The 72,089-nt window shown below is 39.6% G+C and overlaps 1 pseudogene; it reads left to right on the top strand.

The window, feature by feature from the left end:
• The first annotated feature begins 24,607 nt into the window (after positions 1-24,607).
• Positions 24,608-68,143, top strand: LOC119524034 (annotated as a pseudogene).
• Positions 68,144-72,089: the final 3,946 nt, after the last annotated feature.

Genomic DNA, 72,089 nt, shown 5'->3' with positions numbered 1-72,089 from the left:
AAGGGATCAGCATCTCAGAGTTTGGAGACAGCCATTACAATTCAAGAATAGATTTGACTGCTGTAAGAGCTCACAATTTAGGGACCATTACAATAATCATTTCCTCTGTTAGGCTGTGCTCTAAGATTCAAGTCTGAGTGTACTTCACTCAAAATGCTGTCTACAGGATCCATTCACCTCATTGCGTGTCTCACAGCTTCACTCCTTCTCATAGTTGCTCAGTATTCCTTTGCATGTATACACCACAGTTCACCATTCTGTTCCTCATTCAATGCACTTTTAGGCCACCTCCACCCACTGCAAATCATGCATACTGCCTCCATAAACACCAGTGTGCAGATGTCCATTCATGTCTCTACTCTCAGATCTTCCAAGTACATACCCCATAATGAGGTTGCAGGACCTTATGGCCCCCACATACTTAGCTTCTTGTGGAACTGCCACACTGACCTCCAGAACCATTCTGCCTCCTCAACAGTAGATAGGTACATCCCTCTCTCCATGTTTTCTCTAGCACTTTTACCCCATTTATATTTTTCCTACAATTTTATAGAGTATATTCACATACCGTACATTTATCCACAGTGTACAGTCAGTTGTTCATGGTATCATCATAAAGTTGTACATTTATTGCCACAATCATCACTTGAACATACTGATTACTACAAAAAAGCTTTTTTAGCAGATGTCTCATAAATTTTGATATGTTTTATTTTCATTTTCATTCACTTTAATGTATTTTTAGTCTCCCTTGAAACTACCTTGTTGGAACATCGATTATTAAAAAATGTGTCATTAGTTTCCAAGGGTTTGCAGGTTTTTCTGTTACCTTTCTGTTAATGATTTCTAGTTTGATTTCATTGTGGTTGGAGAACACCCTCTCCATGATTTCAATTTCTTTTTAATTTCTTGAAGTTTGTTTTATGGCTAGGATAAGGACTTGTCATGTGTTTCCTGGTAAATAGAAAAGCATGTGTATTCTGCTGTTTTGGGGTGAGATGTTCTATAAATGTCAAGTAGATCCTGTTGGTTGATGGTATTGGTGAGTTATTCTATATCCTTGCTGATTTTCTGTTTGCTTTTATTTATTGATGAAAGAAGAATATTTAAGTCTCCAAATGGAATTCTGGATTTGTCTATTACTCCTTTCAGTTCTATCAGTTTTTGCTTCACATATTTTGCAGTTTTGCTGCTTGGTGCATACACATTTTGGATTTTCGTGTTCTTGGTATTTTGATCTGTTTATCATTATGTAATGTCCCTCTATCCCTGGTAATTGTCTTTGCTCTGAAGTCTACTTTATGTGATAGTAATATAACCACTGTTGCTTTCTTTTGAATAATATTTGCATGATATAACTTCTTCCATCCCTCTACTTTCAACCCCCTTACATCATCATATTTGAAGTGACTTTCTTGTAGACAAAATTATGACATGGTTTTTAATTCACTTTGCCAATCTCTGTCTTTTAATTGATGTGGTTACATCATTTACATTTAAGGTAATTATTGCTGTATTGGGGCTTAAGTCTGCCATTTTATTTTTGTTTTCTTTTTATTCTTGCTTTTTTTTTCATTTCTCTTTTTTTTCTTTTTCTGCCTTCCTGTGAGTTATTTGAACACATTTCAGAATTCCATTTTGATTTATAAATAGTTCTTTTGAGTGTATTTCTTTGTGTAGATTGTTCAGTGGTTGATCATATTACAGTCATAACTTAGTATAGCCTACTTATGTTGACATTTTACCAGTTCACATAAACTGTAGAAATCTTACCTCTCCTTAAGTCCCTTTACTACCACTGCCACCATCCCCATTTATAATACAAATCTCTTAAATAATTCCTCTACAAACAGTGTGAACTACATGACAGTGTTACAATTTTTGCTCCAGTTGTCAGTCATAATTTAGAAAACTCAAGAGGAGAAGGAAAGTCTATTTTATTTACCCATAATTTTATAATTTTTTTTGTTCTTCCTTCCTTCCTGGTATTCTAAAATTTCTTATTTTATCATTTACTTTCTCTTTCAAGAACTTCCTTTAGCCAATATTTTAGATTAGGTCTGATGGTGAAAAATTATCTTAGTTTTCCTTCATCTGAGACTGTGTTGATTACCCTTCAGTTCCTGAAGAATATTTTCATTGGGTATACAATTCAGAACTGATATTCTTTTCTTTCAGTACTTGAAAAATGTGCCATTTTCTTCTAGCCTTCTTGGTTTCTTATGAGAAATCCACTGTAATTCAAATTATTTTTTCCCCATTAGTAAGATGCCATTTTTCTCTGGCTGATTTCAAGATTTTTTTCTTTAATTTTAGTTTTCAGAAGCTTATTATGTAACTTGGTGTGGATTTCTTTGGGTTTATCCTGTGTGGGGTTCCCTAAGTTTATTGGATTTGTAAATTGTCTCTTGCCGAATTTTAAAAGTTGCACATAAAGTGGACATACAAACCAAGAGAACAGACTTGAGACCAGAAATAAACCCATACATCTAGAGCCAACTGATTTTCAACAAGGGTGCCAAGTTCATTCAATGGGGAAAGAACAAATTGTCTCATCAAAAAATGGTGCTTGGAAAACTGAATTTCGACATGTGAAAGAATGAAGTTGGACCCCTACCTCACACCATGTACAAAAATTAACTGAAAATAGATGAACCACCTAAATATAAGAGTTGAAACCATGAACCTCTTAGAAGAAAACATAGGGGTAAATTTTCATGATCCTGAATTTGGCAGTTGATTCTTAGATTATGACACCACAAGCATGAGCAACAAAAGAAAAAATAGATAAATTGGGCTTCATCAAAATTAAAAGCCTTTGTGCATCAGTGGACATTAACAAGAAAGTGAAAAGACAACCTACAGAATGGGAGAAAATATTTGCAAACCATATATATGATAAGGGAATAGTACCCAGAATATATAAAGAACTCTTATAGCTCAACAACACAAACAATCCAATTTTTAAAAAATAGGCAAAGGACTTGAAAAGACATTTTTCCAAAGAAGATATACAAATGGACAATAAGCACATAAAAAGATACCCAACATCATTAGTAAGTAGGGAAATACAAATCAAACCACAATGAGATACCACTTCATACCCACTAGGATGGATATTATTTAAAAAAAAAACAAGAAATAACAACTGTTTACAAGGATGTGGAAAAATTGAAACCCTCATACATTGTTGGTGGGAATTTAAAACGGTGCAGTCTCTGTGGAAAATAGTATGGCAATTTCTTAAAAAGTTAAGCATTGGGGTGACATCATCCAAATGGCCACAAAAACAGCTACTGAAAACCTCTCCCCAGAGATTCAGCAAAGAAAAAAAAAATGGAAATTCTCACATTCATCCCAAAATGACTGGTCCTCTCCCCTCCCACTCAGTCCTACCCAGCTCGAGAAGGTCCCAGAGGGAGCAGCCAGGATCCATCCCACCTCCCACTGGGGTCACAGACTATATAAAGTCTCTCACAGCAGTGAGACAGATCCTCACCTATATCCAGACACAGAGACCCAAGCCCACAGGGACCAAGGCAGGACTTAATTTGCAGGGGAGGGCAAAATACAAAAGGGCAGCAAGGAAGAGCTTCCAAAATGGAGGATCAGGGAAGGAACTGCAAAATCTTCCCTAAAAGCAGCAAGTAGCTGGACAGAAACTACCCAAATCAACTGCTTGGGGACCTGGGGGGCAGGGGAGGACAGTTCAAGGCCCAGGTCAGTGAGGGATGAAGAGTCTGAGAAAACATGATGAGAGACTGTGTTTCCAGCCCTGGGTTTTGGTGCCCATCCCCCATCCTTGAGGTAAACAGCAGCTGGAGGCCACATCCTTGCCTGAGGGATGGCTGCAGACTGGAGAACTGGGAGAATCCTCCACCACAAGTAAAGAGGGGGACATATCCCCAAACTGAGCCAGATTTCGGCCAGTGAAGTGAGGGCACAGGAACCCCACAGTTTCAGGCCCACCCAGTCAGATGCTGCCAGGGCTCCAGGAGGTAAATACCAGTGACACAAATGTCAAAGCAGTGCCCTAATACAAACCCAGGCAAACACTAAACCTTAGAAAAGATAGAGAAATTCACCTTCAGAATAGACCTATCAAGATAATCAGATGACCATATACCAGCAAAAAATCACAAGGCATACTAAAAACTCAAGAAGAAATGGGCCAGTTGAACAAATAGATCCACAAGTCAGAGGAGATACAGAATCTGGAACAACTAATCAAAGATGTGCAAACAAATCTGAATAAACTCAAAGAAATGAAGGAAAATGTATAAATAAAGGATATCAAGAAGACACTAGAAGAGCATAAAGAAGAATTTGAAAGAATACTTAGAAAAATAATAGATATTATGGAAATAAAAGACAATGTAGGTGAAATTAAAAATACACTGGAGACACACAACAGCAGATTTGAAGAGGCACGAAAAAGAATCAGTGAGCTAAAAGACAAATCAACCGAATTTGAACAGACAAAAGAACAAATAAATAAAATGGAAGAATTTGAGCAGGGTTTCAGGGAAATGATTGACAACACAAAATGCACAAATATATACATCATAGGTATCCCAGAAGGCGAAGAGAAGGGAAAAGGGCCAGGAAGAATATCCAAAGAAATAATGGCTGAAAATTTCCCAACCCTTATTAAAGACATAAATATGCAAATCCAAGAAGCCCACCTACTCCAAACAGAATAAATCTGAATAGACCCACTCCAAGACACATAGTAATCAGACTGTCAAGTGCAAAAGGAGAAAATTCTGTAACCAGCAAAGAAAAGCGATTCACCACATACAAGGGAAGCCAAAAAAGATTAAGTGCTAATTTATCATCAGATACCAGGAAGGTGAGAAGGCAGTTGTATGATATATTTAAGATACTGAAAGAGAAAAATTGCCACCTAAGAATTCTCTATCCAGCAACGCTGTGCTTCAAAAATGAGGGAGAGTTTAAAATATTCAGATAAACAGAAGCTGAGAGAGTTCATTTATAAGAGATTGGCCCTATGAGAACTACTAAAGGGAATCCTACTGGATGAAAGAAAACACAGGAGACAGAGGTCTGGAAGAGAGAACAGAATTGAAGAATATTAGTAAGCATAACTTAAAGTATATAAAAGAGAGAGAAATATATCTGAAAAGTAAAAACCAAAGAATATCATTTAATCAAGAACTGTATTTACAGTCATAACTTTAAATGTTAATGGTTTAAACACCCCAATCAAAGACTCAGATTTGCGGAATGGATTAAAAAATATGATCTTTCTATATACTGTTTACAAGAGACTCATCCTAGACCCAAAGATGAAAATAAGTTGAAAGTGAAAAGATGGTAAAAGATACTCCACACAAGTAATAACCAAAAGAAAGCTGGGGTAGCTGTACTAATATCAGACAAAATAGACTTTAAATGCAAAATGTTGTAAGAGATAAAGAAGGATACTATATAGAATAAATGGGGTGGTTCAACAAGAGGAAATATCATATATATCTACGCTTCTAATCAAGGTGCCCTAAAGTACACGAGGCAAACAGTAGAAAAACTAAAGGGAGTAATAGATGACTCTACCATAATAGTGGGAGACTTCAACACACCACTCTCTGCAATAGACAGAACATCTAAACAGAGGATCAATAAAGAAACAGAGAACCTAAATAATATGATAAATGAACTAAACCTAACAGACATATGTAGAACACTGCACCCCAAAACAGCAGGATACACATTCTTCTCAAGTGCTCATGGAACATTCTCAGGGACAGACCATATGGTGGGGCACAAAGCAGGTCCTAACAAATTTAAAAAGATTGAAATTTTGCAAATTACCTTCTCTGACCATAAAGGAATGAAGCTGGAAATCAATAACAAGCACAGAACCAGAAAATATACAAATATGTGGAAGTAAAACAACACACTCTTAAACAATCAGTGGTCAAAGAAGAAATTGCAAGAGAAATCAGTAAATATCTTGAGATGAATGAAAACAAGAACACAACATATCAAAACTTATGGGATGCAACAAAGGCAGTGCTGAGAGGGAAATTTATAACCTTAAATACCTATATTAAAAAGGAGGACTGCATCAATGGGTACTTGATTAATTATTTCATTTGGGTAAAGAATGATGCTAATGAACCAGGATCACAGTTTCAAAACATGAACAAGCCAGTTAGCACCACAGAGAGAGAACTTCCACACTAGCACACTGCACCAGTAATTCCAGCTAGTGGGTTTGCCAGATGCTTGTTGTAGGCCCTGCAGAGAAAGAGGTCAATTAGCACAAATCCTTCACCATGACTTGGTATACTAAGGAAGGTCAGTTTAGAATTCCTTGTAAATAAAGTATTTAGACCTTTTTTTAAGCCATGTAGAAATTCTAAATTAAGGCAATAGTTTTTCATGTTAAATATTTTTTGAGAATGAAAATGCCTCAAATCAAAACTAAAGTTTTTCTTTATATATAATGTTCTCTGAAGGATTTTAAACAGAATTTTGATTAGTCTGTGCATACCAGATAACCAAAGCTGATGAGTTTGTTCAAAATAAGTAGTCTTTGAATTGTAATTGATTTTTGAGAAAGGAATAAAAAATATAAAATAGACTTGGATAACTTTGATAAAAGAATAATTCCAAATGGCCATTTTCTGTTCTGATCTTCTAATTCTAAATACTTAGTGAGGTCCTCTGTCTTCTAGTATGAATCTTCATCTGTTAAGCAAACTCCATATTACCGTTAAAGGAATTCAGAAAAGAGGAAGAAACGTACTGTCCAAGAGTATAATAAAGTCCGAGAGTTGTGTTCCTTAGTGCTGATTCTGGGACCTTCCACAGCACTGTCACCGCCTGTAAACAGAAGCTCTCTCCTTTATTTCTGCTCCTTTTGGAGCACTGCTCTGATGTTTTCTTGAGGCTTGATTGAGGCTTATCACCTCAACCAATCTTCTTCTTTTAAGTGTCTATTTGACTAGCAGCTTGACTCTTTTCCTAAAAAGTCTATTAAATTTAATGACAAATTAAAGAGAAAGAAATAGTTACTCATTTCAGGCTCTTACATCCATGTCTCCTTATAGTCTTCTCAAGCATGTTCTAAGCTCAGTAGTATCTAAATAGGGCCAAAATTCAGACTTGAAAATGTTCTTTTATCATCTTAAGAAGTTGAACTTAGGTGTGACTTTTAGCACAATAGTGTGACAAAACTATAGTTTAAAAAAAGAGTCAAATAACTTCAGTTAGGGTGGTATAAAATGTGGTGTTTTGAATATGTTTATGATTGCTGAAAACAATGTTATGTTACCTCAAAATTTGAAAATCTCTTTCCCCAAGTTAAGTGCCTGGCCAGCTGTCATAAATTACATATTCCTTTATGTATGTTTTTTTTTTAAGGTTGCAAGTTAAAGTGTAAAAATAAGATGTTCTATCTATCTAAAGGCTACCATGACTAATCTGTAAATGAATCTGTTAAGTGCTGTTTTACTCAAAGCTTAGTATAGAATGTTACTTGGTAATAAAATATCATAGTTATTACAGTTAGCACTTGAGGAGTGTAATAGGTAAAGTTAATCACAATTTTATTTTTGTGGGCCCCATGGTCTTACCATCCTTTCAACTGCTGTGAATTTTTTGTCTTGACTTGAAAGCAAGGACAGAGAAAACCTTTAAAGAGATATTTTGGGATTTTCCCATTCCAGAATTTGTGTGCATAATCATATTTTGCTTCACATTTACAGTCATGAATACATATGCTGCCAGCCACAACCAAAAACAAACAAAAAAAAATGGTGCATTCTACTTCTTGTAATTCATCTTTGCTAATAAATTATAGGAAGCAAGGATAATTGATTAGGGAAAATATTTTATTTGGGTGGTTGCTATAAACAAGGGACTACAATTCTTGGACATTACTTTTCATCTTTGCTAAGTTTCTTTAAGCAGCCTAACATACCACAAAATTATTTTGAGATATTTTGTTTTCTATAAGAATGTTTTAAAAGGTGTTCTTGTTATCAGAGTAGTTGTGGATATATTTCAAAATATAACATGATTTTTAAGAGTCTAAGAAGCAATTATATGAACTCTATTCTGTAGGGGGAGGAGACTCTCAATGAAAGTTTTATGACTTTTATATTTCTGGGCCATCAAATATAGGTAAAAATATCAATTGTACAATTCTGCCATTTAAATTGGAACTACTTGCCTGCTTGGCCCTAAATAAAAGGGCTGATATTTTAAGTTGACTATTTTATTGTAAATTAATCTGTTCTGATTTTTTATTTGATTTAATATTTTTCTTGTTAAATGATTTTTTAAAAATAAAATCTGGAAGTTCTTTGCTTACTCACAAAAAAGGAGGAAAGAGCTAAAATCAACAACCAAACTGAACAACTGCAGAAACTGGAGAAAGAACAGCAAACTAATCCCAAAGCAAGCAGAAGGAAAGAAATAACAAAGATTATAGCAGAAATTAATGAAATGGAAAACAAAAGAATAATAGAATCAATAAAACCAAAAGTTCATTCTTTGAGAAGATCAATAAAATCGACAAACCCTTAGCTAGACTGACAAAGAAAAAAGAGAGAAGCTGCAAATAAATAAAATCAGAAATGAGAGGGGGGCTTTACTACAGACCCCAAAGAAATAAAAATGATCATAAGTGGGTATTATGAACAACTGTATGCCTACAAGCTAGACAATTTATATGAAATGGACAACTTCATACAAACACACAAACAACCTACACTGACTCGAGAAGGAATAGAAGACATCAACAAACTAATCACAAGTAAAGAGATGAAATCAGTCATCAAAAACCTACCAACAGAGAAAAGCCCAGGATGAGCCTGCTTCACAGGTGAGTTTTACCAAGCTGTCCAAGAATAATTAATGTCATTCCTGCTAAAACTCTTCCAAAAATTGAAGAAGAGGGAACACTACCTAACTCATTCTATGACATCAACATTACCCTAATAACAAAGCTAGATGCAGATACTACAAGAAAAGAAAACTTCAGATCAACCTCTCCAATAAATATAGATGCAAAAATCCTCAACAAAATACTTGCAAATAGAATCCAATAGCATATTTAAAAGAATTGTACACCATGAGCAAGCAGGTTTTATTCCAGGTATGCAAGGGTGGTTCGACACAAGAAAATCAACTAATGTAATACACCACATTAATAAAGTAAGAGGGAAAAACCACATGATTATCTTGATTGATACAGAAAAGACATTAGACAAAATTCACCATCCTTTCATGATAAAAAACACTTCAAAAGGTTGGGATCAAAGGAAAATTCCTTAACATGATAAAGGGCATATATGAAAAACCCATACCTAACATCATACTCAATGGTGAGAGATTGAAAGCCTTCCCTCTAACTTCAGGAACAAGACAAGGATGCCCACTGTCACCACTGCTATTCAACATTGTGCTAGAAGTTCTAGCTAGAGCAATTAGGCAAGAAAAAAAATTAAAGGCATCCAAATTGGAGAGGAAGAAGTAAAACTTTCATTGTTTGCAGATGACATGATTCCATAAGTAGAAAATCCAGAAAAATGACAGCAAAGCTACTTGAGCTAATAAGCAAGTTCAGCAAAGTGATGGGATACAAAATCAACAGGCAAAAATCAATAGTATTTCTGTATACTAGTGAAGAGCTATCAGAAAGCTTATCAAAAAAAATTCCATTTACAATAGCACATAAAAGAATCAATATCAAATTTCTAGGAATAAATTTAACCAAGAATGTAAAGGACTTGTACCAAAAAACTACAAAACATTGGTAAAATAAATCAAAGAAGACCTGAGTAAATAGAAAGACATTCACGTTCATGGATTACAAGGCTAAATGTCGTTAAGATGTCAGTTCTACCCAAGTTGATCTACAGATTCAATGCAATACCAATCCAAATTCCTACAGACCACTTTGCAGAAATGGAGAAGCTAAGGTAAGGGGCCTTGAATAGGCAAAAACATCTTGAAAAAGAAGAATGAAGTGGGAGGTATCATGCTTCCTGACTTTAAAGCATAATATAAAGCCACATTGGTTAAAACAGCATGGTACTGGCATAAAGATAGACATATTGATCAAAGAGTTGAATTGAGGGTTCAGATATAGACTCTCAGGTCTATGACCAATTGATTTTTGATAAGGCTCTTGTGCCAGTTTGAATGTATTATGTCCCCCAAAACACCATTATCTTTGATGCAACCTTGTATGGGCAGACATATTAGTGTTGATTAGATTGTAATTCAACTGGGCATTTCCATGGAGATGCAGCCCACCCAACTGTAGGTGATAACTCTGGATGATTTCCATGGAGGTGTGGCCCCGCCCATTCAGCATGGGCCTTGATTAGTTTACTGGAGCACTATATAAGCTCAGACAGAAGGAGCGAGCTTGCTACAGCCAGGAGGGACACTGAAGAATGCACAGAAGCTGAGAAAGTAGCAGCAGATGAGAGACAGTGTAAAGATGGCCGTTGAAAGCAGACTCTTGCTCTGGAGAAGCTAAGAGAGGACAAACACCCCAAGAGCTACTGAGAGTGACATTTTGAAGAGGAGCTGTGGCTTGGAGAGGAACGTCTGGGGAGAAAGCCATTTTGAAACCAGAACTTTGGAACAGATGCCAGCCACATGCCTTCCCAGCTAACAGAGGTTTTCCAGACACCATTGGCCATCCTCCAGTGAAGGTACCTGATTGTTGATGCATTACCTTGGACACTTTATGGCCTTAAGACTGTAACTGTGTAACCAAGTAAACCCCCCTTTATAAAAGCCAGTCCATGTCTGGTGTTTTGCATTCCGGCAGCATTACCAAACTAGAACAGCTCCCAAGTGTCCACTCAACTGGGATAGAACAGTCTCTTCAATAAATGGGGCTGGGAGAGTTGGATATCCATAACCAAAAGAATGAAAGAGGACCTTTGTCTCACACCCTATACAAAAATCAACTCAAAATGGATAAAAGACCTAAATATAAAAACTATTACCATAAAACTCCTAGGAGTAAAGGAGCTTCGAAAGTCAAGGGTAGAGATTAACATTTTTTAAGAACTTATGTGTCAGATAGTGCTAGGCAATTTACTGCTAGGGTCATTTTATTTATTCCTTACAACAACCAGGAGAAAGAGGGTGTTATTCACATTTTGCAGACAAGAAAACTAGAACTTTGAAAGGTTAAATTGCCTAGGGTCACAAAGTAGGATGGACACAGCTCAAACCCGGTCTGTCTGATTCTAAAGAACTTATTTTTGTCACTATACTACAGTGCCTTCCAGAAAATGCTGAGAGTCCTGAACTGAGGAAGATGTGACAATTGTCTGTTACAAATAGAGTATATGTGGCTGGTAGTAGAGTGTCTTTAGGAACAACGGTTCTCAGAATGAGTGCTTTGCATATTTGCACCCCCAACTGATGCAAAACATCTGGCTAAGATGAGCTCCTGCTTCTTCTTTCTTCCAGCTTATATCCCTGTTCCATACTCGGGGAGTATTATTTATTTGCCAAAGAGCCTCCTACTATGCTGTAGGTAGCATGGGTATAAAAGATGGATGTAAGAGATGGTAAAGAGGGCTTATTCTTGTTAGCATTTTGTATAGGAATGGATTTAGTATATTAAAGGCACCACATGTAATGCTGATATGAAATCAGCCCTTGCATGATTTTATCACATTGCCACTACTGGATGTTGATTTCCTATTTAACTCTTGCTGTCTTATCATTTCCCCTTCCTTTGAACACAATGCCCATTGTTCTTCAAGACACCTATGAAGGAATTTGTGACATTGTGACAAGTGGCAAAAATGAGAGATTTGACATCAAATAACTGGAGTTTGAGTCCTAACACCACCTTTGGCTGAGTGAGCCTAGAAAAGAGATCCTTTCTTCCTTGAGCTTCCATTTTCTTTTCTGTACAATGGACATACTGCCATTCACAGGGTTGATATGATGACTAAATAAAATAGCAATTGTAAATACACTTTCTAAAATTCTACTGCAAAGGGAGGTGGCACTATTCTTACTCACTGCTGTTCTCTATAATCATTTTGTTCTTGTCACATCTGTACTACGAGCAACCCGTTATATGACCTTAATGCAGCAACCTTAATGCAGTTGTTCTCAAATTCTAATCCTTGGACTGGTACCAGGCTGACCATATTAGCATAACCTAGGGCTTGCTTTGTAAATACAGATTTCCTGTCCCTAACCTCAGATTTTATTTAGTAAATCTGAGATGAAGCCCAGAAATCTGTATTTTTCAAATTCTCTCCAAGCAATTCTTTAAACAGAGCCAGATATGGGACCTACTTTACCTGAAACACTTAGCACTGTGCCTCACATATGGTAGACAATCAGTAAATGGTTGTTAAATTAGACAGCGCCTAGGAAAGAGCAATCCATATGACTAAAAGGATAGAAAGTCAAATGTTGGGGAGAGAGGAGAAGGAAGCTAGAGTATTTGAGACCAGAGAAGAGGAGACATATCATGACTTCTCTATTCCATCATGGGTTATTTTGAAAGTCCAGACAAATTGTTCTCTGTTTCTGCAACTAAGTGGACTTAAATTATAGCAATAATAAATTATCACAATTTCCGTTACATAGAAGGACGAACTTCTTGACCCTGAATAGGATTGGGAATTAGAACAAGTTACAGCAGGAGGTTGTGATCTAGCTTTCCCTGATGTTCAAAACTCCTACCCCTCCTAGGCCAGAGGGGACTTAGCCACCTGATCTACTAACATTCCCTTCCACTTCTGTGATTCCAGATGTATCATGAGTCTTAGAGGCAAAGCCTGGAAAATTAAACCACCAATTATTGCCTTTTAAACTGCTAGTGATTTTAAGGGCTTTCTTTAAGAGTCACAGTCAATAGGAGCATGAGATTATGAATAACACCAAAATATTTCACTTTCCATTGAAACTTCTTTACAGTATTAAATAAAATGGGAACAGATGCAACCAGACCAGAGCTGGGTTAGTAGGTAACAGATTTATTGGACTTGCTCATTTTTAAAATTAAGGTTATAAACAACATATGTCAAAAATCCTATAAAACTGCTCTGGAAATCATCTTCCTGGAAAGCCAAAATCCCTGCTAATGTTCTGAATTTGCTTTTCAAAACTGAAAAAATGACATCTTATACATCTGCAACACTGTTTGAAACAATGTTTCTCTGAAACAGAGCTTGCTCTGTGTGGGTGTGCATTCAGTAGCTACCCCAAAGTTTCAAACACCTGATGTCTTCTCAGAATGTGATCCATCCAATCCTTGGAGAGAAGACAGCTCCTCTATTTACAAATACAGGTGGTGTTGCTATGAGATACACTTTTCTGGAGGTTTTCATATATAGTTCACAAGTTTAAAGCAAAAAGCAGTCATATGAGAATGAAATCAACAGATTTTAGTTCTATCCTGAAGGCTAGAGACTTGAGAAGAACCCCAATTGACTCTTTCTCTTTTCTTTTTTACTGTCAAATGTGCAAGTCTCCTTTTGGATCTCTCTGGTCCACTGTTCCCTCTAATGAAGTCATGTTCTGTGCTCAGGGCAGTAATATCCTCAGAAGCAGATGTCTCCCATAAAGCATGACCTCATTCCTTGGAATAGGAAGAGGCAACAGTAGACTGTTGGGGTAATATGGGGGAAAGGGGGCTTTGTTTAAAAATAGCTTTCTTAAATAATGTGTTCAACTGTTTAATAAATTTCTATAAAATAGGCAAATGTAGTTTATTGCTGTTTTATGTTAACCTCACTCCTCATTTCCAGGATGAGCAATCACGAGGTCAGTAGGAACAGAGCCTTCACAGCATGGTGTCCTGAGAAAGACACTCTGTCTGGTTGTTTGTTAAAGACAGTGTGACATACTTGGGTATAGAAGGATAAAATTTGGGGTTTTCCACATGCTAAATCTAGGCTCTATATCAGACCCCACTGAATCACAGCCTAGATTTTAACAAGCATTTTATAACAGCCCTGGAGTTTAGAGGAAATGAACTAAAGTGCCCAAGGAAAGCTATTGACCCAGATGCTCCCTGCAAATTAAGCAAGTGGGAACACTGATAGAGAAGGAAAGGGTAGAGGATAAGAGTGGACCAATTAGAAAGATGTAGTTTGAAGACAATTCAAACTTGCTCAAGAGGACGCACTTTCCAGGCTATTCCTGTTCCTTTAGAAAAGCAGATGTAAGACATTTCCTGAACACAGACTTCTCAAATTATTAGAAATAACCAACATTCATGACATTCTGCACTCTCTGACACCCTAGAATCAGGTCTTTAGGTCATAGCCCATGTGTTCTAGTGTGCTCCTCTAATGTTTGTGTCTATGCAGAAAGTGAGCACCTTAGGAAAAAAGTTCTAAAGAGCTCATTTCCTAAAGACACAAAGCCAAGGCCTTCCCACAAACAGCATCACAAGGAAATATAATACGGAACTTACTATCTGAGCTCAGTACCTGCAATTTGTATTTAATCACTATTTTCCAATAAGAAGTCTATTTCAGTTACAGCTGTGCATTAAAGCATGAAGTCATACTAGTAATTCTGTAAGTATTAATTGATGGTGATAAATAGTAAAATTATACTTCCTTCCCCAAATCCCACATTAGTCACCTTGGCCAGCAATCAGCCCTCCTCCAAAGAGCTGTTTAAGCTTCATGACTACTATAAAGCCTTTCCAGAGCAAACCTCCTAGACTTTTATATTCGTGCTCCTTGAATCCATCCATCTTATCCCCTCCTTTCACCCCCTCATCTTGCATCTTCATACCTCTGATAACTCGAGGTGACAACATTGGGGCCTAAAATGAAAGTACACAGAAGACAGATGAGATTATGGCTTTTTAAAGTTGGTGTGACTGGGTGAACTGTTAAAAAATAATAATAAGTTGGCCCTCAGGGAAGTGCTACAAACTAAGAATAGAAGTAATTTTTGTCTTAACAAAGGCTACTGTATATTTTTTTCTACTAGGGTGAAAAACTACCCTATGACATCCTGATAGAAGAAAGAAAGAGTTAGGCACAAATTAAGATATTATGGAACAAACAGTTCCCAAGTTCTATAAACTGTTCAAAAGCATAGAAAGTGATTCAAAAGATAGAAAAAGAGGAAATGCTTCCCAGTTCATTTCATGAAATTGGTATAACCTTGTTAACAAACCCCTCCAAAAACAGGATCAAAAAGGAACTAAAGATGTGTCTCACATAAAAATCCTAAATCAACCATTCCCAAGTCAAACTCTGCTATATATTTAAGGAATGCAAAGATGGTTCAGTAATACGAAATCTCTTAATATCATAATACACCATCAGCTCAAAGGATATAAATCGTGTGATCAGCTCAGATGCAACAAAGACATTTGATTAAAATTTAACATTTTTCTGATGACTCTTAGTAAACTAGGAATAAATGGATGCTCTTTCATATGGTAAAAAATATCTTGACCTAATAAACATCATAGTATGTAATGGTAAATATATTAGAGGCAATCCTCCAAAAATCAGGAATAAGACAAAGATGCTCATTTTAACTGCTGATATTTAATGTTCTTAAAGTTCTAGCCAATGCAATGAGGCAAGAAACAGAAATACGATATGTAACTTTGGGGGAATGAATGATATAAACTATCATCATTTACAGATGATATGATTTGATAGCTAGGAAATCCAAGAGAATTGATTGAAAAACTTTATAAATAAGAGAGATCATCAAGGGGGCCAGGTCTTATATGTTTTTGTTCCCTATGCTACAAACACAGTACTAGCACATCTTGTGTTCAAACATTTCTGAGTTGAGTATAATTGAAAAAATAATTGGAAAAATAACTTTCTGTAGAAAGTTAAATCCTTCAAGGCCATGTCAGAATCTTGCTGTGCCTTAGGATCATCATTCTGGACACCAGTTCAACATGTTAGATAAAAAGGCTTGGTTATTTGGACTTCTTGTTTGCTTGAGTTTTGGATGAATGAAATTTATATGGTCATGAGATTTTACAAAGAAACGTGTATTTATTGGGTGCCTAGAGAATATCTTATACATGTTTCTTCTGTTAATCTTGTATAATCCTTATAACAGCTCTATAAGGTAGGTGATGGTATCCTTGTTTTACAAATGCAGATGCACAAACCCAAATGAAACAATTTGCTCAATATTATTTAATACTTAGTAAGTGGTGGGGCTGGGACTTGAACACAATTCTGTGACTTTAAAGACCATGCCTTTTCCATGATTGGCTTCTACTATGTGTCAAATCTCTCTGAAAGGAAAAAGGTATTTTCTGGAACAACCTTCTGTTTAGTATAATGGGTAGAGGATGGCCAACACAGCCACCAAAACAGATGCTGCATGGAAAATGGGGGTGACTGTACTGAAAATAGAAAAGGCAAGATAAATGCTTAACATGTTGAAGGATAACCTCAGATGAAGCCAGGTAGGTATATCCTTCTTCTAAAGGAACAAAATTGAATGGGCTCTTTCCAACCCAAAGTATTAATATTAGTATTTTATGTTACATTAGTCTATCCTAGAGCAGGCACAAATGAAAATGACCAAGAGTACACAAAAACTGAGCATCAGAAATCCCCAGTTTATCCCATCATAAGAAAAACCCAGTGTGACTTGGGATGAGCCCCTTCTCTGATTCAAGGGATAGCACATGCAGAGCAGCATAACCAGCTAGCCATCTTGCACTATTCTGAGACCCAGTCTAGAGTCATGTTGCATATGTGTGGTTCTCAGTGTAACTGCTATTTGTGGTTTGGCTGGTCAGCTGCTTTGGGACTCCTCCCCAGAGATCATACACCCACCTTTAGCAAGGCTGGCAGAATTACTTCTGGGAACAGCACAGGATGCTGGCCATCTTGGTTCCTTCGGCCCATTGATGATTTTGACCTGCCCACAAGAAGATGGAGTAGCTCAGATGATTTATGTCATGCCTCCAAAAGTAGATTCTCTCCAGTTCCTCTGCTCTGCCAGACAAGAAGGTTAGGATGATAAATTGCCACTGTAACCTTTAACATGTTTAATGAGTAAACACATCTCAACTACTAGAGTAATACACTTGATTCACATACATACTGCATAAAATAATTCCTTGCACTTGCTTAGCACTTCACATTTTCCATAATTGTTTTTGTTTCTATTATCTCATTGATCCCTAGAGCTGAAGGTTGAATAGCCCCAGGTTTTGAGCCCAAGCAAGGAATGGAATTTGTGACCATTAACAGAAATGAAGGAATTGGCACTCGGGGCTTGACCTTGAGCAGTGGTTCTCAACCTTGGCCACGTATTAGAATCATCTGGATATTCTCATGCCCAAGCCTGACCCCAGACTGATTACAATAGAATCTCTAAGGGTGGAGTCCAGCCACTGAGACTGTTAAAAGCTCCCCCAAATGACCCACTGTATAGTCAGATTTGAGAGTCACTAGCTTAGAAGAGAGTTCAGTTGGAAGCATGTTAGTTGCAAGTAACAGGAATACATTGAACTGGCAATGTCATAGTAGTAGTTGAAGACATTCGCTGAGATTTATGGAGTATCATTCTCCATAAGGGTTGAAGAACTGGAAAGAAATGGATTCATGAGAGTGTGTACATGGAGAAAAGCAGGGGCCTGAAGACTGACCTTTGATATTAACAGTGTTAAGATTTTCATCTCTGTTAACCTATTTTTTGAAAAGGCCATATGGTTTCTATAATGAAAAACAATACATGACTAATCAGAGGCCTTTGTGGACAGAGCTGTGCATGGATCTAAAGGGATCAATGGATGTAATTTATTTAGACTTTTAAAAAACTTTTAACTGAAGTTCTGCTCCAAAGTTTATTATGTTTTAAGTTGTGTCAACATGGAATTAGGGAGGCCATCTTATGAAAAGGGCTTAAAGGCAGTGATAAAGGGTAGTGATAAATCTCACTAGGTTGAGAAGTATAAACAGTAGAGTTTTAATAATAGTTGTTTCTGGGTTTATTTAGCATTTTTATGTACAGCCTGGGTGAAAGAATTTGCGGTGTGATTTCTAAGTTTACAGATGATGAATCATTTAGTCCAAACACCCATTCAAAGCTTTGCCACTTACTAACTGTGTAACCCCTGACAAGTTACTTAACCTTTCCTCTCCAGTTTCCACAGCTGTCAAATAATGGAATTGGATATCAATTTCTCAGCTAGATATTCTATAGCTTACCTTAGCTCAGCTCCCTTCTCTGTGTCTACAATGAAAACAACACATAATCAAGTTCTTTAGTTGATTAGAGCAATGTTAGGTAGTGACAATTATGGGGTCAATGACCAGGGAAACCAATTGTTATATAGAATTACTCACGATACAGAGTTCATTGTAACCAGATTGGCAAACCACTATTTCTGCCAGCCTTCTGCTGGAACATTAAAATAGCTTTGTTATATAGGACCATCCTTTATAATTGGATTTAACCTGTACTGCAGATTTCTTCAATAATAAATTTATAAATCTCTTATATAGCATTTTAGAGCTGAGGTTCATAAAGTTTTAGAGTAATAAGAGGTCACCTAGTTCTTACCTATATTTGTCAGGAGAGAGAAATGCAGACAGGGGAAGTGATTCGCCCAAGGTCAGACAGCAAATAAGTCATGGAGCAATATCTCCAGACAACTAGTCCAGTTCTCCTCCCACTGCACTCAGTTCCCAAAACAGTCAGAAATATGGCCACCAGAGTCCTCAGGCCAGATCTATTTTGAAGCTGTTTTGGCAGAATCTGTCAAGTCAGTAGGTGTGTGGCTTGACAGTGATGGTGATTAAAAATTGAAGTGATGATTATAGCTGCTATCTATTGAGTGACTTTTTGTGCCAGACATTTTGCTAAAGTAGAGTGCATTATCTCATTTAATCCTCCCAACATCCCTTTTGATGTCGATATCATTGTTCCAATTTTTTAGATGAAGAAACTGACTCAGAGAGGTGAGGTTACTTGCCCAAGGTCACACAGCTATTGAATGTTATACTAGAATTCAAACCCAGATGTGAAAGTATAACGAAGCTCATGTTTTTTTCAACAACCTCAGGATTTCCTAAACAGTGAAATCCAGAATGCTAATTCTACAAGAGATAGGTATTTTTGAAAAGGTTCTGTAGCCAAGTAAGTTTGGGAAATGCTGCATTTTATATTCCCCTCTTGAAGAGTCTCATTGCCTATTAGCATATTAAAATATCTGAGAAGACTTCAGTGAAGAAATGTATTTTTCCTTAATCTTGTGTTTCCCAAACTTTTTTTTTTGACCAAGTAACTCTTTTTCCATGAATATCCATGAATATCACACAGGACCCTAATGCTCCCTAGAAATAATTTGAAAAACACTGCACTAGACCACACTTCATCATCCCATTCATCTTTCTGATCCTTTTCAGAGATTGTTGCTCTTAGGCATGGCTTTTTTATCCTAACCACTAATGTGACCAAAGACTCAGTGTTGCATAAAACTTTCTGAGCAAGAACACATGCTTGTCCCTTTGGAAACATCTTTGATAACACTAAGAAAGCTATATCTCATGAAACTTTAAGAAGAGAGACCATTAAGCTTCTGAAATATCAGTAGTTAGTGGGATTGTTTTAGTACTGCCTTAACCACAGTAATGTTTTTCAGTCTATCCCAAACCAAGCCAGAACTGAGCCAGAAAAATTTCACAGCTGATCATGTTTGTGAAGGCTGAAGCCCCAGGGCAGGGCCCCTGCTGCAAGAGCTGGGGAGGAGAGCCTTGGATTAAGAACACAAGCCTTTTCACATCAGAAATACTTTGGAGATTGGGGTGGAATGGGATAAGGAGGAATCAACTTGCACAACCTTTTCTTGCCTTTTGATTATGCTTAGAGCAGATGTTAGGACTGTAATCTGGGATGTGAACATGGGCATGGCTCTCATTCAAAATTCCCACTCTCATTTGAAGCTAATGGCTTTCATCTTCATATATATTGAGCTTGCCACATGCATTTGTGCATTCTGTCTGTTTACAATTCTAATAGTGTGAGATAGAACATGAATAAACTCTAATGTGACAAGACTTGAAGATATAGACTATGTTGAAGGCTGCTTTTCTTTTTTTAACAAAAATTTCTGGTCCTATACCTCCTCATTTTCCAAGCCATTGCCCTAATTTTCTCCTTTTGCTTCACTAACTGGTTCTGAAGAAATATTGGTCATGTACAATTCTCTGGTGCAGCTCTCTACATAAAGGGAGGAAGGCATGAAAGTGGGGAGCCTACTACTTGTATAACAAAAAAAACAAATGCAATTAAATTAACTCTTATTGTGTGTCTATACACAGAACTTTCACTTATTTAGTTTGCAAAACAACTCTATAAACCAGTAGAATTATGCCCATTTTGCAAATAGACAATTTTTAAAGCTATTATTATTGGTATTCTTGGCTTGTCTGTGATTCAGTATAAAGTACAATGAACTTGGAGTCAGAAGAATCTTGATTCACATCCCAGCTTTACCACTCCCTTCAGTTATTCATTTATTCATTCAAGAGCCACTCTGTTGAGCACCTACTATAAAAAAGTGCTTTAGGTGCTGGAGATACAGAGATGAATATGACATAGTCCTTCCCTCAAGGGGTTAACAGTCTAATTCTTTGAGGGTTCATTTGTGTGTGTGTGTGTGTGTGTGTGTGTGTGTGTGTGTGTGTGTGTGTTTATTACCAATGTTGTTGCAACCCTCACTGCCATCAATTTTAGAACATTTCATCACCTTCCAAAAAAATTCTGTACCCACTAGCAGTCATTACCCATTGGCCAGCCCACCTCAATTCTCTCCCCTGACCAAGCCATAGACAACCACCAGTCTTCCTTCTGTGTCTATGGATTTGCCTATTCTGTACTTTTCATGGCAATGGAATATAAAATATATCATCCATTCTGACTGGTTTCTTTTGTTTACATAATGTTTAACCATATAGAAGCATGTGTCAGTACATCATTCTTTTCATTGCCAACTAATATTGCATTGTATGGCTATATCACATCTTATTTATCCATTCATTAAATAAAATGTGATATAGCCAAACAATGCAATGTTACTTGGGTTGTTTGGGTTGTTTGCATTTTGTATCTAATATGAATAATCCTGCAAAACACATTCAGGAGCAAGTTTTTGCATGGACATTTATTTTCATTTCTCTTGGGTGTATACCTAGCAGTGGAATTCCTGGATCATATGGTAATTCTATATTTAACCTTATGAGGAACATCCAGGCTGTTTTCCAAAGTGGCTATACCAATTTACATTCGAGGGTTCATTTTTAATATTTCATTTTTTACTGTGTTACTGCCCTTAGGCATACTCAGTAAGGATTGGTGTTGGTCTGATTTCCCCAAAATCTGCTTTAAAGTCTGATGTAACAGTGCTAACTTTTTTTTATCTTTGTTAGAGAAGTTGCGGGTTTACAGCACAATCATGAATAAAATACAGGATTCCTATATACCACCCTATTATTAACACCTTACATTGGCGTGGAACATTTCTTACCAGTTGATGGTAGCACATTTTTATAGTTGTACTATTAACTAATAATTGTCCATGATTTAACTTAGGATGCACTGTTTGTGCAGTGTACTTCCATGGATTTTTTAAAACTTTGTGTTTTAATTACATTCACAATGTTGTGTTGGCTGATGAGGCTGGGCCCTTCCTGTGTAAAACCTTCCCCAAACAGCTTTCTTATTCAAAGAGGAAGCCCTTCTCAGGTTGAGTTGCTGCCTCTTAGTAATGTCTGTGTAGGTATACTTCGCTGCCACAACCTCAGTGCTTGTTCTCAAGAAACCTCAATGCTATTAACAAATATCAAGGATGGGCAGCAAAGAAAAAAGAAAAAAGACTGAGAGAAGTAGAAAGGAAGGGGAAAAAGGAGAATATGAGAATGGAGATTCATGACCTTAAGTGCAGCATGTTGCTAAACCCAACCTAAAACATTCCCTGCACATCAATAATACCTACTATTGCACATGAAATCACTTTGCCAGGAAAGCCTTCCCAGACATTGGTTATTCCAGAGGCCTGTGCAAGCTCTGGTGGCCACACTGGCAGCCCTCCAGGTTGGAGACTTCGCTAACCTCTGAAACAGCCTTCTCATAAAGATCAGTTTGTTTCAAGGATCAAATGAGATAATAGATGCAAATATGTCTTAAAAACTATAAAATAATCTGCAAATGGTCTGTTTTTTTAAGCTCCTGAGGGTACTGACAGTGGTTTAATGTTGTACAATAGTATCTTCATGGGAGTTTGAAAAAGATTTTAAATACCTGTATTTAAAGAAAGGCAAATCCATCTGCAGAATGAAAAGAATTCATTCCCCAGGGGGAGAAAATACTGTCTGGGAAACACCTAAACTCTGTATCTCAGGGGAGTGGTTGTCACCTATCTTAGAAAAACCTTGGGTTTTCTGAATGTCCTCAATTGATTAGAATTGTTTTCCTTAAAGAGTAATTCCCAAGAAAATGCTTGTGATTTCACTGTCAGTGAAACTGTTGACGCTTCTTTTAGAAGTGTCCATTAACTTATGCTAAATTACAATGGGAATGCATGTGGCTCCAACCTGAAAGTATTATGTGTGCACTGTTTGAATGACTAACAAATTAAATAATAACTAACAAATTATAAAGTAAACTGCTGCTGCTCTGCTCCTTCCGCAAGAACAACACTTTTTTCTTTCAGCTTCAATGCATGAGACTTCATATAGGTTGCTCACCTGAATGCATGACTCTTCAATCTCAGGACTCAGAGAATTAATAAAATGCCATCCTAAGATTGTTGACTTCTAAGTTTCTGGGCATTTCATTTCTATGGAGAAGTACCCACTCCTCATGCCGAAGAGTGAGCCTGAAAACCTGACCCTTGGCTATAAGGCTCCCTCAAATTTACAGTGCCTTGGGGAGTCCCTCCTAATGACTGTCTTATAGAAAAAGCATTTTCTGTGAATTTCCAGTGACTGAATTTTTATTTTCTTTTTTTAATAGGTCCAGTTAAAAACAAGAAAAAGGGTAAGTTAATCTCCCAATTTTATAAAATCACTGCAGATGTGCCCTATCATGTCTTTTCAAAAATTAGAAGAAACTATCAAGGGAGTAGGGTTTTTGTACTATATTCTTTCAGTATTGACTGTCCATTATTTTATTCAATCACATGTGATCCTGAGTATTGTAGTTTCCAAGGAACAAGAAAGAAATAGAAATTGTTCTTCAGTGATGATCCATGAAAAATGCCATTGCTTCTCTAGGAGCATGTGAAAGTTATTTTCGGTTTTCTTTCTTCATTCTTCCTTACTTTTTCCCTTTCCCTTATATTTTTTCCCACTTTATCACATTGGTGATCAGGTATGAATGGAGTTGTGAGATAGCTTATAAGGACTATGTGTACTTCCTACTGAGAAATGCCAGTACCCTATTTCCTGGCCTAACAAGCTATGCCTATTCTATTTCCCAAATGGTCAGGGAAGGTATTTCTTGCTTTGGGGTTTCAATATCATTTTCTCTGTAGTGGAACAAGTAGACTTGAATACTACCCTGTGTGCTGGTTTGAATCTATTGTATACCCCAGAAAAGCCATATTCTTTTAATTCAGTTTTGTGGGTGCAGACTTATTGTGGGGGAGGTCTTTTGATTAGGTTGTTTCCATGGAGATGTGACCCACCCAATTGTGGGTGGGACCTTTTTAGATTATTTCCATGGAGACTTGGCTCCACCCATTCAGGGTGGGTCTTGATAAGTTTACTGAAGTCCTTAAGAGAACATAGAGCTGACACAGACCCAGATGCTTGTTGATGAAGACCGAAAGATGTTTGGAGATGCTACACTAAGAGATGAAGCCCAGAGTTTGCCCTGGAGAAGCTAAGTGAGAACCCACAGATGCTTAAGGAAAAAGCCACTGAAATCAGAAGCTGAAAACAATGCAACCCAGGAGCAAAGGACCAGCAGATACCTGCCATGTGCCTCCCCATGTGACAGAGGAACCCTGGACACCATCGGCCTTTTCCTCAGAGAAGGTCGCTACCTCTTGAGGCCTTAATTTGGACATTTTCATGGCTTTAGAACTGTAAAATTGTGAACTAATAAACCCTTGTTGGAAAAGCCAATCCATTTCTGGTATATTGCATTTCCAGCAGCCTAAGCAAACCAGAACACCCTGATCTTTTTTATTTTCAAAAAAGGAGCTTCTAGCAGGGCAGTTTCATCATGCCATTGTTAGGTCAGTAAGTTCCCAGTGTATTTTCAATGGGACTGCTCCAAACCACTTCTGTGAGTGCTTGCCTACTTGAAGTGGAGACTACAAAGACAGAACAGGCTCCAAGGACAGGATTAAGCAATATGGTCCACTCCTTAGGACCAAAATAAGCAACTATGAAATCAGTTAAAGTACCTATTTGTTTCTGGCTTCCAACTGGGGAGGAAGATAAACTGTAACTAATGATTTTTAATTAAAATGCTTTAAGTGAAATGATTCTGTCTGTTAAGATTTCTGGAAATTTACATAGTATATCAGCAACCCCAAACTAGGCCAAAGAGATTGGCTTTCAGTTATACCTGCCACTTCTGTGAGCACTAGGGTACTCTGGGGGCTTGAGGTACCATGGTCCCACGGAAAACCTATGTCACTGGCATAAATAAGCCTCCTGAGAGCCAGATTGGAGAAACGCTGAAAAACAGTGAGAGAGCTGGAGTCAATGAGAAAACCTTTCTACGTAGGGCCTGGGCATTCACCACCAAGATATTTTCTCTCTTAAGAGAGTAAATTTGATTTTCAAGCATGTAATTCTTAACTCACATCATATCCCTTTAAGACAGAAAGTACAACAAACCTAGAAATTTCACTTGGCTTGGACAAGGAGCCCTCTGCTCCTGATACAAGCCCAGGGAATAAGCATTTTATTTTTGTCAAGCATTAGAGATATAGAAATGAAGAAAAATGGTCCCTGTCCTCAAAAATCTCCCAGTGTGAGACTTCTGAGGAAGCTGGCAGAGTAGGAAGCTCCAGGACTCACTCCTGCCCCCAAAAGTGTTAGTAAACAGGCAGGAACTATCTGAAACAACTTTTCTGGGGCTCAGAAGGCTAGAAGACAACTGTGTAGCATCCAAGGAAGAGAAGGAGGAAGAGACTAATAAATCGCAGTAAAGAACAGTAAGTAGCTCTCTCCATATGGTGGCTACCAGCATCCATCCCTCACTCATCTGGCAGGCTGCATTGGGATCCTGGCTAGCTGCTGCTGTCAGAAAAGGATGCAAAAATCCTCTTCCCAAAGAATGGAAGAGGGGGCATGCATGGCCGCACTGATCATGGCTTTGGATTAACAAATTAGGATTGCTGGGGCTGAGTTCTGACCACTATTTCAAACTGCCCCACACAAAGGCAAGGTAGTGGCAGCCATTGTTTCAACCCAGCCCCAAAGAGGGGCAGAGGCGGTGGAGGTTTAAAGACACACTGCCTCCTTAGGGCTGCAGGGAACAGTATGCTGAAGGGTACCATCTACTGGGCAGGCCAGGGAAGTGCAGCATCTTTCCTGACCCTCTCCTCAGGGCACTTCATGGGTCCCTGGCCCTATTTTGGCTGGGAAGTACTGACATGGAAAAGTCCTCTTTGGGGTAAATCTCCCAGAATTTGCCCTCCAGGCAAAAGCAGCTAGAGACAATAAAAGGAGTGTAAAAAAAACTATAGAAGCTAAACAAAAACAAGCAGACCAGATCAAGATTCCTGGAGAAGGAACAGAGGAAAGGAATCTTTCTCCTGGGTGTGAAACAATTGCACAAATAGTGCAGTCTTAAAAATTGTACCTTATATGGGGTAGGAGAATGTATGACACCAGAGGTAAAGATAGATGATAAAGACTGGGACTGTATAACGTGGCAAAAACTGGAGTGGCCAATGACTGTTACTAAATATACAAATATAAAAATGTTTTTGCATGTGGGAAAGCAAATGAATGTCAACCATGTAGAAATTTGAAAAAGGGATGGTATTCAGGAAAAAACATAATCAAAGCAAACTGGAGTTTATGGTCAACAGTAACATTGTAATATACCTCCATTAAATGTAACAAAGGCAATATGCCAATGCTAAATGTATATGAGAGGGGGACATAGGGGAGTAATATGGGATTCTTGGTAGTGATGTTATTTGCTGTCCTTGGTAGTATATTGTATTGTATGACATGTTATTTTTCTTTTTATCATTTTTTCTTATTGCTAAAAAAAAAATTTTCTTGTAGTAGTCAGTATGTTCAAGTGCTGACTGTGGTGATAAATGTACAACTTTATGATGATACCATGAACAACTGATTGTACACTGTGGATAAATGTATGGTATGTGAACATAACTCTATAAAATTGTAGGAAAATATATATATAGGAGTAAAAGTGTTGGCGAAAACATGGTGAGAGGGATGATGCCTCACCAATATGGACTAACTACAATGTGTAAACTCAGAATTGAATCTTAGAACATAGCCTAACGTGGACACAATAATTGTAATAGTCCCTAGATTGTAAGCTCTTACAGCAGTTAACTCTGTCCCTGAATTGTAAGGCCTATCTCTAAACTTTGAGATGCTGATCCCCTAGCGTATAACCTGATTGGTCTCTGGAACAATGCATATCTCTGAGACACCTGAAACTCAGAGCTACAGCTCAGCAGATATGAATGTCAGTATTAGTGCATATAGCCACTGTCAAAAAAAAAAAAAAAAAAAAAAAAAGCTGAAAAAGAGCCCAGACTTCAATTAGTGGTATGAATGAAGCAGGTCTGATTAAGACCAGGGCAAGCCAGGCCAAAGGGTAAAGGTTGAAACTGATTGTGTTTTAAAACTTCAACTTTCTTATGAGACCAAGGGAATAGATATCTATTTGGTACAGGATCTAAATTTTCTAAATGGTACAACTCTACAGTTGATTTGTTCAAACACCACAAATGCATGGAACTCTGAATAGGAAGTGAGATACGGTAGGTTAGTATAGGCTGGAGTGAAATAGTGACACATCCTAGAGTAATTTGGGCAGATAATAAAAAATATATTTACAGCCTCCCCCTCTCCAGCCCCGAGAATCTGGGGGAAGGTGCGGATGTCTTGGACATCCTCACCTGGACTGGTGTTGATGTTGTCACAAACATTGGGACTGGCGGTTTGATGTGCTGAGCCCTCGAGCATGGGACTTGCCCTTATGAAGCTCATTACCACAAAGGAGAGTCTAAATTTGTATGTAATGGTGCCTGAGTCTCCCCCTGAGTACCTCTTTGTTGCTCAGATGTGGCCCTCTCTCTCTCTAACTGAGCCATCTCGACAGGTGAACTCGCTGCCCTTCCCCCTATGTGGGACCCGACTCCCAGGGGTGTAAATCTCCCTGGCAACGCAGAGTATGACTCCTGGGGATGAATGTGGACTCGGCATCATGGGACTTAGAGTATCTTCTTGACCAAAAGGGGGATGCAAAATGAGACGAAATAGTTTCAGTGGCTGAGAGATTTCAAATGGAGTCGAGAGGTCACTCTGGTGGACATTCTTATGCACTATATAGATAACACCTCATAGGCTTTAATGTATTGGAATAGCTAGAAGTAAATACCTGAAACTACCAAACTCCAACCCAGCAGTCTGGACTCCTGAAGACAATTATATAATAATGTAGATTACAAGGGGTGACAGTGTGATTGTGAAGACCTTGTGGATCACACCCCCTTTATCTAGTGTATGGATGAGTGGAGGAATGGGGATAAAAACTAAAGGACAAATGGGGTGGGATGGGGGGATGATTTGGGTGTCCTTTTTTCACTTTTATTTTTTATTGTTGTTCTGGTTCTTTCTGATGTAAGGAAAATGTTCAGAGATAGATTGTGATGATGAACGTGTAACTATATTATCATACTGTGGACAGTGGATTGTATATCATGGATGATTGTATGGTGTGTGAATGTATTTCAGTAAAACTGAATTTAATAAAAAAAATAACATACATACAGCAAGTTGTTTCCTCTCAAAAACTGAATTTAATTAAAAAATTTTGCCTTATATTCAGGAACAGATGAAGAAGAGCTGAAAAAATATGATCATTTAAACATGGGCTACTTCAAAGGTCTAAAACAAGTTGAACCAAGTGTAGTGAAGAGCCTTAACACAAAGCCAAGCAACAATGAAACCCTAGGCAAGAGAGAGAAACTGACCTTCAGAGTAAACTCATCAAGATAATCAGATGCCTAGACAACAGAAAAGATTACAAGCCATACTAAGAAACAGGAAGATATGGCCCAGTCAAAGGGACAAATTAAACTTTGAAGGAGACAGAATTTTGAACAACTAATCAAAGATATTCAAACAAATCTTCTAAATCAATTTGAGGAGATGAAGGAAAATACAGCTAAAGAGATAAAGGATATTAAGAAGACACTGGGTGAGCATAAAGAAGAATTTGAAAGTATAAAAAGAAACATAGTAGAAATTGTAGAAATGAAAGGCACCATAGAAGAGATTTAAAAAGTACACTAGAGGCATACAACAGCAGATTTGAAGAAGCAGAAGAAAGAATCAGTGAACTAGATGACAGGACAATCAAAATCTTACAGACAGAAGAAGAGATAGAGAAAAGAATGGAAAAAATTGAGCAGGGTCTCAGGGATTTGAATGACAGCATGAAACATACAAACAAGCATCATGGGTGTCCCAGAAGGGAAAAGGGACAGATAGACTATATGAGGAAATAATGGCTGAAAATGTCCCAACTCTTATGAAAGACATAAATATAACTGTTTAAGAAGCACAACATACTCCAAACAGAATAAATCCTAATATACCTACCCTGAGACACATACTAATCAGAATGCCAAGTGCCAAAGATGAAGAAAGAATCCTGAAGGCAACAAGAAAGAAGTGGTTCATCACATACAAGGGAACCACATTAAGACTAAGTGCCAATTTCTCATCAGAAACCATGGAGATGAGAAAGCAATGGTATGATATATTCAAGGTACTGAAAGAGAATTCTTTATCCAGCAAAACTGTCCTTCAAAAATGAGGGAGAGGAGAAAACTAAGATGGCGGCTAGGTGAGACAGGGCAAAAACACACCTCCGTGAAAAACACTAGATAAAAACTAGAAAGTGACATAGAATACCGGTTACAGTGATGCACCAGCTTAACGAAGTCTTCTAGTTCCACAGAGGCCGTACACTTGGTGAAACCGGGAGTCTGCATTCTGAAACGAGCGAGTAAGCTGGCTGGAAGACCCGCAGCCATGCAGCAGTCTGGGAAAGCCAGGGTTTGGTGTTTGGAGACCAATGGACTCTTTAAAAAAAAAGAAAAGGGGTGGGAAAAACCCAGGAGCAGCTGCAGCTGCAATAGTGGGATCCATGCAGTAAAACACAGTAAGAGGGGGCTGGGCCAGCCTCTTGGTGTTTGGCCTGGAAGATAGCCTGCAGCAGATACCCTTGGTGCTGGGGGAATGGAGGGGAGAGCCAGAAGCAGAAAGAAACCCCATGGCTAGCAGCTGGCTCCCTGGAGGGCTGGATAAATTCCTGCCTGGGGCTGTGTGCATAGCCCAGAGCCCTGCCAGTTGTCCCGGAGCTGGGAAGGAGGAACTGTGCGAGGAGCGGGGTGTGGAGACGCCCCATTCGGCCATCTTTGCATCAGGCTAAAAGCGCCCCAGCACGGCCCAGCAGCCCGGGGCTTCCCTTGAGGGATGGCGTGCACTGGTGACGTAGCATGGCATTCCCTCAGCAGAGGTCCTGGAGGATCGCGGCTGGGCAGGGGAAACAGCTTGGAAAACCCAGGGACACTACGCCAACTCTGGTGGTTTGTGGGACAGCGAGAGATCGGGTCTGAGGCTGAAATGAAATGAAGGCTTAGACTCTTGTGGCGGCCTTGAATCCCCGGGAACCGGGGAGATTTCAATATTAAAACTGTCCTTCCTCCCTGGCCACCCATACACATGCCCCACATTCAGGGCAGACGGCTCCAACAACACACCCAAACTGAGTTCTCCAATTGAACCCCACAAGAATCATTTCCCCACACACCACGGAGACAAGGTGGAGAACTGACTTGAGGGGTATAGGTGACTCACAGACACCATCTGCTGGGTAGTTAGAGAAAGTGTATGCCACCAAACTGTGTTTCTGAAAAATCAGATAGGTATTTTTTTTCTAGAAATTGAAAGAACCCTATCAAACAAAGAAAATGCCAAGAGGCCAAAAACAACAGAAAATCTTAATGCATATGATAAAACCAGATGATATGGAGAATCCAACTCCAAACACACAAATCAAGATATTGGAAGAGACAGAGTACCTCACACAATTAATCAAAGAACTACAATTGAGGAATGAAAACATGGCAAAGGATTTAAAGGAGATCAAGAAGACCATGGCCCAGGATATAAGTGACATAAAGAAGACCCTAGAAGAGCATAAAGAAGACATTGCAAGAGTAAATTAAAAAAATAGAAGATCTTATGGAAATAAAAGAAACTGTTGGCCAAATTAAAAAGACTCTGGATATTCACAATACAAGATTAGAGGAAGCTGAACAATGTCTCAGTGTCCTAGAAGTCCACAGAAAAGAAAATGAAAGAACAAAAGAAAGAATGGAGAAAAAAATCGAAGTTGATCTCAGGGATACAATAGATAAAATAAAACATCCAAACTTAAGACTCATTGGTGTCCCAGAAGGGGAAGAGAAGGGTAAAGGTCTAGAAAGAGTATTCAAAGAAATTGTTGGGGAAAACTTCCCAAACCTTATATACAATATAAATACCAAAGCATAAATCCCCAGTGAACTCCAAATAGAATAAATTCAAATAAACCCACTCCAAGACATATTCTGATCAGACTGTCAAATACTGAAGACAAGAAGCAAGTTCTGAAAGCAGCAAGAGAAAAGCAATTCACCACATACAAAGGAAACAACATAGGACTAAGTAGTGACTACTCAGTGGCCACCATGGAGGCGAGAAGGCAGTGGCACGATATATTTAAAATTCTAAGAGAGAAAAATTTTCAACCAAGGATACTTTATCCACCAAAACTCTCCTTCATATTTGAGGGAGAGCTTAAGTTTTTCACAGACAAACAAATGCTGAGAGACTTTGCCAATAAAAGACCTGCCCTACTTCAGATACTAAAGGGAGCCCTGCCAACAGAGGAACAAAGAAAGGAGAAAGAGATACAGAGAATTTTAACAGACATATATAGTACCTTTCATCCCAAATCACCAGGACTCTCATTTTTCTCCAATGATCACGGATCTTTTTACAGAAGGACCATAAGCTGGAACATAAAACAAGCCTCAAGAAATTAAAAAAAAAATTGAATATACTCAAAGCACATTCTCCAACCACAATGGAATACAAATAGAAGTCAATAATTTTTGAACTGTAACTCCACTATTTACATCCTACATGATATAAAATACACAAACTCTAATGACAAATCTGTGGTTTTGAACTCAATGTAAAAAATGTAATTTTAGACAACTATATAAAGGTGGGGAAATGGAGGAATATAGGCACATAGTTTATGTGTCCTATTGAAATGAAGGTGGTATCAAAGAAAAACAAGATTGATATGGATTTAAGAGGTTAATTTTAAGCCCCACAGTAAACACAAAGAAATTATTGGAGAATATAACCATAGAGATGAAAAGTAGAGTTTGGGTTAAGAGAAGTGGGGGAAGGGGCAATGGGGAGTTAAGAAATGAGTGTAGGGTTGCTGTTTGAGGTGAAGGGAAATTTCTAGTAATGGATGGTGGTAAGGAGATAGCATTACAACATTCTGAATGTGATTAATCCCACTAATGAAAGGCTAGGAAGGGAGTGGAATGGGAAGATTTAGGCTGTATATATGTCTCCACAATTGAAAAAAAAAAAGTCTAAATAGATGACATTGAATGCCAATGATGAACTTGGATGAGATTGGAGGATAGAGGGCAGGTGGCTCAAAGGAACACAGCTGAGACATAAGGAAAAGGAAATATAGAATGTAAGCTTCGTATCATTGTTGAATCGCTTGTACTTCTTAGCTGCACTTAATGGGATTGCATAAAAGAATGTTCTTGGTCATGGGAAGTGTATATGTGAATTATAGTGTATGTTCAAGGATGTGTGCAGCTAGCTCTCATATGTTCAGAAGACAGAGCAATAGATGATGGATGATACACAGGGAGGGAGGGAGGGAAAGAAATAGTGATGTGACAGCACATTAAAGTTGGTGGATTGAGCTATCGGGGGAGGGTGGTCAGGGGATGATGGAATTCTGTGTATGGGGTTAGTATTGTTTTTGCAACTGTTCCTATAACTTTGAATTTATTTCAAAATAAAAAAATTAAATAAAAAAATTTAAAAAATTAGGGAGAGTTTAAAATATTCACAGATAATCAGAAACAGAGAGTTCATCAACAAGAAACCTGTCCTACAAGAAATAATAAAGGGATTTCTGCAAGCTAAAAGGAAAAGACAAGAGAGTGAGGCTTGGAGTAGAGTGCAGAAATGAAAATTGTCAGTAAGGGTAACTGAAAGGATAAAAAGACACAAAAAAATTTTCATATAAAAACCAAAGGATAAAAAGTTGAAGTAAGTACTGCTTTTACAGTAATAACATTGAATGTTGATGGGTTATCTCCCCAATCAAAGGCACAGATTGCCAGAATGGATTAAAAAAAAAAGTATGATCCAATTTTATGCAAGAGACTCACCTTAGAACAAACACACAAATAGGTTGAAAGTGCAAGTTTGGAAAAAGATATTCCATGCAAACATCAACAAAAAATAGCTGGGGTAGCTATACTAATACTGAAAAAATAGACTTTAAATCCAAAACTGTTCTAAGAGACAAGGAAGGACACCCTATATTAATAAAAGGGACAATCCACCAAGAAGAAATAACCAACATAAATATTCCCACATTTAACCATCATGCCCCCAAAATACATGCAGCAAACACTGGCAAAACTGAAGGGAAAAATAGATGTTTCTACAATAATAGCTAGACACTTCAACATACCACTCACATCAATAGGTAGAACACCTAGACAGAGGATCAATAAAGAAACAGAGAACTTGAAGAATATGATAAGTGAACTAAAAGACCTGACAGACATATACAGAACATTGCACCGCCAAACAGCAGTATATACATTCTTCACAAAGGCTCAGAGATAATTCTGAAGGATAGACCATATGTTGGCTCACAAAACAAGTCTCAATAAATTCAAAAAGATTGAAATTATACAAAGTACTTTCTCTGGCTATAAAGGAATGAAGCTGGAATTCAGTAACAAGTGGAGAATTGAAAAATTCACAAATAATATGAAAGTTAAACAACACATTCTTAAACAATCAGTGGATCAAAGAAGAAATTGCAAGAGAAATCAGTAAATATCTCAAGATGAATGAAAATTAGCACACAACATATCAAAATGTATGGGATTCAGTGAAGGCATTGCTGAAAGGGGAATTTATAGACCTAAACACCTTTACTGAAAAAGAAGAACTAAAATCAAAGACCTAAGTCTCTTGTTAACAAGAAACTTGCCTTACAAGAACTACTAAAGGGAGCTCTACTGGCTGAGAAAAAAAGAAAGGAGAGAGAGGTCTGGAGAGGGGCACAGAACTGAAGAGTCTTAGTAAGGGTACCTGAAGGGAAATAAAAAGAGAGAGAGAAAAAAATAGATCTGACAAATAAAAACCAAAGGATAAGATGGTTGATTCAAGAACTGCCTTCTCAGTAATAACATTGAATGTGACTGGATTAAACTCCCCAATTAAAAGATATAGATTAGCAGAATGAATTAAAAAATATGAACCATCAATATATTGTTTACAAGAGACTCGTCTTAGACCTAGTAACACAAAGAAATTAAAAGTGAAAGGAAGGCAAGATGGCAGACTGGTGAGCTGTAAGTTTTAGTTACTCCTCCAGGAAAGTAGGTAAAAAGCCAGGAACTGCGTGGACTGGACACCACAGAGCAATCTGACTTTGGGCATACTTCATACAACACTCATGAAAACGTGGAACTGCTGAGATCAGCGAAATCTGTAAGTTTTTGCGGCCAGGGGACCCGCGCCCCACCCTGCCAGGCTCAGTCCCGTGGGAGGAGGGGCTGTCAGCTCCGGGAAGGAGAAGGGAGAAGTGCAGTGGCTGCTCTTATCGGAAACTCATTCTACTGATTCAAACTCCAACCATAGATAGACTGAGACCAGACACCAGAGACTCTGAGAGCAGCCAGCCCAGCAGAGAGGAGACAGGCATAGAAAAAAAACAACACGAAAAACTCCAAAATAAAAGCGGAAGATTTTTGGAGTTCTGGTGAACATAGAAGGGGGAAGGGCAGAGCTCAAGCCCGAGCTCAGGCCCTGAGGCGCATATGTAAATCCCGAAGAAAAGCTGATCTCTCTGCCCTGTGGACCTTTCCTTAATGACCCTGGTTGCTTCGTTTATTAGCATTTCAATAACCCATTAGATCTCTGAGGAGGGCCGTTTTTTTTTTTTTTTAAATCCTTTTTTCTTTTTCTAAAACAATTACCCTAAGAAGCCCAATACAGAAAGCTTCAAAGAATTGCAATTTGGGCACGTCAAGTCAAGAGCAGAACTAAGAGAGCTCTGAGACAAAAGGCAATAATCCAGTGGCTGAGAAAATTCAATAAACAACACAACTTCCCAAGAAAAGGGGGGTGTCTGCTCACAGCCACCATCCTGGTGGACAGGAAACACTCCTGCCCATCGCCAGCCCCATAGCCCAGAGCTGCCCCAGACAACCCAGTGTGATGGAAGTGCTTCAAATAACAGGCACACACCACAAAACTGGGCGTGGACATTAGCCTTCCGTGCAACCTCAGCTGAATGTCCCAGAACTGGGAAGGTGGAGCAGTGTGAATTAACAAAGCCCCATTCAGCCATCATTTGAGCAGACTGGGAGCCTCCCTACACAGCCCAGCAGCCCAGAACTGCCCTGGGGGGATGGCACTCACCTGTGACATAGCACAGTCATCCCTCAACAGAGGACCCGGGGTGCACAGCCTGGAAGAGGGGCCCACTTGCAAGTCTCAGGAGCCATACGCCAATACCAAAGACTTGTGGGTCAGTGGCAGAGACAAACTGTGGCAGGACTGAACTGAAGGATTAGACTATTGCAGCACCTTTAAAACTCTAGGATCATCAGGGAGATTTGATTGTTAGGGCCACCCCCCCTCCCCGACTGCCCAGAAACACGCCCCACATACAGGGCAGGCAACACCAACTACACACGCAAGCTTGGTACACCAATTGGGCCCCACAAGACTCACTCCCCCACTCACCAAAAAGGCTAAGCAGGGGAGAACTGGCTTGTGGAGAACAGGTGGCTCGTGGACGCCACCTGCTGGTTAGTTAGAGAAAGTGTACTCCATGAAGCTGTAGATCTGATAAATTAGAGATAAGGACTTCAGTAGGTCTACAAACCCTAAAAGAACCCTATCAAGTTCAGCAAATGCCACGAGGCCAAAAACAACAGAAAATTATAAAGCATATGAAAAAAACAGACGATATGGATAACCCAAGCCCAAGCACCCAAATCAAAAGACCAGAAGACACACAGCACCTAGAGCAGCTACTCAAAGAACTAAAGATGAACAATGAGACCATAGTACGGGATATGAAGGAAATCAAGAAGACCCTAGAAGAGCATAAAGAAGACATTGCAAGACTAAATAAAAAAATGGATGATCTTATGGAAATTAAAGAAACTGTTGACCAAATTAAAAAGATTCTGGACACTCATAGTACAAGACTAGAGGAAGTTGAACAACGAATCAGTGACCTGGAAGATGACAGAATGGAAAATGAAAGCATAAAAGAAAGAATGGGGAAAAAAATTGAAAAAATCGAAATGGACCTCAGGGATATGATAGATAATATGAAACGTCCAAATATAAGACTCATTGGTGTCCCAGAAGGGGAAGAAAAGGGTAAAGGTCTAGGAAGAGTATTCAAAGAAATTGTTGGGGAAAACTTCCCAAATCTTCTAAACAACAAAAATACACAAATCATAAATGCTCAGCGAACTCCAAATAGAATAAATCCAAAAAAACCCACTCCGAGACATATACTGATCACACTGTCAAACATAGAAGAGAAGGAGCAAGTTCTGAAAGCAGCAAGAGAAAAGCAATTCACCACATACAAAGGAAACAGCATAAGACTAAGTAGTGACTACTCAGCAGCCACCATGGAGGCAAGAAGGCAGTGGCACGATATATTTAAAATTCTGAGTGAGAGGAATTTCCAGCCAAGAATACTTTATCCAGCAAAGCTCTCCTTCAAATTTGAGGGAGAGCTTAAATTTTTCACAGACAAAGAAATGCTGAGAGAATTTGCTAACAAGAGACCTGCCCTACTGGAGATACTAAAGGGAGCCCTACAGACAGAGAAACAAAGACAGGACAGAGAGACTTGGAGAAAGGTTCAGTACTAAAGAGATTCGGTATGGGTACAATAAAGGATATTAATAGAGAGAGGGAAAAATATGGCAAACATAAACCAAAGGATAAGATGGCCGATTCAAGAAATGCCTTCACGGTTTTAACGTTGAATGTAAATGGATTAAACTCCCCAATTAAAAGATATAGATTCGCAGAATGGATCAAAAAAAATGAACCATCAATATGTTGCATACAAGAGACTCATCTTAGACACAGGGACACAAAGAAACTGAAAGTGGAAGGATGGAAAAAAATATTTCATGCAAGCTACAGCGAAAAGAAAGCAGGTGTAGCAATATTAATCTCAGATAAAATAGACTTCAAATGCAGGGATGTTTTGAGAGACAAAGAAGGCCACTACATACTAATACAAGGGGCAATTCAGCAAGAAGAAATAACAATCGTAAATGTCTATGCACCCAATCAAGGTGCCACAAAATACATGAGAGAAACACTGGCAAAACTAAAGGAAGCAATTGATGTTTCCACAATAATTGTGGGAGACTTCAACACATCACTCTCTCCTATAGATAGATCAACCAGACAGAAGACCAATAAGGAAATTGAAAACCTAAACAATCTGATAAATGAATTAGATTTAACAGACATCTACAGGACATTACATCCCAAATCACCAGGATACACATACTTTTCTAGTGCTCACGGAACTTTCTCCAGAATAGATCATATGCTGGGACATAAAACAAGCCTCAATAAATTTAAAAAGATTGAAATTATTCAAAGCACATTCTCTGACCACAATGGAATACAATTAGAAGTCAATAACCATCAGAGACTTAGAAAATTCACAAATACCTGGAGGTTAAACAACACACTCCTAAACAATCAGTGGGTTAAAGAAGAAATAGCAAGAGAAATTGCTAAATATATAGAGACGAATGAAAATGAGAACACAACATACCAAAACCTATGGGATGCAGCAAAAGCAGTGCTAAGGGGGAAATTTATAGCACTAAACGCATATATTAAAAAGGAAGAAAGAGCCAAAATCAAAGAACTAATGGATCAACTGCAGAAGCTAGAAAATGAACAGCAAACCAATCCCAAACCAAGTAGAAGAAAAGAAATAACAAGGATTAAAGCAGAAATAAATGACATAGAGAACAAAAAAACAATAGAGAGGATAAATATCACCAAAAGTTGGTTCTTTGAGAAGATCAACAAGATTGACAAGCCCCTAGCTAGACTGACAAAAACAAAAAGAGAGAAGACCCATATAAACAAAATAATGAATGAAAAAGGTGACATAACTGCAGATCCTGAAGAAATTAAAAAAATTATAAGAGGATATTATGAACAACTGTATGGCAACAAACTGGATAACATAGAAGAAATGGACAATTTCCTGGAAACATATGAACAACCTAGACTGACCAGAGAAGAAATAGAAGACCTCAACCAACCCATCACAAGCAAAGAGATCCAATCAGTCATCAAAAATCTTCCCACAAATAAATGCCCAGGGCCAGATGGCTTCACAGGGGAATTTTACCAAACTTTCCAGAAAGAACTGACACCAATCTTACTCAAACTCTTTCAAAACATTGAAAAAAATGGAACACTACCTAACTCATTTTATGAAGCTAACATCAATCTAATACCAAAACCAGGCAAAGATGCTACAAAAAAGGAAAACTACCGGCCAATCTCCCTAATGAATATAGATGCAAAAATCCTCAACAAAATACTTACAAATCGAATCCAAAGACACATTAAAAAAATCATACACCATGACCAAGTGGGGTTCATTCCAGGCATGCAAGGATGGTTCAACATAAGAAAAACAATCAATGTATTACAACACATTAACAAGTCAAAAGGGAAAAATCAATTGATCATCGCAATAGATGCTGAAAAAGCATTTGACAAAATCCAACATCCCTTTTTGATAAAAACACTTCAAAAGGTAGGAATTGAAGGAAACTTCCTCAACATGATAAAGAGCATATATGAAAAACCCACAGCCAGCATAGTACTCAATGGTGAGAGACTGAAAGCCTTCCCTCTAAGATGAGGAACAAGACAAGGATGCCCGCTGTCACCACTGTTATTCAACATTGTGCTGGAAGTGCTAGCCAGGGCAATCCGGCAAGACAAAGAAATAAAAGGCATCCAAATTGGAAAAGAAGAAGTAAAACTGTCATTGTTTGCAGATGATATGATCTTATATCTAGAAAACCCTGAGAAATCGACGATACACCTACTAGAGCTAATAAACAAATTTAGCAAAGTAGCGGGATACAAGATTAATGCACATAAGTCAGTAATGTTTCTATGTGCTAGAAATGAACAAACGGAAGTGACACTCAAGAAAAAGATACCATTTTCAATAGCAACTAAAAAAATCAAGTACCTAGGAATAAACTTAACCGAAGATGTAAAAGACCTATACAAAGAAAACTACATAACTCTACTAAAAGAAATAGAAGGGGACCTTAAAAGATGGAAAAATATGCCATGTTCATGGATAGGAAGGCTAAATGTCATTAAGATGTCAATTCTACCCAAACTCATCTACAGATTCAATGCAATCCCAATCAAAATTCCAACAACCTACTTTGCAGACTTGGAAAAGCTAGTTATCAAATTTATTTGGAAAGGGAAGATGCCTCGAATTGCTAAAGACACTCTAAAAAAGAAAAACGAAGTGGGAGGACTTACACTCCCTGACTTTGAAGCTTATTATAAAGCCACAGTTGCCAAAACAGCATGGTACTGGCACAAAGATAGATATATTGATCAGTGGAATCAGATTGAGAATTTGGAGGTAGACCCCCAGATCTATGGCCAACTGATCTTTGATAAGGCCCCCAAAGCCAGTGAACTGGGACATAACAGTCTTTTCAACAAATGGGGCTGAGAGAGTTGGATATCCATATCCAAAAGAATGAAAGAGGACCCCTACCTCACAGCCTACAGAAAAATTAACTCAAAGTGGATCAAAGATCTCAATATAAAAGAAAGTACCATAAAACTCCTAGAAGATAATGTAGGAAAACATCTTCAAGACCTTGTATTAGGAGGCCACTTCCTAGACTTTACACCCAAAGCACAAGCAACAAAAGAGAAAATAGATAAATGGGAACTCCTCAAGCTTAGAAGTTTCTGCACCTCAAAGGAATTTCTCAAAAAGGTAAAGAGGCAGCCAACTCAATGGGAAAAAATTTTTGGAAACCATGTATCTGACAAAAGACTGATATCTTGCATATACAAAGAAATCCTACAACTCAATGACAATAGTACAGACGGCCCAATTATAAAATGGGCAAAAGATATGAAAAGACAGTTCTCTGAAGAGGAAATACAAATGGCCAAGAAACACATGAAAAAATGTTCAGCTTCACTAGCTATTAGAGAGATGCAAATGAAGACCACAATGAGATACCATCTAACACCGGTTAGAATGGCTGCCATTAAACAAACAGGAAACTACAAATGCTGGAGGGGATGTGGAGAAATTGGAACACTTATTCATTGTTGGTGGGACTGTATAATGGTTCAGCCACTCTGGAAGTCAGTCTGGCAGTTCCTTAGAAAACTAGATATAGAGCTACCATTCGATCCAGCGATTGCACTTCTCGGTATATACCCGGAAGATCGGAAAGCAGTGACACGAACAGATATCTGCACGCCAATGTTTATAGCAGCATTATTCACAATTGCCAAGAGATGGAAACAACCCAAATGTCCTTCAACAGATGAGTGGATAAATAAAATGTGGTATATACACACGATGGAATACTACGCGGCAGTAAGAAGGAACGATCTGGTGAAACATATGACAACATGGATGAACCTTGAAGACATAATGCTGAGCGAAATAAGCCAGGCACAAAAAGAGAAATATTATATGCTACCACTAATGTGAACTTTGAAAAATGTAAAACAAATGGTTTATAATGTAGAATGTAGGGGAACTAGCAGTAGAGAGCAATTAAGGAAGGGGGAACAATAATCCAAGAAGAACAGATAAGCTATTTAACGTTCTGGGGATGCCCAGAAATGACTATGGTCTGTTAATTTCTGATGGATGTAGTAGGAACAAGTTCACTGAAATGTTGCTATATTATGTAACTTTCTTGGGGTAAAGTAGGAACATGTTGGAAGTTAAGCAGTTATCTTAGGTTAGTTGTCTTTTTCTTACTCCCTTGTTATGGTCTCTTTGAAATGTTCTTTTATTGTATGTTTGTTTTCTTTTTAACTTTTTTTTTCATCCAGTTGATTTAAAAAAGAAGGGAAAGTTAAAAAAAAGAAAAAAAGAAAAAAAAAAGAAAAAAGACAAACAAGGAAAAAAAAAAAAAGATGTAGTGCCCCCTTGAGGAGCCTGTGGAGAATGCAGGGGTATTCGCCTACCCCACCTCCATGGTTGCTAACAAGACCACAGACATAGGGGACTGGTGGTTTGATGGGTTGAGCCCTCTACCATAAGTTTTACCCTTGGGAAGACGGTTGCTGCAAAGGAGAGGCTAGGCCTCCCTATATTTGTGCCTAAGAGTCTCCTCCTGAATGCCTCTTTGTTGCTCAGATGTGGCCCTCTCTCTCTGGCTAAGCCAACTTGAAAGGTGAAATCACTGCCCTCCCCCCTACGTGGGATCAGACACCCAGGGGAGTGAATCTCCCTGGCAACGTGGAATATGACTCCCGGAGAGGAATGTAGACCCGGCATCGTGGGATGGAGAACATCTTCTTGACCAAAAGGGGGATGTGAAAGGAAATGAAATAAGCTTCAGTGGCAGAGAGATTCCAAAACGAGCTGAGAGATCACTCTGGTGGGCACTCTTACGCACACTTTAGACAACCCTTTTTAGGTTCTAAAGAATTGGGGTAGCTGGTGGTGGATACCTGAAACTATTAAACTACAACCCAGAACCCATGAATCTCGAAGACAGTTGCATAAAAATGTAGCTTATGAGGGGTGACAATGGGATTGGGAATGCCATAAGGACCAAACTCCACTTTGTCTAGTTTATGGATGGATGTGTAGAAAAGTAGGGGAAGGAAACAAACAGACAAAGGTACCCAGTGTTCTTTTTTACTTCAATTGCTCTTTTTCACTCTAATTATTATTCTTGTTATTTTTGTGTGTGGGCTAATGAAGGTGTCAGGGATTGATTTAGGTGATGAATGTACAACTATGTAATGGTACTGTAAACAATCGAAAGTACAATTTGTTTTGTATGACTGCGTGGTATGTGAATATATCTCAATAAAGTGATGATTAAAAAAAAAAAAAGTGAAAGGAAGGTACCAAAACCTATGGGATGCAGCAAAAGTGGTAGTGAGGGGGGAAATTTATAGCACTGAATGCATACATTAAAAAGGAAGAAAGAGCCAGAATCAAAGAACTAATGTATCAACTGAAGAAGCTAGAAAATGAACAGCAAACCAATCCTAAACCAGTAGAAGAAAAGAAATAACAAGGATTAAAGCAGAAATAAATGACATAGAGAACAAAAAAAGAATAGAGACAATAAATAACACCAAAAGTTGGTTCTTTGAAAAGATCAACAAGATCAACAAGCCCCTAGCTAGACTGACAAAATCAAAACAGAGAGAAGAGCCATATAAACAAAATAATGAATGAGAAAGGTGATACTACTGCAAAGAAATTTAAAAAATTATAAGAGGATACTATGAACAACTGTATGCCAACACACTGTATAATGTAGAGGAAATGGACAATTTCCTGGAAACATATGAACAACCTAGACTGACCAGAGAAGAAATAGAAGACCTCAACCAACTAATCTCAAGCAAAGAGATCCAATCAGTCATCAAAAAGCTTCCCACAGATAAATGCCCAGGGCCAGATGGCTTCACAAGGGAATTCTACGAAATTTTCCAAAAAGAATTGACACCAATTTTACTTAAACTCTTTCAAAACATCAAAGAAAATGGAACACTACCTAACTCATTTTATGAAGCTAACATCAGTCTAACACCAAAAGCAGGCAAAGATGCTACAAAAAAAAAAGGAAAACTACAGGCCTATCTCCCTAATGAATATAGATGCAAAAATTCTCAACAAAATACTTGCAAACCGAATCCAAAGACACATTAAAAAAATCATACACCATGACCAAGTGGGGTTAATTCCAGGTATGCAAGGATGGTTCAACATAAGAAAATCAATGTATTACAACACATTAACAAATCAAAAGAGAAAAATCAAATGATCATTTCAATAGATGCCGAAAAAACATTCAACAAAATCCATCATCCCTTTTTGATAAAAACACTTCAAAAGGTAGGAATTGAAGAAAACTTCCTCAATATGATAAAGAGCATATATGAAAAACCCACAGCCAGCATAGTACTCAATGGGGAGAGACTGAAAGCCTTCCCTCTAAGATCAGGAACAAGACAAGGATGCCCACTGTCACCACTGTTATTCAACATTGTGCTGGAAGTGCTAGCCAGGGCAATCCGGCAAGACAAAGAAATAAAAGGCATCCAAATTGGAAAGGAAGAAGTACAACTGTCATTTTTTGCAGATGATACGATCTTGTATCTGGAAAATCCTGAGAAATCAATGATACAGCTCCTAGAGCTAATAAACAAATTTAGCAAAGTAGCAGGATACAAGATTAATGCACATAAGTCAGTAATGTTTCTATATGCTAGAAATGAACAAATTGAAGAGATACTCAAGAAAAAGATACCATTTTCAATAGCAACTAAAAAAATCAAGTACCTAGGAATAAACTTAACCAAAGATGTAAAAGACCTATACAAAGAAAACTACATAACTCTACTAAAAGAAATAGAAGGGGACCTTAAAAAATGGAAAAATATTCCATGTTCCTGGATAGGAAGGCTAAATGTCATTAGGATGTCGATTTTACCCAAACTCATCTACAGATTCAATGCAATCCCAATCAAAATTCCAACAACCTACTTTGCAGACTTGGAAAAGCTAGTTATCAAATTTATTTGGAAAGGGAAGATGCCTCGAATAGCTAAAGACAATCTAAAAATGAAAAATGAAGTGGGAGGACTTACACTCCCTGACTTTGAAGCTTATTATAAAGCCACAGTTGTCAAAACAGCATGGTACTGGCACAAAGATAGATATATTGATCAGTGGAATCAGATTGAGAATTTGGAGATAGACCCCCAGATCTATGGCCAACTGATCTTTGATAAGGCCCCCAAAGCCAGTGAACTGGGACATAACAGTCTTTTCAACAAATGGGGCTGAGAGAGTTGGATATCCATATCCAAAAGAATGAAAGAGGACCCCTACCTCACAGCCTACAGAAAAATTAACTCAAAGTGGATCAAAGATCTCAATATAAAAGACAGTACCATAAAATTCCTAGAAGACAATGTAGGGAAACATCTTCAAGACCTTGTATTAGGCGGCCACTTCCTAGACTTTACACCCAAAGCACAAGCAACAAAAGAAAAAATAGATAAAGGGAATTCCTCAAGCTTACAGGTTTCTGTACCTCAAAGGAATTTGTCAAAAAGGTGAAGAGGCAGCCAACTCAATGGGAAAAAATTTTGGAAACCATGTATCTGATAAGAGACAGATATCTTCTCTATATAAAGAAATACTACAACTCAATGACAATAGTACAGACAGCCCAATTATAAAATAGGCAAAAGATATGAAGAGACAGTTCTCTGAAGGGGGAATATAAATGGCCAAAAAACACATGAAAAAATGTTCAGCTTCACTAGCTATTAGAAAGATGCAAATTAAGACCACAATGAGATACCATTTCACACCAATGAAAATGGCTGCCATTAAACAAACAGGAAACTACAAATGCTGGAGGGGATGTGGAGAAATTGGAACTCTTATTCATTGTTGGTGGGACTGTATAATGGTTCAGCCACTCTGGAAGTCAGTCTGGCAGTTCCTTAGAAAACTAGATACAGAGTTACTGTTTGATCCAGCGATTGCACTTCTCGGTATATACCCGGAAGATCGGAAAGCAGTGACACGAACAGATATCTGCACGCCAATGTTCATAGCAGCATTATTCACAATTGCCAAGAGATGGAAACAACCCAAATGTCCTTCAACAGATGAGTGGATAAATAAAATGTGGTATATACACACAATGGAATACTACGCGGCAGTAAGAAGGAACGATCTCGTGAAACATATGACAACATGGATGAACCTTGAAGACATAATGCTGAGCGAAATAAGCCAGGCACAAAAAGAGAAATATTATATGCTACCACTAATGTGAACATTGAAAAATGTAAAACAAATGATTTATAATGTAGAATGTAGGGGAACTAGTGACAGAGAGCAATTAAGGAAGGGGGAACAGAGAAGCTATTGTGGGTAAATTTAATGTTCTGGGAGTGCCCAGGAATGACTGTGGTCTGTTAATTTCTGATGGGTATGGTAGGAACAAGTTCACAGAAATGTTGCTATATTAGGTTATTTTCTTGGGGTAGAGTAGGAACATGTTGGAAGTAAAGTAGTTAGGTTAGTTGTCTTTTTCTTACTCCCTTGTTATGGTTTGTTTGAAATATTTTTTATTGTATTTTTTTTAATTTTTTGATACAGCTGATAAAAAAGTTAGTTAAAAAAATGAAAAAAATATGCAGAACCCCCTTGAGAGCTGGTGGAGAATGCAGGGGTATTCGCCTACCCCACCTCCATGGTTGCTAACATGACCAGAGACATAGGGGACTGGTGGTTTGATGGGTTGAGCCCTCTACCACAGGTTTTACCCTTGGGAAGATGGTTGCTGCAAAGGAGAGGCTAGGCCTCCCTATGGTTGTGCCTAAGAGCCTCCTCCGAATGCCTCTTTGTTGCTCAGATGTGGCCCTCTCTCTCTAGCTGAGCCAACTTGAAAGGTGAAATCACTGCCCTCCCCCCTACGTGGGATCAGACACCCAGGGAAGTGAATCTCCCTGGCAACGTGGAATATGACTCCCGGGGAGGAATGTAGACCTGGCATCGTGGGACGGAGAACATCTTCTTGACCAAAAGGGGGATGTGAAAGGAAATGAAATAAGCTTCAGTGGCAGAGAGATTCCAAAAGGAGCCGAGAGGTCACTCTGGTGGGCACTCTTACGCACAATATAGACAACCCTTTTTAGGTTCTAAAGAATTGGGGTAGCTGGTGGTGGATACCTGAAACTATCAAACTACAACCCAGAACCCATGAATCTCGAAGACAGTTGTATAAAAATGTAGCTTATGAGGGGTGACAATGGGATTGGGAAAGCCATATGGACCACACTCCCCTTTATCCAGTGTATGGATGGATCAGGAGAAAAATGGGGGCAAAAAAAAAAAAAAAAGACACCCAGTGTTCTTTTTTATTTTAATTGCTCTTTTTAACTTTAATTTTTATTCTCATTATTTGTGTGTGGGGGGTAATGAAAATGTCAGAAGTTAATTTTGGTGATGAATGCACAACTATATAGTGGTATTGTAATCAATAGAATGTATGCTTTATTTGTATGACTGCATGGTATATGAATATATCTCAATAAAATGAATAAAAAAAATAAAAATAAAAGTGAAAGGAAGGAAAATATTCCATGTAAGCTGCAGCCAAAAGAAAGCATGGGTAGCAATACTAATTTCAGATAAAATAGACTTTCTATCCAAGGATGCTATAAGAGACAAAGAAAGACACTGTATACTAATAAAAGGGACAATTCACCAAGAAGAAATAACAGTTGTAAACATTTATGCATCCAATCTAGGTGCTTCAAAGTATATGAGACAAACATTGGCAAAACTGAGGGAAGCAACAGATGTTTCCACAATAATTGTGGGAGACTTCAATACAACACTCTGACCTATAGATAAATCATCCAGACAAAAGACTAATAAGGAAATTGAGAAAATAAACAATGAGATAAATGAATTAGACTTAACAGACATATAGAACATTACATCCCAAATTACCAGGATATACATTCTTCTCTAGTGCTCATGGAACTTTCTCCAGGATAGACCATATGCTGGGGCATAAAACAATTCTCAATAAATTTAGAAACATTGAAATTATGCAAAACACATTCTCCGACCACAATGGAATGCAACTAGAAGTTAAAACTATCAAAGATCCAAAACACTTACAAATATCTGGAGGTTAAACAACACACTCCTAAACAATCAGTGGGTCAAAGAAGAAATTGCAAGAGAAATTGCTAAATATCTACAGACAAATGAAAATGAGAATACAACATATGAAAACTTATGGGATACAACAAAGGCGGTATTGAGGGGGAAGTTTATAGCTCTAAATGCATACATTAAAAAGGAAGAAAGAGCTAAAATCAAAGAACTAATGGAACAACTAAAGAAGCTAGAAAATGATCAGAAAAGTAATCCTAAAGCAAGTAGAAGAAAAGAAATAACAAGGATTAAAGCAGAAATAAATGATACGGAAAAAAAATAGAATAAATAAAACCAAAAGTTGGTTTTTGAGAAGATCAACAAGATTGACAAACCCTTAGCTAGACAGACAAAGTCAAAAAGGGAGAAGACCCAAATAGATAAAATAATAAATGAGAGGTGGGTATTACTACAGACCCTGAAGAAATTTTAAAAATTATAAGAGGATACTATGGACAACTCTATGCCAATAAACTGGATAATTTCCTGGAAACATGCAAACAACCTAGACTGAATAGAGAAGAAATAGAAGACCTCAACAAGCCAATCACAAGTAGAGATATCCAATGTTATTAAAAAGCTTCCTACAAATAAAACCCCAGGGCAAGATGGCTTCACAGGGAAATTCTACCAAATTTTCCAAAAAGAACTGAAACCATTCCTACTTAAACTCTTTCAAAAAATTGAAGAAAATGGGACACTACCTAACTCAATTTATGAAGCCAACATCATTCTGATACCAAAGCCAGATAAAGATGCTACAAGAATGGAAAACTATAGGCCAATCTCCCTAATGAATATAGATGCAAAAATTCTCAACAAAATACTTGCAAATTGAATTCAAAGACACATTAAAAAATTATACACCCTGACCAAGTGGGGTTCAACCCAGGCATGCAAGGGTGGTTTAACAAAAGAAAATCTATCAATGTAATACGACACATTATCAAATCAAAGGGAAAAAGCAAATGATCATCTAAATAGATGCTGGAAAATCAATCCACAAAATCTAACATTCTTTTTTGATAAAAACACTTCAAAAGCTAGGAATTGATGGAAACTTCCTCAATAAGGTAAAGCATATATATGAAAAACCCACAGCCAGTATAGTACTCAATGGTGAGAGACTGAAAGCCTTCCCTCTAAGATCAGGAATGAGACAAGGATGCCCACTGTCACCACTGTTATTCAACAATGTGCTAGAATTTCTAGCCAGAGCAATTTGGCAATACAAAGAAATAAAAGACATCCAAACTGGAAAGGAAGAAGCAAAACTCTCATTATTTGCAGTTGATATGATCTTATGCTTGGAAAACCCTGAGAAATCAACAGCACAATTACTTGAGTTAATGAACAAGTTCAGCAAAGTGGTGGGATATAAGATTAATACACAGAAGTCAGTAATGTTCCTATATGGTAGAAATGACATAACTGAAGAGACACTCAAGGAAAAGATTCCATTCACAATAGCAACTAAAAAAATTAAGTACCCAGGAATAAACTTAACCAAGGATGTAAAAGACCTATACAAAGAAAATTACATAACTCTACTAAAAGAAATATAAGTGTTCCTAAAGAGATGGAGAGATATTCCGTGTTCAGGGATAAGAAGGCTAAATGTTGTTAAGATGTCAGTCCTACCCAAACTGATCTACAGATTCAATGCAACTCCAATCAAAATTCCAACAATCTATTTTGCAGACTTGGAAAAGCTAGTCGTCAAATTTATTTGGAAGGGAAAGGGGCCTCAAATTGCTAAAAACACTCTATAAAAGAAAAACGAAGTGGGAGGACTTACACTTACTAACTATGAAGCCTACTATAAAGCCACGGTAGTCAAAATGGCATGGTACTGGCACAAAGATAGACATATTGATCAATGGAATCAAATTGAGAATTCAGAAATAGACCCCCAGATCTATGGTCAATTGATTTTTGATAAGGCCCCAAAATCCACTGAACTAGGACATAATAGCCTCTTCAACAAATGGGGCTGGGAGAACTGGATATCCATAGCCAAAAGAATGAAAAAGGACCCATACCTTACACCCTGTATGAAATTTAACTCAACATGGATCAAAGATCTCAGTATAAGAGACAGTACCATAAAACTCCTAGAAGATATTGTAGGGAAACATCTTCAAGACCTAGTATTAGGAAGTCACTTCTTAGAACTTACACCTAAAGCACAAGCAATGAAAGAAGACATAGATAAGTGGGAACTTCTCAAAATCAAAACTTCTGTGCCTCAAAGGAATTTGTCAAAAAGGTGAAGAGGCAGCCAACTCAATGGGAAAAAATATTTGGAAACCATGTATCTGATAACAGACTGATATCTTGTATATATAAAGAAATCTTGCAACTCAATCACAGTAGTACAAACAGCCCAACTATAAAATGGGCAAAAGATATGAAAAGACATTTCTCTGAATAAGAAATACAAATGGCTAAAAAACACATGGAAAAAAATGTTCTTCTTTGCTAGCTATTAGGGAGATGCAAACCAAGACCACAATGAGATACCATCTCACACCAATTAGAATGGCTGCCATTAAACAAACAGGAAACTACAAATGCTGGAGAGAATGTGGAGAAATTGGAACTCTTATTCATTGCTGGTGGGACTGTACAGTGGTTCAGCCACTCTGGAAGACAGTTTGGTGGTTCCTCAGAAAACTACACATTGAGTTACCCTATGATCCAGCAATTTCACTTCTTGGTATTTATCCAGAGGATCTGAAAGCAGTGACATAAACAGATATTTCGTGGCAGCATTGTTCGCAATTGCCAAGAGATAGAAAAAACCTAAATGTCCTTCATCAGATGAGTGGATAAACAAAATATGGTATACACACACAATGAAATACTACACAGCAGTAAGAAGGACATGAAACATATGACAATATGGATGAACCTTGAAGACATAATGCTGAGTGAAATAAGCCAGACACAAAAGGAGAGATATTGTATGTTACCACTAATGTGAACTCTGTGAAAAATGTAAGATAAGTGTTTCATATTGTAGAATATAGGGGATCTAGAGATAGACAGCAGTTAGTGAAGGGGAATGATAATCTAATAAGGACAGACAAGATATTGAGGATGATTTTAATGTTCAGGTGTGATTGTGGTTCATTAATTTTCTTTTGGTATGGTAGCAACATATTAGAAGGAATGAAGTTATTTGAGGATATTTGTTTTTCTCATTGCTTTTCTTTGTTTTGTTTGGAAATTTTTTATTTGATAAATAAAGTTAATTTAAAAATAAAAAAAGACTTAACTGCACACCTGAAAGAACTAGAAGAAGAACAGCAAACTAATCTCAAAGCAAGCAGAAGGAAAGAAATAACAAACATTAGAACAGAAATAAATGAAATTGAGAATAGAAAAACAACAGAAAAAATTAACAAAACCAAAAGTTGTTTCTTTTAAAAGAGCGATAAAATTGACAAACCCTTAGCTAGACAGACAAAGAGAAAAGAAAAAGAAGATGAAAATAAAATCAGAAATGATGGGGGGGTGGACTTTACTCACCCCTTGGAAATAAAAAGGATCATAAGAGGATACTACGAACAACTGTGTGCTAGCAAATTAGACAACTTAGATGAAATGGAAAAATTCCTAGAAACACTTGAACAACCTACACTGACTGAAGAAATAGATGACCATAACAAACCGATCACAAGTAATGAGATTGAATCAGTCATCAAAAACCTCCCAACACAGAAAAGCCAAGGATCAGATGGCTTCACAAGTGAATTCTACCAATCGATTCCCAGAAGAATTAATACAATTCTGCTCAAATTCTTCCAAAAAATTAAAAAGGAGGTGTTTCAGTTTGCTAAAGCTGTTGAAATGCAATATACCAGAAATGGATTGGCTTTTTTAATGGGAGGTTATTAGTTCACAAATTTACAGTTCTAAGGCCATGAAAATGTCCCAATTAAGGCATCAAAAGGACGATACCTTCTCTGAAGAAAGGCCAATGGCATCTGGGGTTCCTCTGTCACTTGGGAAGGCACATGGCCAGCATCTGCTGGTCCTTTCCTGGGTTTAGCTTCTGATTTCTTTGGCTTTCTCCAAAATATTTCTGGGTTTCTGTCTTAGCTTCTCTGGGTTTCTGTGGGTCCTCCTTGCTTTTCCCAGGGGCAAACTCTGGATTACATATATTAGCTTCTCTGAGCTCTCTTCAAAATGTCTCTGCCTTTTATCCTCTTATAGAGGACTCCAGCAAGGGAACTAAGACCAACTTTGAATAGGTGGGGTCATGTGGAAGCAACCTAGCCAAAAGGTCCCACCCACAATAGGTCTGCCCCCACAAGATTGGATTAAAAGAACTTCACTTTTCTGAGATACATAATAGATTCAAACCATCGCCAGAGGGAACACTACCTAACTCATTCTATGAGGTCAACATCACCCTAATACCACTTTATCTAATGAATGTAAATGCAAAAATCCACAACAAAATACTTTCAAAGTGAATCCAACAAGACACTAAAAGTATCTTACACCCTAAACACATGAGTTTTATCCCAGGTATGCAAGAGTGGTTCAACACAAGAAAATCAATTAATGTAAAACACCACGTTAACAAACCAAAGGGGGAAAACCACATGATCATTTTGATCAATGCAGAAAAGGCATTTGACAAAATTCAACATCCCTTTTTGATGAAAACACTCAAAAGGACAGGAATTGAAGGAAACTTCCCCAATATGATAAAAAGCATATATGAAAAACCCATAGGCAGCATAGCACTCAATGGTGAGAGACTGAGAGCCTTCCCACTAAGATCAGGAACAAGACAGGGATGCCCACTGTCACCACTGTTATTCAACATTGTGCTACTGGTTCTAACTAGAGCAGTTAGGCAAGGAAAGGTAATAAAAGGCATCCAAATTGGAAAGAAAGAAGTAAAACTTTATTTGCAGATGATGACATGATCCTATGTATTATCCTGAGAAATCCACAACAAAGCTACTAGCACTAATAAATGAATTCAGCAAAGCGGTGGGATACAAGATCAACAGTAGTGGTTCTTTTTTTTAAATTTTTTTTTAATTTTTATTTTGAAATAAATTCAAACTTACAGTAACAGTTGCAAAAATAATACAAACCCCATACACAGAACTCCAGCATACCCCAACCCTCCTCCACCGATACCCTGATCTACCAACTTTAATATTTTGTCATTTTACCATTTCTTTCTTTCCCTCCCTGTCTATCATCCATCATCTATTGCTCTGTCTTCTGAACATATGAACAAATAATATAATTCACATATACATTTCCTATGAACAAGAATATAAGAATATTCATTGATGTAATCACATTAAGTGTAGTTAAGAAGTTCAAGAAATTTAACATTGATGTAAAGCTTACATTCTATATTTCATTTTTTTCTTATGTCCCAATTGTGTCCTTTTGAGCCTTTTCTCCTCTATTCTTAGATCTCATCCAGGATCATCTATGGCATTTAATTGTCATTATCTATTTAGACTGCCTTTTTTTTTTCCATTGTGGAAACATATATACAGCATAAATCTTCCCATTCCAACCCCTCCCAAGCATTCCATTTAGTGGGATTAATCACATTCACAATGTTGCAATGCCATCGCCTTTCCACCATCCATTACTAGAAATTTCCCTTCACCCCAAACAGAAACCCTACCTTCATTTCTTAATTCCCCATTCCCCTTCCCCCACTTCTCATAACCCATACTCTACTTTTCATCTCTATGGTCATATTCTCTGATACTTTCTTTGTGTTTACCGTGGCACTTAAATTTAACATCTTAAATCCATATCAATCTTGTTTTTCTTTGATACCAATTTAACTTCAATAAACTATGTTCCTATACTCCTCCATTCCCCCAGCTTTATGTAGTTCTTATCAAAAATTACATATTTTACATTGAGTCCACAACCACTGATTTATCATTACACTTTATGTATTTTAGATCCTGTAGGAAGTAAATAGTGGAGTTACAAATCAAAAATACAGTAGTATTGGTGTTTATATTTACCATGTGATCTTTACTGGAAATCTTTATTTCTTCATGTGGTTTCAGTCAATTGTTTAGTGTCCCTTCCTTTCAGCCTGCACAATTTCCTTTAGTCCCTCAGCTTTTGATTATCTGGGAATGTTTTTATCACCCCCTCATTTTTAACCTTTAGCCTTTCGTGCACCCACTGCTAATTGTCTCTGAGCGAGGAAGGCAGAGGTTAGCCAAAAGGGGAAAAAACCAAACCCCTTACAGCCATCTTCCCAGTGGGCTGGGAGTGCTCCTGCCTGTTGCCACCACCGCAGCCCAGAACTGTGCCAAAAAACCCAGTGTGACCGGAAGTGTTTCCAGCAACACGTGCACATGCCACAATATCAGGCATGGACAGTGGCCTTCCCACACCTAAAGCTAACTGTCCTAGAGCTGGGAAGGTGAAGCTGTGCAAAAAGGAGGAAATTAACAGACCCCATACAGCCATCCTTTCAGCAGGCTGGGAAAGCCCCTACAAGCCCTGCAGCCCAGAACTTCCCTTGGGTGGGGGGGGGGGTGACACTAATTTGTGATGTACCTGCCTTCCCTCGGCAGAGGCCCTAGGAGGGCAAGGCTTGGAAGAGGGACCCACTTGGAAGTCCCAGGGACCATATGCCAATACCAAGGACCTGTGGGTTAGCAGCAGAGACAAATGGTGGTGAGACTGAACTGAACATTTAGACTCTTGCAACAGTCTTAAATCTCCAGGAACACCTGGGAGGTTTGATTATTAAAGCCGCCCTCCCTCCCTAACCGCTCAGACACATACCTCACATTCAGGACGGGCAACACCAACTACACATGCAAACTTGGTGCAACAATTGGACCCCCACAAAATTCAGACCCCCACAAACCACAAAGACAAAGTTGGGGAGAACTGGCTTGAGGGGAATAGGTGGCTCATGGATGCCACATGCTGGTTCATTAGAGAACGTGTATGCCACCAAGCTGTAGATCTGACAAATTAGAGATAAGTGTTTGAATAATCCTACATATCCTAAAAGAACTCTATCAAGTTAAGCAACTGCCAAGAGGACAAAAACAACAGAAAATTTTAAAGCATATGAAAAAACCACACTATATGGATAACCCAAACTGAAACACCCAAATCAAAAGATCAGAGGAGACACAGTACTTGGAGCAATTAATCAAAGAACTAAAGAGAAATGAGAGCATGGCACAGAATATAAAGGACATGAAGAAGACCCTCGAAGAGCATGAAGAAGAACTTTGCAAGAGTAAATAAAAATATAGATGATCTTATGGAAATAAAAGAAACTGTTGACCAAATTAAAAAGATTCTGGATACTCACAGTACAAGACTAGAGGAAGCTGAACAATGACTCAGTGACCTCGAGAACCACAGAACGGAAAATGAAAGAACAAAAGAAAGAATGGGGAAAAAAATTGAAAAAATTGAAATGGATCTCAGGGATATGACAGATAAAATAAAATGTCCAAATATGAGACTCATTGGTGTCCCAGAAGGAGAAGAGAAGGGTAAAGGTCTAAAAAGAGTATTCAAAGAAATTGTTGGGGAAAACTTCCCAAACCTTCTACACAATATAAATACAAAAAGCATAAATGCCCAGTCAACTCCAAATAGAATAAATCCAAATAAACCCACTTCAAGATATATTCTGATCAGACTGTCAAATACTAAAGAGAAGGAGCAAGTTCTGAAAGCAGCAAGAGAAAAGCAATTCACCACATGCAAAGGAAACAGCATAAGACTAAGTAGTGACTACTTAGCGGCCACCATGGAGGCAAGAAGGCAGTGGCATGACGTATTTAAAATTCTGGGAGAGAAAAATTTCCAACCAAGAATACTTTATCCAGCAAAACTCTCCTTCAAATTTGAGGGAGAGCTTAAGTTTTTCACAGACAAGCAAATGCTGAGAGAGCTTGCTAATAAAAGACCTGCCCTACTTGAGATACTAAAGGGAGCCCTACTGACAGAGAAACAAAGAAAGGAGAGAGAGAGATGGAGAAAGGTTCCGTAATATTAGATGAAGATGCATTTTCAAGCCATATAGTGACCACTGAATATAAGTTTGACTTTATTATCATCATAGTCATCATAAGACACAACCCTATATTAAATTATTTTTAATTCCGTATTTCAGAGAGGAATAAACAGACATTGCAGAATGGTGACATTATGAAGGAGAAAACATACTTGCTATCACTTCCTATTCCATGCTACCATTTCTTTCACTCTATTTCAAATGGATAACTCAGGTTTATGGTATGGCATTCTTTCTGAAACACTAGAAGTCGGAAGATGATGATACTTGCCTCACTTTTCTTACTTGCTGATTGTAAATATGGTCATCTCACTTAACTTGTAAGATGACTCTCAGTTTCCTAATTGATAAAACAGGAATTAGACTAAAAAATTTAAAAACTATTAAATTTAAGTCTGAAAATATAGACTTCTTTTGAAAATCCAAAGGAATACTCTTATACATTTTGAGACCATTGAAAAATGTGTATTCTCAATTATGTTTTATTGGTTGGTGTAGATGAGATGGCATTGTCTGGAGATAGGCATGGGATATATAGAGCAAAGGCATATAGAGAGCAGTGTTGGTGAAAATGTCTATTTATATATGGAGAGACATCTGTTATTGTAGTCATTGAACCACTAAATTTAAGTGGCAATTATTAACTTCTATTTCATACACTGAAAGAAAAAAACATTAATTGTGGACCCAAGATTTGCTATTTATTGCATAGTTAATGAAAAATATGGAACCATTTTAGCTTCTGAGTTCAGATAGAGGGTTTGGCAAAAAAAAAAAGTCTATTTACTCTCTGATCCCTAAGCTTGTATAGTTTACAGTGAGAATTCCTATAAACAAAACAAAATTATCTCAATGCATTTAGTTCCTTGGTTCAGATAAAAATAATTTGAATAGCAAGGTTTATGTGTAGCGATGTTTGTAAATATACAAAGGAGGAAGAAGGGGAAGTGTTAATCTGTATCCAGATTTATTCTGCAACCTATGTATGGTGAGAATAGTGCAACAATATCTTCATCTGTAAAATTTATAACATATCCACTATTTTGTGATATCAAATAAGATGATTATAAATTTATGAAAATTAAATACTATTCTGAAACTTTAAAAAAAATAATAGAGGGGCATATAGGGGGAAAATATACCTATTGCAAACTAATTTCAGTTAGTAGTATTTTAACATTCTTTCTTCAACAGTAACAAATGTACTATACCAATACTATGAGTCAACAATGGAGGAGGGGTAGTTAGAGGTATGGGAGGATTTGAGTTTCCTTTTTTTTTGTCTGTATTTCTTTTCTGGAGTAATGAAAATGTTCTAAAAACTGAAAGAAAATTAATTGTGGTGATGGATGCACAGCTGTATGATGGTACCAGTGGCAACTGACTGTTAGTTGTACACTTTGGATCTTTGGATAATTGTATGGTATGTGAACAATCTCAATAAATAAAAAAATTTTTACATTAAAAAAAAAACACAATGAAATATCATTTCACATCTACTAGAATGACCATTATTTTAAAAACAGAAAACTACAAATGTGTGGAGAGGATGTGGAAAAATAGGAACACTCATTCATTGCTGGTGACAATGTAAAATGGTGCAGCTGCTGTGGAAGGCAGTCTCATGATTCCTCGGGAAGCAAATATAGAACTGCCATATTATCTGGCAATACTGCTACTAGACAAATACTCAGAAGAAATGAAGAGTCTCAAACAGACATTTGCACACCTATGTTAATAGCGGCATTATTCATAATTGCCAAAAGGTAGAAACAACCCAGTTGTCCATCAACCAATGAATAGCTAAATAAAATGTGGTATATACATATGATAGAATATTATTCAGCTGTAAAAAGGAATGAAGTCCCGATGCATGTGAAAACATGAATGAACCTTGAGGACATTATATCGAGGTGAAATAAGCCAGACACAAAAGGATAAATATTATATGATCTTACTCTTATGAACTAATTATAATCAGCATGTTAATAGAGTTAGAATCTAGAATATAGTTTACCAGGTAATAGATTGGGATTGGAGAATGGGGAGTTGATGCTTAACTTGTACAGAATTCCTATTTAGGCTGATGGTAAAGGTTTGGAAATGGATAGTGGCAGTGTTAGCATATTATTGGGAGTGTAACCAATAGCACTGAACTATATAGGTGAATGTGGTTAAAAAAGGAAACTTTGATGTATATATTACTAAAATAAAAATTAAAAGATAAAACATAGGACTGTAGACCACAGTGAATGCTATTGTACACAATGGACTATATTTAATAGTACAAGTATGGGTACAACAAATGTATGACAAGGTGGTAATAACAGAGTAGTATATGGGGAAAAAATACACCTAATAATGGACAATAGAACTATTTTAATAATCTTTCATCAATTGTAACAAAGGTAACTATTGTTAAAAATATAATAATACAACTGTTAAAAATGTGCTATCATCAATAGTAACAAATATTCCAAACCAATGCAAGGTGTTGTTAGGGGAACGGGGTGCAGGAATCCTGTATTTTATGCATGATTGTTTTGTAAACTCGCAATCTCTGTAATAAAAAAAAAAAAATCTCCCAGTGTAGGTGGACTCTTGAAACTACACAGAATTACAGTAGAGCATGAAAAACGCTGTCACTGAAGCATGAACAGGGTGCTGTGGGAGAACAAAAAAGGAACAAGTCATTCTCTCTGGGGAAGTGAGGGAACACATCAGAGAGAAAACAGTGTTTGACCCAGACTTTGAAGGATGAGGCAAAAAGAGGAGGAAGGACATTGCAGCAAAGAGAACAGCATACTCAAATCTCTCAGAGGCATGAAAGAACATGGCATGTTCTAGTGATTGACCAGTGTATAGGGCATGTGTATGGTGGCAGCAGCACCCAGTAGCAGCGTTATCCAATGTGTGAGCACTGAGAGGATACAATCGCTAGTGACAATGGACGACAATTGTCTAGGATAGACGCTCTGAAGTTACAACTCAGAGTTTCCAGTGCCTCTGGCAGGGACTCAGATCACTGCCTGGCACTGACACCTTGTGTACAGCCATTATTGGGAGGAGAATACACATAGGCCTTAAACATCTACTATGGCTGAAAGTAATTTAGAAACCATTAAACACAAAGTTCCTTAGACACAGTGAATAGGCACATGGCTGAAGAGGTAAATTGAGTTGTTTGCTTAATTTTCACCTTCTAACAGAGTTTTCCCCCTCTCATAGCACACATGCACACAACACACAGTCTCTCTTCCTGTCTTCCTTCCTCCACATCCCCCCCCCCACTAAACACACACTCTTTCTCTCACTTTTAATTTTTCTTTCAGTGATTTGGGATTAGCTGAAAAGCTGAGGAAATGCCCCTTTCATGAAGTTTAGGTTTGAAAGGAATGTGTGTTCTTTCATCTAAGACTATACAGGGTAACTTTCTAAGTACAAAAGTCTCTGGGCTTTAGTATGATGAAGCTTTATGTTAAAGTAAAGAAATCTGGAGAAATAATGCAGTCTTCTAAATTCATCCTCTTGGTTCAGGGGTCATGTTGTACATGTTCCTCTCAAGGTCCAACTTTCTGTAAGTATGTAAGTATGAGAAACACACTTTTCTCAACCTGGTTGCTGATAAGCACAGGGACCAGCTGCAGTACTGGATAACAGAAGGAGTTTTTTTCCCAAATGCCTTCTAACATTTTCATAAGTGAACATTCTCTGTTTGCACTGCAACCATTATTCTCTTTGACTGGAGGAGTTTCTGGCTATAATTCTCCCAAAATTACATTAGCATTCCCTGGAAACTCTCATTCTTGAAGCTGAAGTTCATGTTACCCACAGAGCACTGTCTAGCTTGGAAATCACTGATAGGCTTGGAAATGCTGGGACACCAGACGGCCTAATATGCCCCATCCTGTGTGTCTACCCCATCCAGAGACTGATGGGAAAGTGGACCTGACTGCTGGGGGTAAATCAGTCCTCCTTATAGAACTTTAGCTTGGAAAGGAATTTAGATCATCGAAACCAAGCTCCTCATTTCACAGATGAAGAAACTAAGGCTCAGGAAGAAGGGATTTGCCCAAAGTGTGTTCATGGCAGAGCTGGGGCTTACATCCTTATTTCTTGACTACAGATTCCCTGTTCTTTCCACTACACTAGCTGGAATTGAAATGTGGGTGCTGAATAACCCTGGTTTGGAAGCTTCCCAAAACTGAAGGGAGGTGGTTTTCCTGTTCAGCATCTTGAAATTGACTAGATCTAGAAACTGGGCAGATTCAATATTTTGCTAAGTGCAGGGAGAACAGCTAAAGTCATGCCTCTAGGTCTTTAAGGCTACAGGGACTCTTCCTGGGAAAGATGCTTTCTGGACTTTCCTTCCTTCTTCCCTGGGGAAGGGATCCTGCAATGACCCTATTGTTTCATTCCAAAGGCAGATGTGCTTAGACATGGTCACATGTCTTCATGAGAGGCATTGCCATGAGGATTTGGTTTCTTGGACATGAGGCATTATTCCTAAAGGAGGACCTGATTAATCAGGAGAGGATTCTCCTGCCAAAGAAAAGCAAGTCTGAAGAGCAGGGAAACTGAGTCAGAAAGAAGGTTTTTGAGTGAGACTTGAAAAGGCTGTATTTAAAACCAGTTATCACAGATGAAATCACTGTAATGGAGTCCGGTAAAAGCCTTCCATTCCTGGGACTTCCACAAAATTGTGCAACGGTGGTGAGGTGAAAGAAGACATCCACCCATGACCATCTGCAGTGTTTCAGTGGAGCTGCACAAAGCAAAGGAAGTAAACAGGAGGAGTTGGAGGTTTGGGTTTAAGACCACAGTTATGACTCATTTAACATAACCAAATCCTGATAAGAAGGTTGGATGACCTGGAATATAGGAATAGGAAGACAGACTCTTCTAGAAGGATCATGAGGAGGAAAGGAAGAGGACTTGGTGGGCTTGATTAATAATGCTTTGGAGAATAGGACCTCTGAGGAAAGACTGGGAAACTGGATTATTTAGCCTATAAAAAAGGAGGTTAATAGGTGACTTAGTATCTTCAGGTATATGAGGGTTATTGTGAGTATGATGCTAACTATTCTCTATCTCCACAAAGAATAGAATAAGAGCTTAAGCTCCATAGGAGGTGTTTCAGTTAAATATACAGAAGAACTTCCCAAAAGTGAGGGGTGATACGCATTGGAACATGTTATGCAGGGAGTTTGCAGAATTTCCATTCCCAAAGATCTTTAAAAATAGGGTTTAGAGGGTCACCTGAGAAAGCAAAACCTGATGCCTTCTCAGCTCTTTCTTCTCTCCGTCTCCCCTTCTCCCCCTGCCCCCGCCCCCATGCCTGTCCTCTCCAAAAAGCCTTCTCATTCCTCATTCCCAAACAGCACAACCCCCATCCCAACCCCCATTTCCTGTACATTCTGAGGCAATAGGAAACCTTCCTGGAGCTAGCTGATGGGGAGAGCACAGCAGAGCTTGCAAGCATATTTTTCCTCAGGTCAGGCTGCCCTCCTAGCTTCCTGTTGTTATCCACATCAAGTCCACCAAACTGGGCAGTAAACATGAAAGCCACACTCTTCAGCAGTAGCTCAATTCCAAAAAGAACTGCAAAGTGACCCACAGGTCTAGCCCCTCAGTAGTTATCCTTTGGACTCAGCTGAAACGTAACCTCCTTTTTGAAGCCTTCCCTGACCTCTTAAGTGTTTTGAATGTACCACTAATGTAGCACTTCTAAATTGTGACTGTGTCTGTTTCTCCACTAGACTGTGGGATCCTTGAGGGCTCTTTATTTCTATATCCTCAAAGCTAGCTCAGAAAATGTTTATTGAATGAAATGGGGTAGAGAGACTGTAAGTGTGTGTGTGTGTGTGTCATATGTGATAAAAGTATGTAACTCTTTAACAGCAGGTATTCCCAGAGGGCAGACTTTGCATCACTAGGAATCTGTATACTCCTGACAGTAAATAACTATAAATGTAACATTGAACTTGTTTTTCAGGAAAGAAGTCAGGGCCTCCTGGGCCCAATGGCCCTCCAGGACCTCCAGGACCTCCAGGGCCCCAGGGACCCCCAGGGATTCCAGGAATTCTTGGAATTCCAGGAACAACTGTTATGGGACCACGTGGCCCTCCAGGTCCTCCAGGTCCTCAAGGACCCCCTGGCCTCCAGGGACCTTCTGGTGAGTTTCTCTGTCTCCTTAACCTCCTAGGCTCCTTATAAGTACTTTAGTACAGCAGGAGTGTGTGATCCTGAGAGAGGTTTCAAATGGTAGTGATGGGATTGGTCTGCAATAAGAAATGCAGATTTGCTAGCCCAATGTAGAACTAGGAAGTGAACAAGCCAGTATGGCCTGGCCACTTTTAACTTTTTGTTTGCACCAACCTGTCAAGGACAAGTCACCTGTCCTTGCCCCATCTCAACTTTTGCATCACAAACCTTCCCTGACTCTAAGCCTCCCTGTAATGGGCCTGTACATGCCAGTAAATTCATATGAGCTAATACAGAGGCACAGTGGGTTCACTAGAGTTCCTGTGGGGGAAGAATTTGGTCTTCTCTGATTCCCAGCATCTAGCTCCACGTGCTGATGTTTGCATGGAACTTGACTATAAGGAGGAACATTGAGGACTGGTTTTAGCCCATGAACTCTGAAGGGCCTTCCCATAAGGAGAGACAAGTTGTCACTGATAGTCAAGGAGTTGGAAACTTATGAGTCCTTCAGGCTGTGGCACCAAGACCGTTCTGTCCAGCAACCAAGTGCTTCTTGCACTAGATCTTTATCCCCACCACACTGCCCATTCAAATGTCACTTTGCATCTTTCCCCTTGGGCCCAGAAGGGCATCCAAAGGTATGAATGCAAATCCAAACCTGCCTAATTGACATAGATAAGAGTCAGGCTGCCTGGGCTTATGACAATTGTTATTTCTTTCCCCTGCTCCCGTCCTGTTTCTTGGGGCTTTACAGAAATGGACTGGTTATAGCTGATTTCTCCAAGTCCAAGAATTGTGCAGCAGGACTTAGCTTCTTTGACTCATAGTTCAAACAGGGCTAATAATGTTTCATCATGGCTGTTGGCACAAGAGTTAGCTAAGGATTGTTTTCATCCAATCATAGGACAAATATTAATTGAGTGCTTTCTATATTCAGGAGATATATTGATGAATGGTCCCTGTACTCCTGGAGTTTATGTCCTACAGAAAGAGAGACAATTAAAGAAACAAGATAATTACAAATGGTAATGAGCTCCATGAATAAAATAAATAGAAAGGGAGCAAAAGACTAGAGCAGGGTGGTAGAGAAGCACAAACCAATGTCTCAGGGGCTCAGGGTGACAGGAACGTCCTCTCATCTCTGCCACGGGTGTTCAGTGGGGCTTGCTTTGGGCCAGCATTTGCAAGAGGGCAGTTGCCCATCTGGGTGCTTGGTCCACTAGAGATGCAGATCATGGACAGGAAAGACAAGGAAGGAGTGTACTCTCCCATCCCAGGGTCCTTCATTTGCTCTCTGATTCTCCCTCTAACTCTGAGCCGTGAAGAATAAAGCACAGTTACAACTGACCACAGGGAGCAAGGCTCTCTGCTACTGGTTGCCTAGGTGAGGAGAAAGGGAAGTAGAAAGAGTATGCCCTCTGACTGTTCTGTCCTGTTTTGCAGGTGCTGCTGATAAAGCCAGAACTTGAGAAAATCAGGTTGGCTGAGGATTGCTCTCTTCCTGGGGAGGAGGGAAGTCCATAGGCTAGAGTTACCTTTGACTTTGCTCCCCATTAGATTTGCCAAGGCTTTATTTTATAAGGATACCCTAGACTTTCTGATGCTTTTTAACTCACAGAATCCTCCCATCTGTATGAAGAGTAAAGCTTTGCCCCAGGGTCTGCCTTCAGCTAAGGGAACTGAGTCTTGTCAGACCACAGAGTGACACCATATCCAAGCTCAGTAAGCAACTGAAATGAACTGCCAGTCATATGTTTTCACCGGGGCCTCCAACCCCCCAGCCACCTCAGACACTTTGTCGGCACTCAGACCACCTGGGATCAGGAGCTTAGAAGCTTAAGAGTATGTCCTTGAAACACAGCCAACTAGGTCCAGGCCAATCCAGCCTGGGCTGCTGGCCTAATGACTTGATGGGCTCCTCCCTAATCTCTGAGTTTCCTAATCTCTCTATTGGCAAGTTTCTGCTGCCTTGCCTGGTCTCATCTCAGCAGCCTTCACTACAGCTGTTTGGCCACAGTGATAAATCTACACAGCTGCACAGCACTTGATAGATTTTTTGCAGGGCAATTTTATATCCATCACCTCATTTGATCTTCAAACATCCCTGTGAAGGAGGCCAGGCAGATTTTCTTATAATCCCCATTTTACAGGTAGGGAAATAAGGCTCAGAGGCATTACATTTGACTAAGGTCACATAGCAAGGAGGTGGCAGAGCTACAAAATCATACCACCCTCTAGTAGACATGTGGTCACTAGCAACCCACGACGGGGGGAGGGAGCAGAATCGGGAATCAGGATTCCAGAGGAGACTGGAAACTTGAGGTAGAAACGTAGGAACCTGTAGCTGAGCAAGCAGCCATTGCTCACAGTGACCACTCTATCCTTATCCTCCCAGCCAGCTGTGGTGCATCTACAGGGCCAAGGGTCAGCAATTCAAGTCAAGAATGGTAAGAGTCAAAGTAGGCTCTCTTTCTAAGAGGAGCTCCTCCCGTCCCTCCCCCACACCCCCCACACCCCTGTCCTCCCCACCCCCCATCCCCATCACCTCCAAATTCTCACCTAGGCCAGCAAAGTACCCTTGGCTGGTTTAGAGGGCCATTCTCTACTCCATCTCGCCCTCTGGTGGCTGTCCTGCATAATTGCTTGTGCCAAGACCAGTTGCTACATCCAAATTGCATTCAGAATCACTAATGATGAAACTGAAAAGGACTTAAGACATTTAACCTGGGGGTTCTTGGGGAATAGCAGTTAGATAAGAGTCATCCTAGGGATAGGTGTAGTTTGATAAGCATTTTCACAATATGGATTAGGGAAGGTAAAACTACACAAAACCAAATTCTCCTTGTGCGATGGATCCACACAGAAAATGGGTGCAGGGGTGTTTCTCTCTGGGGTGGGGAGCATGTTAGAATTTCCAGGGGGCATGAGATACTAGTGTCTATCAAAAGAGGGAATGGATTGGTAAGGTTGAGAAACTGATTTAATGTAATCCCTGCCTTTAAAAGATGAGACAGCAGAGTCCCAGAGAGATGGGATCATACCAAAATAAATCATACTGCCTTATATTTGTACGGTACTTTAGGGTTTTCAACATACTTTCTTTGTCTTTTATTTCATTTGATCCTCACGACAACCCTGTGGGGAAGGTATTAGCTCCTTTTTACAGAGACAGAAACTGAAGGTCAGAGAGGTTAATTAACTTGTCCAAGACTTCATAGTTTAAGTGTAGGAACAGGGGTTCAACACTACATCTGTCAGCTCTTTACACTACACAGTGCTGCTTCAGTGATGTGTATATACACTCCACTAAATTACTAGGTTCATTTTCTTCCCCCAAAGAGACATGAACATTCATTAAAGAACAAACCTTTGAAATAATGTCCAGTCTCTGAGGTGAACAAAGCCTAAAATTCATGAACCCCTGGGAGCCTTGGGAAGCAGCAAGCCTACCAAGATGCAAGATGCTTACAGAGCTTGGAAGTGAAAGGAGGGGCTGTAAGAGTGGAAAAAATAAATGAAGGTTGAGAAACCTGCCCCATGAGGACAGCTTCTAAGAGCCCATTAGGTTGAAAACTGACTGGTCTGAGCTTCCTTAATGATTGGGCTTAGCTACTCCCCTGACTGCCACCTGGATGCCTGACTAATAGCTTCAGAAATGTAACAAGAAACAGAATGGCACTAAAACCAAGCAGCCCTGCTGGGATCAGGTGCCATGGGCCCCAGGGCACTGTGTGGGCCGTGATCACCATCTGTGCAGGGAGGACTGAGACGGTTCAGGAAATAGATTTGTTTGGGTATCTGGAAGGGTGACCACAGGGTTTATTCTGTGCCAGCAGTTGCTGATTTTGTTACCATTCCCACATAACAAGATTGTTTCCCACTCCTCTGAGCCAATCCCTAGTACTAGTGTGTGCTGAACTTTGGTTCTACCAGAAGCACAAGTGAAGTAGACAGGGGTGTGAGGACATCAAGCAGAGCATCCCATAGAAGAGCCCTAATTCTACCTATCACCTCTAGGAAAGAGGCCAACTTTTCCAGAAGGCCTGATTCCTCACACCTCAGAGAGGCAGGCCTTCTGAGACTGGCCCGGGATGGATGTTCAAAATGTAATTTCTTGAATAAAGAAACATAATTTCTTGGGTGATGGTTTAGAGGGGAAAAGACCCCAATGGGCTTGGTCTCTTTCCTCTCATAGTGGGGAAGCACATCCCTCTTTCTGCAGAGTGGAAAGGGAAGCTTTTCCCTCTCCCCTCACATGCTGGCTCCCCCTGTCCAGTCGAGGCAGATGATTGCCCTTCCACCCTTGACTGGTGTGGGGCTAACAGACAGATGCTTTGCCAAGGGTGCCACAGCTCCCAGACACCCTCTCCTATTCCTCTGGATGGTTCTAATGCAGCTGTGCAATCTATCCCATACTCTCATGAAGATCCTTCTCACCTATGGAGCTTTGTTACTGATGGCCCCTAGCTCTGGCTGCCATGGAACATGAATCACTCCTGCTTCCGAAGGTTCTCCAGACAGACAGTTCATTATACTGAGTGGTTTCCTGAGGATCCATGGAGGCTTTCCAGAAAGGAGTGGGGGTGGAGGAGCTTTGAAAAGAAATATCTTGAGAGGAAAGGAGAAACCCCATGAACTTATGAGACAGGAGAGGGATTCAGGAGCTACAATTGGGAAAGTAAAATTAAATAATAAGACACAGCCTGCCACTCAGTATCTGAGTTTTGCCTATACAGGCCCCAAAACAACAAAGATAGAGCAGTGTGCCCATTCTTCTCTCACCACTCCCCCCACCCCAAATTCCAGCTAGAAGGTGTTCAGTAAAGACTCTTCTCAATGAAGTGGTTGGGAAAGGAGAGAAGACAGGCATAGCGAAGGGGGCCTGAGGCAAGCCTGGTAGCCATCTTACAAAAGAAGACAACTTCACTGCTTCCAAAAGCAGTTCTTAAATCTTAGCCTTCTGGGCTGTCCCGGTTGTGGTGGGATAGGGGTGGGGGTGTGTACTGTTTGCTATTTCTTGTTTCTATTGCTCATATCATTCTGACATGTACTGAGTGTCTAACCCTTCTCTCATACTGAGATCTTTCAGGTGGAGTACTCAATGACTGGTCTCGCATCACTATGAACCCCAAAGTGTTTAAACTACATCCCCGCAGCGGGGAGCTGGAGGTACTGGTGGACGGCACCTACTTCATCTATAGTCAAGTAGAAGTGAGTACGGTCTTAGGCCTAACTCTTCTTATATCCAGACTGCAGATCCAGTGCAGGCCACAGAGGGGCACTGTGGGGCAAGTCAAAACCAACCAATGGCTAACTTCCTGCTTTAGCAGGTGGTGAGGCAGGGGACGACACACTTGGAGGGAGTTGAAAGGAAGAAAGGGAGGAGGGGTGCTTTGGGGCTTTATTTCCTTGCCAAATGTCATTGAAAAAAATGAAAAGAGGCCCTTCCCACTGCTATCTCATTCGCTCTTGCAGGGCCCCAGGTCCATGGTGGATGCTATGGTGTTTCCATTCTGAGCTGTTTGGTTCTATTGCCAAACTTGAACAGGGTCTCAGTATATTCTTTGAAAGTCAATTCCAGGACAGCTGGGAACCCCTCTCCCCTCTCCACACTGCTAGCTTGGGTGTTATAATGCATAGTGCTTCTGCAGACTTTCTCTCCACCTCAAAAAGATTTCTGACTGTCTTTCATTCCTCTTTCTCCCATTTTTTCCTCCATTCCTCTGTTTTTCTAATGAACTTGCCTCTTTCCTGCCATCATTCTCCCAGCCCTTTGCTCCCTTTGCTTTAGTCCTTTTCCTACCCCAGGCCCACTCCCCAGGTCTGCCAGTGCTCCTTCACTTCCACCCCCAGTTGTTTGTCCTCACTGGGGTGGTTCCTCAGAGCTAGAGATAAATGAGCCTTAACGTTGGGGCTCCTGTGGGGCAGGCAGCAAGCACGTGGATGGGCAGAAAGACCACGGAGCTAGCAGCTGGGTCCCACAGAGAAGGTGTGTTCACAAGCATTTGCTAAGCCCACTGAGCATCCTGGCATAGCTTGGGTCCTGGCCCAAGAGATTACATGGCACTTCAATACTCTGCTCCTTCATGAAGAGCCAGTGGAGGGAGCTTCCTTTCATAAAGTAATTTGAGGTGAGGAGTAACGGTCCAAACCCCAGGGGGCAGGTAGGTGTATCCCCAATGTCTGTGGGCTAAGCTCTATTTGGGGTTGGATGGGGAATGAAAGCTTGGAGTGAGGTTTGATGGATAAGAGTAGTAAAGGATGGAAAAATTAATTTTCCAAGCAAGTGGGTGTGACCTCAAGCCTTGGGCACCATGCAGGCTGGGAAAATCCCCATAGGTTAGCCTAGGTTAGCACTTCCTTCCAGCAAAAAGTAATGAAATTAGGGGCCTGGGTTTTACCCTTCCAGATCCTTTATCTCATTTGGGGTGATTGCACTCCATCTTTCTGGATTGCTTTCCTCAAATATCAAAAGAGGTCCAAGGGGCATTGTGAGAATCTGTGAGAGAAGTTCAGTTGCTGGGGGGGGGGGGGGCAAGAGTGTGTGACTCCAAGCTGAGTGAGCTTCTGGTTAAAGAGCCAAAGAAACAGCAAGTTGTTATTGGGTACTCTCTGAGAAATCAGTGACTTCTAAGTTTGGACACAGACTCCTTGGGGCTTGAACTGGGAAGTTAGTCTGGGTGCATTTATTTCTGTAGCACTGATTGAGCACCTAATAAGTGCAGAGAGCACTGTGCTTCATGCCAGGGCTGAGGGGCATGGAGGGTGTAAAATAGCAAATAAGGCATGGTTCTTGCTCAGCCACCTGTGCCCCAGGGAATGGGGTGGGGGGTGGAGAAGGAGCAGTACATAAGCCTCTTATCCTGCCCTTCCTGTTGGCTAACTATCACACCTTCAGGTGGCATCCACCCTTCACACCTGGGATACTGGGCAGCTCCTCTGAGAAGCTCCTGTATGTTCTTATCACAGCGGAGGGCCCCCACCCTCTCTTTCCTCTCTCCCCCAATCCCTTCTTGTTGCCTCTCACCTAGGTGTACTACATCAACTTCACTGACTGCCAGCTACAAGGTGGTGGTGGATGAGAAGCCCTTCCTGCAGTGCACTTGTAGCATTGAGACAGGCAAGACAAACTACAACACTTGTTACATCGCTGGTGTCTGCCTTCTCAAAGCCCAGCAGAAGATTGCAGTGAAGATGGTGCACGCCGACATCTCTATCAATATGAGCAAGCACACCACTTTCTTTAGGGCCATCAGGCTGGGTGAGTCCCCGGCATCCTAGATTCCCCCTGTTCTGCCCCCATCAATGCCTCTGCCCCAGGTTTGGGAGCTGAGACTCCCAGAGCCTCTAAGTGCTGCTGTTGAGTGAGGTATAATGATGTTGCAACCTCAGAGAGAAATGCCCCAGTGCTATTTATTCCCCAGTGACTTCAGGATAACAAACTTGACTTTCCAGAATGGCCTTGAGTTAGCAGGACAGTTGATGGAGTGCCAGGGTTTGCATGAAACAGAACCACTTTCTTTGGTTCCATGTGGACTGGCTTATCACATGACTCTTCAACCCCAAGGTCCCTGTTGTCCAATTTATAGCTTATTGCACTAAAATAGAGGGTTCAGGGCAGCAGGCAAGAGAAAACCAAGGTGCACTCCAGACTTTGGGGGTGACCATCTGACCCGAAGGGGGCTGCTGCGTCAGGGGCATACCTGTAGCAAGCAGAAGTATGAGCATCTCTGGCTCCTATCTTGGGGGGCAGGGGCCATGAGGGGAGTGTTGTGGCCTGAGGAGGACTGGGAGGAAAAATGCAAGTGCTTGTGGCAGAGACCAGGGGAGAAACTGCCAAGCGGTGCATCCTCAGCAATGGAAGCATTCCTGCTGCTCCGAGTTACAGCCTGCAAGAAAGTCAGATGGCCCTTCCCACTCAGGCTGAGAGCCACATTTACAGGCAGCTTTCTGGGCTTTGGAGACAGGGGGTTTGGTCTTCCTCTTAATGATTGCAGGGAACAGCCACAAACATGCCTGCATCAGAACCGGAATCCATACTTGGACCCATGTGCCTTTCACTTTGTTTACAGCTGTGCTCCATGCTCAGAAAAGTACCTATGGCCCCTCCCATTTGTCTCACTTCCCAGCTTGTCTAGAAATTTTGTCTTCTTTCCCTCAGAGCCTATCTCTGTCTGAGATAGGTGCCCAACCTGGGACCTGTGCTTCTGTGAGTCTGGGATACTCTTTAGCTTACCTGGGCACAAAGAGAGTGTCCCATTTATTAAGCAACATGAATATTATTCATTTAGTTGGGTTGTATCTGGGGCAAAGGGTTAGGTTGGATGACCTCCAAAAGTCCCTTTAAGTTCTAGTATTTGAGACTCTTAATAGGCAGTTACCATAATAACCTAATAAAATTCCCAAACCCTACACTGTTCCTTGGTATCAGCAAGGCAGAGCTTTTCTACCTGTCCTAGAAAGGGCAAGAGATGTGAGATAGGTCCAGAGGTTCTCTTGTCAAGTTTGTTGCAACCCAAGTGGTCATTAGCTCAGGCCTTATCTGAAAGGACAGCAGCTGATACCCTTTCTTTCCCCTGGCTACAGAAAGTCACCACAGAGCATAGCCCCCATAGATTCCAGGGCTGCTCACCTGGAATCCATGCTCAGATGAAGCCAGCATCTAGGCATTGGGCAGGGCTTTGCCCCCTTATTCAGGTCCAAAGGCACTTTCCCCCCTACTCCAAGCTTTCCACCAGATGATAAGGTGGGACCACTCAAGGACCGTGTTTTTTAATTGGGTCCTTAAGGCTATTCTTCTGCCTGGGTCCAGCTGGGCTTCCAGGTGCTAGGTCCAGTCCAAAGCTGGGGGGACCAACCTTGGACATTCTGCTGCTCTTGCCCTAAAGCATATTTCCATTTGAGGAGATGGGGGATAAGTTCCTTCGGGCAGCTGAAATCCTCCAAGAACTGCAGGTACTTTTTTCTCAGCTGTGCCTTTCCTTTCTAAGCAACTGCACTGCTTGGCCCTTCAACGGTCAGGGCAAGAGGTGTTGAGATAAGCCTCTGTTGACTGGTTGCTAATGACAGCCTTACAACCCAAGGTGAGGCAACCTTTAGGCATATATCTGGCCCCAACTCCTAGAAAGCACCTTGAGCAGTCCTCAATTGTATCAGGAATTGATGAGAACTTCTCCTTAAAGTTTATAAAGTACTTTCTCTTTTATTATATCAGTTGAGGAAAGGAGGGCAGATAATATCCCAAATCCCATTGTTTTAGGTGAGGCTCAGAGGGATTAAATGATTTGACCAAGATCTCACCCAGTTTAAGTCAAGACCTGGGTCTTCGACCAGGTTTGACTCCAAAATTAGTACTACTCCACAACACCACAGCACTGTATTGAATTTGGGGTCTAGATAGAACCAATGAAAGTAGTAATGCAGAGCCAAAATCTCTTAGGATCTGTGCCGGTTTGAATGTACTGTGTCTCCCAAATGCCATTATCTTTGTGGTCTTGTGTAGGGCAGACGTTTTTGGTGCTGGTTAGATTTGCTTGGAATGTGCCCCACCCAGCTCTGGGAGATGATTCTGATGAGATGTTCCCATGGAGGCGTGGCCCTGCCCATTCGGGGTGGGCCTTGGTCAGTGGAGCCATATAAATGAGCTGACTCAGAGAGAGGTAACTCACTGAATGCAGCTGGGAGTGATGTTTTGAAGAGGAGCAAGCTTGCTAGAGAGGAACGTCCTGGGAGAAAGCTGTTTTGAGGTCAGAGCTTTGGAGCAGACGCCGGCTGCCTTCCCAGCTAACAGAAGTTTTCCGGATGCCATGGGCCATCCTCCGGTGAAGGTACTTGATTGCTTGGACACTTTATGGCCTTAAGACTGTAACTGGTTAGCGAAATAAACACCCGTTTTATAAAAGCCTATCCATCTCTGGTGTTTTGCATTCTGCAGCATTAGCAAACTAGAACAGGATCCTATGGAGAAACCCAGAGATGCCCATTTTTATTTTATCCTTGATGGTCATGCCTGTGCTCTTGGTTGCCAAGGACCTCTGTGGCAGAAAAGCCAGACACTTATTAGGGAAATGGCCATCAGCCTTCGAGCTTTATGTTAAGGAACTTCCTGGCCTCACTTCCGAACAGAGTTTTCCAGTACCCACAAAAGAGATGACCCACAAGTTCTTTCATCCATCAAGTGAACCAATCATCCCTTATGTACGGAGTCCCTACTGTGGCTAAGGTCCTCCTTTGGTTACCCTACAGACAGGTTACAAGAGCTGGTCCACTTCACACAGCTACAAGTTGCCTCCGTATCTCTTTCTGCCATACCACAGAGACCTTTGTCCTACTGGCATCTCAGAGATGGAGGGAAGACCTGAGAGAAGGCCAGTTCTAAAGCCAAAATAGTGAGAGAAGGAAGAAGGAAAGGCCTTCCAAATTGTGCCTGTAAAGGACATAGTGACACCCCATCCTATTCTCCAGAAGTGGAGGGGAATTGGGGGGAATAGGATCCCCACACCATCCTTTATTCATTCTGAACTCACAAAAGGAACCCCAGAGGGAAGGGGGTGATGATAGGAGCAGTAGGTAGCCAGGGAGCCCTGTTGCTGCAGTTATTGGCAAAGTGGTGAAGCAATTTACTGATAAGAGAATGGGAAATAGCTTTACAGTTTGGAATAATGCCAATGTGAGTTTACCAGTGGGCCAAGGCTAGCACAGAGAATGGGATGATGATGTTTGTGGGCAAACGAATGATAGAAGTTTCAAGGAGAATTGCATGGCAGAGACCTTTGCCAGCTTCTGGGCTTCAATTGCCAGATGTTGGGGGCTGCTCAGCTCCATGGTTCCCTGGAAAATGTAGTATTTGCCTCATTTCCCCCTTTTCATCCATCCTGAGCCAGATTTATTTTCCTGAACAGGAAAGGGCTAGAAACCCCGAAGGTGAACAAAGACTTTGATCCACCAGTGAGTATGTGTGTTTTATGTAACTTCTGGTGGATGCAAATAGATTCAGAGGAATTTAGAGCTCGAATGGCCCTTAGAGAGAATCTAGCCAAACCTACATTCTACCCTATGTTACTCATATGGAAACTGAGGCCCAGGGAGGGAAAATGACCTGCCCAAGGTGGTAAACATTCTGAGACTAGAGCCCCCACCTCCTGAATCAGCAGAGTGAAGGGTAAGACAGTCACTGCCTCTCACAGGCCCCCTTCTTTCTGCTACCCACAGACTCAAGCTGGAAGGG

The sequence above is a fragment of the Choloepus didactylus genome, chromosome Y, assembly GCF_015220235.1.
Source record: "Choloepus didactylus isolate mChoDid1 chromosome Y, mChoDid1.pri, whole genome shotgun sequence".
In the NCBI taxonomy this organism is placed as follows: Eukaryota; Metazoa; Chordata; class Mammalia; order Pilosa; family Megalonychidae; genus Choloepus; species Choloepus didactylus.
This window is presented reverse-complemented; position numbering and strand designations above follow the sequence as displayed.